The 72,089-nt window shown below is 34.6% G+C and overlaps 2 protein-coding genes, 1 long non-coding RNA gene and 1 pseudogene across 5 annotated transcripts; 2 read left to right on the top strand and 2 right to left on the bottom strand.

Moving 5' to 3' along the window:
- Nucleotides 1–26,911: 26,911 nt before the first annotated feature.
- Nucleotides 26,912–31,320, top strand: LOC108464143 (uncharacterized). 3 transcript variants are annotated; one of them, XM_017764260.2, is made up of 7 exons: nt 26,914–27,391; nt 28,728–28,841; nt 28,963–29,124; nt 29,610–29,768; nt 29,886–30,002; nt 30,402–30,665; nt 30,797–31,320. In XM_017764260.2, the coding sequence occupies exons 2-7, from the start codon at nt 28,761–28,763 to the stop codon at nt 30,929–30,931; spliced, it is 918 nt and encodes a 305-aa protein (XP_017619749.1). In that variant the 5' UTR covers nt 26,914–27,391; nt 28,728–28,760; the 3' UTR covers nt 30,932–31,320. The 3 variants fall into 3 exon arrangements, with proteins under 3 accessions (XP_017619747.1, XP_017619748.1, XP_017619749.1); XM_017764258.2 differs by having other exon boundaries at nt 26,912–27,391; nt 29,610–30,002; XM_017764259.2 differs by having other exon boundaries at nt 26,913–27,391; nt 29,610–30,002; nt 30,743–31,320.
- On the bottom strand, nt 30,889–33,892 carry LOC108462432 (lysine-specific demethylase JMJ13-like; annotated as a pseudogene).
- A 1,879-nt stretch (nt 33,893–35,771) lies between these two features.
- LOC108462431 (interactor of constitutive active ROPs 4-like) lies at nt 35,772–36,566 on the top strand. The gene has a single exon (XM_017762377.1). The coding sequence runs from the start codon at nt 35,772–35,774 to the stop codon at nt 36,564–36,566; it is 795 nt and encodes a 264-aa protein (XP_017617866.1).
- A 2,761-nt stretch (nt 36,567–39,327) lies between these two features.
- On the bottom strand, nt 39,328–40,089 carry LOC128286878 (uncharacterized). Its single transcript, XR_008277543.1, has 2 exons — nt 39,909–40,089; nt 39,328–39,789 (listed from the first exon to the last, which is right to left on the bottom strand). It is a non-coding gene; the product is annotated as an uncharacterized LOC128286878 (long non-coding RNA).
- Between the last annotated feature and the right edge of the window lie 32,000 nt (nt 40,090–72,089).

Genomic DNA, 72,089 nt, shown 5'->3' on the forward strand with positions numbered 1-72,089 from the left:
TTTCAACCTTTCATGCTATTAATGTGCTCCTACAACAGCAATACCGTGAAAAAGGTTTTAAAAGGTATTCTAAATTGATTTCATGCCTTTTGGTGGTTGAACAAAATAATGAGTTGTTGATGAAAAATCATGGAATTCGTCTCACTGGTTCTGCACCATTTCTTGAAGTGAATGTAGCAGTACACAATAATTATGAAAATAGAAAATATAGAGGTTGCGGCCGTGGTTGTGGATGTAGTGGGGGACGTGGTCGAGGACGTATTAGTATTCGCTATCATGGTGGTCATAACAATGATAATTCTAACCACCAAAAAAAGAATAACAATGAAAGATAAGAAATAAGTGGTCAAAATAATCCTTTAAAGACTGTTGAGAATATATGCTACCGATGTGGTATGAAGGGGCATTGGTCACGTACCTGTCGTAAGTTTGAGCATTTAGCGAAACTTTATCAAGCATCCATTACAAAGAATAGAAAACATATGGAGACAAATTTTATATCCTAAAATGATGAAATGGAGGCAAAAAATAAAGATATTTACTATAATACTAAAATTGATCATGCCTACGAGGCTGATAAATTTAAAGACCTTAATTGTAACACCCCAAACCCAGCCCGGACGTTATGGCCGAATTCAGCGTGTCACATTAAAGTGTTTTAGCGAAAACTGTGTTTTCATTGAAAACCCTTCTTAAACAAAAGAAACCTTAATTAACTTAACAATAAACACACCTTTCAGTTTCGAAAGCCTTGTTTAAAACATTTGATTTAAGATAACTTATCATTTAAAAATTAAGTTGCAGAAACGTAAAAAACATACTATAATTTAGGAACCCATGTTCAACTTCTCGTAATTACAATGGAAATAATAATAATTCAAGTATTAATAACATAATGAAAACCTTATTACAATCTGATTGAATAGTACTTAATAAAATAGAAACTTATATGCTTTTTTTTTAAAAAAAAAACAAGTCCAAATTATCTTGCTAGCTGGCCACCCAGAGTCCCTCCGAACATCGAACCTTCTACTGAGCATCACCTGAAAATAAAATAAAAGAAGGGGTGAGTTTTCGCAAACTCAGTCTGTACAACCCTCGATGAAAAACAAGCATTCAAAGAGAAATCATCAAACATGCAATGCAATCCTATCCAAATTATCCATCCGCTATACAACAGCTCTGTCCCCCGTCACACCAGGTGGGGATGGCCCACACACCAATGGTAGCCCGGTTGCGGAACTACCTTCATTTACATATTGGGTTTTAAAAGCCGTCGGTGGATCCACGATTGTCAAGCAACCATGCGATTCTCATATACTTCCTCCATTCCATAGTTCCCACCCCATATGCAACCTAAGCAGATCATCATAAGTATGCATGTCACATCCATAAAACTTACATTCAACACCTGGGGTATTTTGGTCATTTTCGCCCTTAGGGGCGTTTCGATAATTTTTCCTTAATTATGGTTTTCACTTACCTGGACCCGTTAACAAGTCCCGTGAGCTAAGATGAACGAATACTATGCACCAGGTAGGATTCCAGAGAAGAGGAGGTGGGCCATTCAGACCGCTTAAGTACCAAGCTCTCCCTAGACCTAGTCCTAGACATGCATATACCCGTTGCCACACCTTAACCCTTTGACTTGTCCACGGTCGCAATATATTAATTAAGTTTTATGTAGTTATCATATACTAGGCCCAAAACCCCTTACAAAGCCCAAACAAATTCACATACCTGTATTTGGCCCATTAAGCCCAATCATATTCATATAGCCCATTAGGCCCAAATCACCTGTATATAGCCCATTAGGCCCAAATCACATTTATTTGGCCCGTTAGGCCTAGTCACATTCATATTCATGCTCACATACAAATTTCTATCACATAGCATCAATATTTAATTTTTGCTTATTATGGGTCCAACAGCCCATCGGGCCCATTTAGCCCATTCTGGCCCGTATGGCCAAATCACAACCCAAGTCCATAGAATCGCCCGTCGGTCCCAGGCAACCTATTTTTCTCCCCCTTACGAGTTTTCATGCGCTCGCAAGACTACCGTAGCCAAACTTTTGGCTTTTCGGCATTTCATGTAATAGCCCAAAATTGGGTCTAGTTGGAACAGAGGTTTCGGGACTACAAAATACGAGATAGAAATAATTATTTTATGATTATTTTGAGGTCTATGATATGACTTCATGATTGTGTGAAAATTTCGTGAAGAAATTCTATGCATAAAGTGCTCAATTTGAAGTTAGGGACTAAATTGAATAAGTTGCAAAACTTGCATTCTAGAAGTTTCTAGTATGAAATTGCTTTGAAACATTAATTAGGAGGTCTTAAATAGCATTTGACCAATTTCTAAGTGATGGACAAAAATTGGACATGGATGGAATTTTTGAAAGTTTAGTAAGGAAGGGCATTTTGGTCATTTGGTAATTAAAAGAAATAAAAAGGGAAAATAAAGCCAAAATTGACTCATCTTTTTCATGGAGGCTGAAATTAGCATGGGGGAAGCCATGGCTAGGGTTTTCAATCTTTCCAAGCTCAATAGTAAGTCCGTTCTAACCCTGTTTTCAAGTTCTTTACGTTTTGGAATCCTTAATTTGATTAAGCTTATTTTAGCAATAATTTAAGCTAGGGTTCATATTTGGAAAAATACCCATAGGTGAAATGTGTTTATTTTTCTGTTTTATGATAGAATATGAGGTTTTAAATTATGTTAGACAACTTGTGCTACTCGGTTTTGAGTGAAAACGAGTAAAAGAGCTTAATCGGTAAAAATACCTAATAGTCATAAGTATATGTTAGAGTGAGAATTTGATGTTTCCATAGAAGGGAAAAGTGATCAGCATGTCATGAAACATAAGAATAAGGGATGAAGTTTAATTCTCGAGCCTAGGGGCAAAAGTGTAAATATGCAAAAGTTTAGGGGCAAAATTGTAATTTTTCAAAAGTTTGAGTTAAGGACTGTTTTGAATAGTAAATTAATTAAATAAATAAAATATGATGTTTTAGATCCCAAAAAACGAGATTTGAACCTAGAATGAGAGAAAAATCAAAAATTGGGAAAGTTGGTAAAATTGTCGTTTTAGTATCGAGGTAAGTTCATATGTATAATAAACATTAATTTATGCATGTTTCAATGTAAAATTGATATATTTATTATGATTTCGAGGTGTTGAAAGTATGTAAGTTGGTATGATAATAATACTGACAATAATCTTGTAATTTATATTTAAAAGTTAAATTTAGTGAATTAATTGAATTATGTTAAATTAAATGATTATGGTGCCAAGTTTATGAATTGATTTAAAATATGTCTATGGTACATGAAGTGCATTGAATTATCATACATAAATGTGATTTCTATGATTATGGATATTATGGGAAATTGTAAGTTCATATGATTTTTAATAAGGCAATGTGTAATTTAATGTTATTGCCTTGATATTAAATGAGATGTAAGTTTATATGTAAGTAATACATCAATATTACTTGTATTATGATATTTTATAATAATATTGGAAACATGTTTGTGGATAATTACTTGATTGGTGAAATTGTTGGAAAGAGAGAAATCCGGTTGAACCTTGGAAAGATTGGATGATCTGAGATAGTATGTAGCTAGGTCACATGTATGGTCTTGAGTGCACATCATGTGTACAAGAGAGCTACAAGACATTATGATGTAGCTAGGTCGCATGGGTGATACTATGTGTACACCATGTAGACAAGAGAGCTACGGGATATATGTAGCTAGGTCGCATGCGTGGTTCTAGGTGAAGGACACTATGTAGACAAGAGAGCTACAAGATAAATTGGCTAGGTCACATGGGTGGTACTGAGTGTTCACCATGTGTACAAGAGAGCCAAACTATATGATGGGTGGAGCTATGTGCTAAAACCACCAAGTATCGAGGATTGATCCGAAGTGTTCAACGGGAGACTCTCTATGTATTGCTTTGTGAGTTTTGTGATGAATAAGTGCAGGAACTTGGTTATGTGAATAATGTGTTCATTAAGTGACCAGGAGGTGGTAATATTATAAACAAGTAAGTTATACATGAGGATGATTTTATGGTGACCTTGTGATCATGGGCCTATACTTGTGATGTATGATATGTGGGGAAAATGATTTGTGATATGTATGTTAAAATGAGGTTAATACAAAGAAAGTGTGAAAGAGTGAATTAACAATAAAACTGTTTTGGATAGTAGCAGTGATGTGATTTTGAAAAATCACCAAAAATAGTAGAAATTGAATCAGAGACTTAATGAGATATCAAATTAAAGCTTAATGAGTCTATTTTCAGATAAAAGAAACATAACAAGAAAAGAAGTTCTATATTTTGAGATATTTATGCTTTTGTGAGACTGGTTCAGAATGATTACGTGATCCCCTGTTCTGACTTTGGAAAATCAAAAAAATTTGGATAAAAATAATTAGAGGATTAAAATTATATTTTTAAAATCCCTAATGAGTCTATTTTCAATATAAATCAACAAGAACATTATCTGAGTTCTGTACTGTGAGATAATTAAGTTTTAGTGAAGAGAGGTCAGAACTGTCAGAAAGTGAAATAGAGGAAATTTTAATGAATAAACTGTACTAATTGGCTAAACCAAAAATTATGAAAATTTTATGGTTGAAAGATATGTGAGTCTAGTTTTAGGAAAAATTTACTGATCTTAATTTGGAGCTCTATAGCTCAAATTATAAATAAGTAAGTGACTATAACTCATGTGGACAGTTTGATGTGAGAATTTATTAGTAAATTGTGAAATCGTACTTGCAAGGATGCTATATACATTAAGGATGTGGAATGGAGAGGAGGAGGAGGAAAATATATATATGTGGAATACATGGAAACTATGGTATATGAAATATTGATATAATGAAATAAATGATATGTGTTTATTAGAAAACAGAAAGAGAATGATATGTATCATGACATGTATATATATATGACTAGTCTCAATGTAATGCTTGTTGGGTATGGAGTTGAATTGAAATGTTTCAGGCAAACATGTTATTTTGCGCATCTGAATTGTGGTATTTTATAAAGATATGATCTAGTTTTAAATATGAATGCTTGATGATTAAGCTGAAGATATTTGGTAAGATGATAATCTTGGTATAAATATATAAATGGTACTATAATAAACAAGGTAAAATGAGTATGAGAGACACATGTATGATGACATACAAATACTATGTTTGTGGTTTAATTGAGAATATTTAATCATTAAATTAATACCATGTTATATGCTTTTGATTTTTTATAAGTGTGTAAGAGATTAAGGTTGACCAAAGCTTGGAAAATAGCCTTGGTATATTCCACACAGGCAGAAACACGACCATGTGTCTCAGCCGTGTATGGAACACGACTTTGGGACACGGGCGTGTGGAGCCTTAAACCATGAAATTTTCAAGATTTTTGTAAGTTCTCAGTTTAGTCCTAAACCCTTTCTAAATTATGTTTTGGGCTTCGTAGACTCAAATAAGGGACTATGTGTAAGTGAATGAACGTTTTGAAATATGAATGAAATTTTATGGCCCGTATTTTAGTTTAATGTTTGTATGTTTGTCCGGTAATGCCTCGTACCTTATCCCGGCCTCGTGTACGGGTAAGGGGTGTTACATTTCAGCTTTTCGGCATTTCGGCAAAAATTCATAATGTGTGTGCAGTGTATGTACACACCTAGTAAGCAAGCGTGTCGCGATTCCCTTAGTGACCAGCCTACAAACGATATCATCCTACAATTAATCGCATGCTTAATACATATTTTTACTAAAACCGAAACCTCACCTTAACCTTACCTTGAACATCAATCCCTAATAGCTTTTCCTTGATCACGTACTCCTTAGATCTGCATTAAACTTACTTATTAAAACCAGAACAATAGGTGACTCGTATCCAACACAAGTCCCCTTACCTTAACTATGACCATTCGGCCAACCAAGATCAAGAGCACTTACCAAAGTCTCTCACCTGAGGAGCAAATCGGCTTAGATCCAAGGACTAAGATTCGTTACCTATTCCTACTGAAAACCGATTAAAAGAAGTGAGGGATTGTATACTAGATACTTAGCAAAACCCGATTATGAGAACAAATCACTTACACTAGGCTTGACCGATTAGAAAGGGTACTGGCGGCACAAAGAGTATTCGGCCAAGAAAGTTTCTGCCCTTGCGATTTGTATGGAAAAAGAGAGTCATTCGACTTCAAGAAAGAAGAAGTTGGCTAGACTAAAAAAAATGAATCATTAACCTGAGTAGAAGAAGAATAGAAAATCAAAACAAGAAGAGAAAGAAAGAAGCAAGGGTTTTCGACTTTTTGGATCTTGAAGAGAAAAGGGTTTCTGGTAACAGGGTGACAAAGATTTCGGCATTAGCCTGGAAACCTTGCATTCGGCACCTATTTATAGCCCCTATAGCCGAATTCTTCATGGCTAAATTCCCATTTCGGCTCCACTTGCTCCTCACTTCTTATCTCCTCATTTTTCTCACTGATAACCCCTTGATCCTTTCCTCAAATTTCTCTCCTGAACACTTCCCTTAGAGTCCATCTTCACCCCACTTCTAACCTTCTAGAAGGCCCAAAATTAAACTCCTAAAAATACTAAGCTAGGATTCGAACCTTGGATCTCCTTGCTAGCCTTTAGCGCCACCTCTCTACACCCTAAGTGGCATCACTTAGCCACTTCACTACAAGGCTTTTTGATGCCATTTTCCCCTATTTTTATTTAAAAGCCCAACTACTCCCAACCCTGGTTCTTTTAATAATTAAATTAAAATTCCTCCACCATAAAACTCGAACCCAGAACTTCTCCAACATACCTAGACACTCCAAGTTCCTTAAACCCTTAAAGCCAACATGTCATTTGTCATTTTCTTGCTCACTTAAAAATATTATGAGACCCAAAGCCCAAAGCCCAATTCATCTAGGCCTAAAATTCGGGGCGTTACAACTCTATCCCCTAAAAGAAATTTCATCCTCAAAATTTCCAGCTACCCAATAGTCGCACCACATTCGTTACACCACTACGCTTCTGCTGTGCACTCTATTTCTAATTCCGAATTAATAGATCCCACACTATGGATAAAGTACGTACCACTATTCGCTTCTGGAGCATCTTCGTCTTCTCAACAACGAGCAGCAAAAACCAAAGCTGACTCTCTTGCTTCAACATGACCTACATTTCTGCCTGGTGCTCCACATCCACGTCTATTGCACCCCTGGCCTGGCCACGACCCCTTGGAGGCAGTTGACCACCCCTTGGTGGCTGAGCACCACCTTGTCCCACTACTGGCTCTCGACCTAGCATTCGAGGGCAATCCTTGATCCTATGCTCCATAGACCCACAAGCTAAACAGGCTCTCATCCGCTTCCAACACTCGCCTCCATGGCTTCTCCCACAATCAGCACAAGGTGGCACACCTGGATCAACAGCAGGGGGCCTTGCTCTATCTGGCCCATTAACTCTGGCCCTAACCCTAGGCATCTATCCAACACCAAGAGTCTCAACCTCCCTTTTATTCTTAGCCCTTTTTTTCTCCCGATTTAGGCGCTCCGTGCGCTTCACCTCCTCCGCTATCTTTGCTTTCTCCACCAACTCTGAGAAAACTCGCTCCCTTTGTGGAGCTATCAGTACCCTGAGGCTATCTCTAAGTCCATCCTAAAACCTAACGCAACGCGTATAGTCTGTTGCCAACATTACTCTTGCATACCTACTAAGTCGTAGAAACTCCGCTTCATACTCCACCATCGATCTGTTTCCTTGGGTCAAGTTCAGGAACTCATTTCTTCTAGCATCCACACAACTTGCACCCATATACTTCCTTTGGAATGTAGCTTTGAAAAACTCCCAAGTGACCCGCTCCGGTTGGGTGCCCTCTTTTACAGTCAACCACCACTGGTAGCCTTCTTCTCTAAGCAGTGACACTGCCCCTTTTAGCATTTGTTCTGGTGAATAGTCCAGGTCCTCCATTATCCTTTCTGTAGCCTCCAACCAATATTCAACGATGTTAGGAGCCACACCAGCCATGCCCTTAAAGATCTCAGCCTCGTTCGATCAAATTCGCTCCGGAATGGACCCCCAATTTTCGCTGCCATTATTAGGCCCAGCGACCCTTTCCAAAATTCTCGGCATTGCCTGTGACAATTCATCTTCTCCCGCGGCCCGGTCATACTGTCCATTCCCAGCCACAGGTGAGGCCGGAGCCTCTTCTACTCCAACATCAGGCATATGGCCCGATGCCGACGATTCAGCCCTAACACCTCCGCGGCCTCGGCCACGGCCTCTCGCACCTCTTCTAGCGCTCATCGTTAATTCATGTATTATCTGGATTGAAAATTTTATTAAGTTTTAGTTAGTTTCAATATTTAACCCGGTGTTTTATGAAAGTATTTAGAGAGTATTGTTTTCAAAAATCCTCTACAGTTTCAGGATCCTACGGCTTTAGTTCCACTCTAACAAAATCATCTAAAGTAGCCCTCTAACTATCTACTGTATAACAATTTAAATAAATTTAAGAATAAAAGTACTTACTTGGTTCAACATCGGAGACTCGGTGTGCCGCTCAGCAAGACTTCCCCTTTTCCAAATCATAGTAAATTTTTTTTAAAACACAAAAAGAAATCAAGTAATAAGGCCCACTTCACAGCCCGCATTTTGCAACCTGGGCTCTAATACCACTAAATGTAACACCCCAAACCAAGCCCGGACGTTATGGTCGAATTCGGCGTGTCACATTGAAGTGTTTTAGCGAAAATCATGTTTTCATTGAAAACCCTTCTTAACCAAAAGAAACCTTAACTAACTTAACAATAAACACACCTTTCAGTTTCAAAAGCCTTGTTTAAAACATTTGATTTAAGATAACTTATCATTTAAAAATTAAGTTGCGAAAACGTAAAAAACATACTATAATTTAGGAATCCATGTTCAACTTCTCGTAATTACAATGGAAATAATAATAATTCAAGTATTAATAACATAATGAAAACCTTATTCCAATCTGATTGAATAGTACTTAATAAAATAGAAACTTATATGCTATTTTTTAAAAAAAAACAAGTCCAAATTATCTTGCTAGTTGGGCACCCAGAGTCCCTCCGAACATCGAACCTTCTACTGAGCATCACCTGAAAATAAAATAAAAGAGAGGGTGAGTTTTTGCAAACTCAGTGTGTACAACCCTCGATGAAAAACAAGCATTCAAAGAGAAATCATCAAACATGCAATGCAATCCCATCCAAATTATCCATCCACTACACAACAGCTCCGTCCCCCGTCACACCAGGTGGGGATATAAATATCGACCCACCCAGCCCACCACCAATGGTAGCCCAGTTGCGGAACTACCTTCATTTACATATTGGGCTTTAAAAGCTGTCGGTGGATCCACGATTGTCAAGCAACCATGCGATCCTGATATACTTCCTCTGTTCCATAGTTCCCACCCCACATGCAACCTAAGCAGATCATCATAAGTATGCATGTCACATCCATAAAACTTACATTCAACACCTAGGGGTATTTTGGTCATTTTCGCCCTTAGGGGAGTTTCGGTAATTTTTCCTTAATTATGGTTTTCACTTACCTGGACCCGTTAACAAGTCCCGTGAGCTAAGATGAACGAATACTATGCACCAGGTAGGATTCTAGAGAAGAGGAGGTGGTTCATTCAGATTGCTTAAGTACCAAGCTCTCCCTAGACCTAGTCCTAGACATGCATATACCCGTTGCCGCACCTTAACCCTTTGACTTGTCCACGGTCGCAATATATTAATTAAGTTTTATGTATTTATCATATACTAGGCCCAAAACCCCTTACAAAACCCAAAAAAATTCACATACCTGTATCTGGCACATTAAGCCCAATCATATTCATATGGCCCATTAGGCCCAAATCACCTGTATATGGCCCATTAGGCCCAAATCACATTTATTTGGCCCGTTAGGCCCAGTCACATTCATTTTCATTCTCACATACAAATTTCTATCACATAGCATCAATATTCAATTTTTGCCTATTCTGGGCCCAACAGCCCATCGAGCCCATTTAGCCTATTTTGGCCCGTATGGCCAAATCACAACCTAAGTCCACGGAATTGCCTGTCGGTCTTAGGTAACCTACTGTTCTCCCCCTTACGAGTGTCCGCACACTCGTAAGACTACCCTATCCAAACTTTTGCCTTTTCGGCATTTTAGCTTTTTGGCATTTCGGCTTTTGCCGATTCATAGTGTGTGTGCAGTGTATGTACACACCTGGTAAGCAAGCGTGCTGCGATTCCCTTAGTGACCAACCTACAAATGATATCGTCCTACAATTAATCGCATGCTTAATACATATTTTTACTAAAACCGAAACCTCACCTTAACCTTACCTTGAACACCAATCCCTAATAGCTTTTCCTTGATCACATACTCCTTAAATTTGCATTAAACTTACTTATTAAAATTAGAATAATAGGTGACTTGTATCCAACACAAGTCCCCTTACCTTAACTATGACCATTCGGCCAACCAAGATCAAGACCACTTACCAAAGTCTCTCACCTGAGGAGCAAATCGGCAGAGATCCAAGGACTGAGATTCGTTGCCTATTACTACCCAAAACCAATTAGAAAAAGTAAGGGACTGTATACTTGATACTTAGCAAAAACCAATTATGAGAACAAAGCACTTACACTAGGCTTGACCGATTAGAAAGGGTACTGGCGGCATAAAGAGTATTCGGGCAAGAAAGTTTCTACCCTTGTAATTTGTATGGCAAAAGAGAGTTATTCGGCTTCAAGAAAGAAGAAGTCGACTAGACTAAAAAAATGAATAAAACACCTGAGTAGAAGAAGAATAGAAAATCAGTATAAGAAGAGAAAAAAAGAAGCAAGGGTTTTTGGCTTTTTGGATCTTGAAGAGAAAAGGATTTCTGGTAATAGGGTGACAAAGATTTCGGCATTAGCCTGGCAACCTTGCATTCGACACCTATTTATAGCCTATATAATCGAATTCCTCATGGCTAAATTCCCATTTCGACTCCACTTGCTCCTCACTTCTTATCTCCTCATTTTTCTCGCTGATAACCCCTTGATCCTTTCCTAAGATTTCTCTCCTGAACACTTCCCTTGAAGTCCATCTTCACCCCACTTCCAACCTTCTAGAAGGCCCAAAATTAAACTCCTAAATATACTAAGCTAGGATTCGAACCTTGGATCTCCTTGCTAGCCTCTAATGCCACCTCCCTACACTCTAAGTGGCGTCACTTAGCCACTTCACCACAAGGCTTTTTGATGCCATTTTCCCCTATTTTTATTTAAAAGCCCAGCTACTCCCAACCCTGGTTCTTTTAATAATTAAATTAAAATTCCTCCAACATAAAACTTGAACCCAGAACTTCTCCAACATACCTAGACACTCCAAGTTCCTTAAACCCTTAAAGCCAACATGTCATTTGTCATTTTCTTGCTCACTTAAAAATATTATGAGACCCAAAGCCCAATTCATCTAGGCCCAAAATTCAGGGTGTTACATTAATAATATAACTCACTTAGATGTGGTAGATTTCTTTGAGAATCATTAGAAAAATTGAGTTTATTTTGACATTTTATATTGTTTTAAGTATATTTTATTTTCTTGGAAAAAGAATAATTTATATATTTAATAAATATTTTCAATGTTTCTCATATTATATTTTGTTTGTTTTTATGAAGAATATGAATATTCAACAAAATTTTGATGGACCCAAAATCAATGGAGACGTGTGTCTTGCAGATAGTGCTTCAACACATACGATACTCAAAGATAAAAAAATATTTTTCTCATTTGACAATGAATAATGCCCATGTTAATATAATATTGGGTAGTTCAAAACTCGTTGAAGGCTTTGGAAGAGCTGTTATATTATTACCTAAAGGTACAAAATTTGTCATTAATGATGCTTTATATTCCACTAAGTCTCAAAGAAATTTATTGAGTTTTAAAGATATTCGTCTTAATGGATATCTTATTGAAACTATGAATGAGAAAAATACTAAATATCTATATATTACAAATGTTGAATGTGGAAAGAAAATTTTTTTGGAAAGGCTACCTGCTTTTTAGTCAGGTTTATATTATACACATATTAGTGCAATTGAGTCACATGTTACTACAAACCAAAATTTTGTAGAACCACATACTTTTACTATTTGGCATGACCGATTAGGCCATCCCGGATCTATTATGATGCGAAGAATCATCAAAAATTCAATTGGACACCCATTAAAGAACCAAAAGATTCTTGAATTCAAGGATTTATCTTGTGTCACTTGTTCTCAAGGAAAATTGATTATTAGACCATCACCAGCTAAAGTTGGGATTGAATCTCCTGCATTTCTGGAACGTATTCAAGGTGATATATGTGGGCCCATTCATCCACCATGTGGACAATTCAGATATTTTATGGTATTAATAGATGCATCTAGTAGGTGGTCACATGTGTGTTTATTATCGATTAGCAACATGGCATTTGCGAGACTACTTGCTCAAATTATTTGATTAAGATCACAATTTCCAGATTATGCAATCAAAACTATTCATCTTAATAATGCTGGTGAGTTTGCATCCCAAGCTTTTAATGATTATTGTATGTCAATTGGGATAAAAGTTGAACATCCTATAGCTCATGTTCATACACAAAATGGTTTAGATGAATCGTTTATCAAATGCCTTGAACTAATAGCTCGACCATTGCTTATGAGAACAAAACTCCCTGTTTTAGCTTGAGGATATGCTATTTTGCATGTAGTAGCACTTATGCACTTAAGGCCAACAAGTTATAATAAGTACTCCCATTACAATTGGCTTTTGGTCAGAAGCCAAATATTTCCCATCTTAGAATTTTTGGATGTGCAGTATATGTTCCAATTGCTCCACCACAACACATAAAGATGGGTCCTCAAAGGAGGTTGGGAATATATGTTGGCTATGAATCTCCTTCTATAATTAAATATGTTGAACCATTAACTGGAGATTTATTTACTGCACAATTCATTGGTTGTCATTTTGATGAAACAACATTCCCAACATTAGGGGGAGAGAAAATACAACTGGTAAAAGAAATTACATGGAATAGATCATCATTATCTCAATTAGATCATCGTACAAGTCAAATTGAACAAGAAGTTCAAAGGATTATACATTTACAAAACATTGTCAATCAACTGTCAGATTCATTTACTGGCCTAAAGAGAATTACAAAATCTCATATACTAGCTGAAAATACTCCAATATGAATTGATATCCCAATAGGGCAAATTGTTAGTGCAAAAGAAAGTAATCCACACCCGAAGAGTGGAAGGCCAATCGGTTCCAAAGATAAAAATCCTCGTAAAAGGAAATGAGCAATTATTCAAAATGATAATATTGTGGAGGCAAGTGCCCAAGAAGAGACCAAAGATATAAATAATCAAAAAACCCCAGAAGAGGTTCAGGTACTTGAAAATGGTGATAACGAAGAAATCTCAATAAGTTATGTTACTTTAGGAAAAAGATGGAATCGAGAAAATATAGTTGCCGACAAAAATTTTGCTTATAATATTGCTATTGAAATAGCAAAAGAAAATAAGGATCCTGTGCCTAAATCTATTGAGGAATGTAGAAATAGAAAAGATTGGCCAAAATGGAAAGACGCAATTCAAGTAGAATTAAATTCACTTTCTAAACATGAGGTTTTTGGACCTATAGTCCAATATGTAAAGCTGGTAGGATATAAATGGATATTTGTACGAAAACGAAATGACAAAAATGAAGTCGTAACATATAAATCACAACTTGTAGCACAAGGATTTTCGTAAAAGCCCGGCATTGATTATGAAATGACATATTCTCCTATGGTGGATGCAATCATGTTTAGATACCTTATTAGTCTGGCAGTATGTGAAAAACTTGATATGCGTCTAATGGATGTTGTTGTAGCCTATTTGTATGGTACACTTGATAGTGAAATTTATATGAAAATCCCAGAAGGATTTAAAATCCCTGAAGGATATAGAGTTTCCCGGGAAAATTGTTTAATCAGATTCAAGAAAAGCTTATATGGATTAAAATAATTTGGATATATGTTGTACAATCGTCTTAGTGAATATTTGTTAAAAGAAGGTTATAAAAACGATCCAATCTGCTCAAGTGTTTTATAAAAAGGTCTGAATCAAAATTTGTGATAATTACTATTTATGTTGATGATCTAAATATTATTGGAACTCCTGAAGAGCTTCAAAATGTAATGAATTATTTAAAGAAAGAATTTGAGATGAAACATCTTGGAAAAATAAAGTTTTGTCTTGGCCTGTAGATTGAGCATTTAAAATATGGAATTCATGTCCATCAGTCAACTTATACGAAAAAGATCTTAAATAAATTTTATATGGATAAAGCACATCTATTGAGTACGATCATTAGATTTGAATAAAGATCAATTTCATCCTTGTGAGAATGATGAAGAGTTTCTTGGTCCTGAAGTACCATATCTAAGTGCCATAGGAACATTGATGTATCTTGCAAACAACACAAGACCTGATATAGCTTTTGCTATAAACTTGTTAGTAATATTTAGTTCTTCTCTAACACGTAGACATTAGAATGGAATTAAACATATATTTAGATATCTTAGAGGGACTATAACACCCCCTACCTGTGTCCAACGCCAGGACAGGATACGAGGCATTACCGGACTTAAACGCAAACGATCATGCAATCTGAGCCATAAAATTTCGTTCCAAATTAAAACCAATCGAATATATTCATAGTGTCTCTATTATGGATCTAAGAGGACTATAACATGCATTTAAAATGGTTCGAGACTAAACCAAGAACTCTGGAAAGTTCTGGGAAAACTTAAAATTTTTTCTCATAAAACAGGGTCACACACCCGTGTGGACACAAGGGCACGCCCGTGTGTCATCAACATGCCCGTGTCCTCAGGCTGTGTAACTCTCTGTTTATGACGTCAACACACAATTTGAACTACACAGCCAGGCCACACGCCCGTGTCATTAGGTCGTGTCTTTCACACGGATAAGGCACACGACCGTGTCTCAACCCGTGTGGCCAACACTTAGGCTATTTTCCAAGCCTTCATGTTACTCACAATCCCTTACATCTATATACACGTCATAATCACAATTCATAGCAACATTTTAATTATTAAAACACTCTTTATTAAGACACAACATGACATTTTCGAGGCATCATACACATTTTACATATCCTCACATTATATCGATTCTAGGCATACCAAATGTCATTTATTTGACCAAGTCAAAAACTTTACCACTTATTCTCTTATACCATGATTATCAACTTATCCATCTAGCATTCACGTTCAAGGCATTATTATCTTACTTGCCCTACTATGCATTAACCACGGTCATGACCACTTTGAAAGGTCATGAAGCATTCATCACACATGCATGTCACAACACCAATCATTCATGGTCAACCATCATGCTCACATCATTTCATCACAAACATTATAACATAGCATGGATAGATAGATTTACAAACCATACTCAATATGAGCCATACCCTATGGCCATATACAAATAAATCAAAATAAGCCGAAACATTTGGCCAAATCATAGAACACATATCATAAAAACTAATTCCTATACCTGTCACTCACTTGAAACTTCTTAACCTATGTATCAATATCCCAAGGTGATAGCTCGGTAGTGTGATGTTGCCTCCGACGTTCTCCAACCCCGAGCTGGCCTAACAACACTAAAAGAAATGGAAAGGAGGGAGTAAGATTTACACTTAGTAAGCTCGCATGAAAATAATAAGCAAGGAATTAATATGTTATTTCAATTTCTCTCTATTTATCAAAATCCAGTCAAGTTGTTTGCTTGAGTCACAATCACTAAATCATTTATATCTAGAGCTACGGAACTCCAAATTAATATAATAAATTTTTCCAGAAACTAGACTCACATATATTTTTATCATAAAATTTTTAGAATTTTTGGTCTAGCCAATAAATAAAGTTTATTCTTTAATGTCTCCCCTCTTTCACTGTCCAACAGTTCAGACCTCTCTTCACTAAAACTTAATTATATCTTAGTACGGGATTCAGATAATGTTCCTGTCTATTTCTATTGAAAATAGACTCATTAATTACTTATTCATATGAATTCTAACCCATAATTATGTTTTTACAATTTATAGTGATTTTCCCAAGTCAGAATAGGGGATTTCAAACTCATTCTGACTCTATCTCACAAGAATTTAAATATCTTATAATATTAAATTCTTTTGCTTATACCGTTTATTCTATGTGAAACTAGACTCAATAATATTTCATTTCATATTTAATTGAGCATTTAAGTCGACTTACACAATTTTTGGTGCATTTTCAAAGTTGGACTATTGCTATTGTCCAAACAGTTTTAGAGTAACAAAATGATGTTCATCATAAGATTGCCATTAAAATATTATTCTCATATGTATCATTCATCTATTTGCATTCTTACCATAAATCCATTTCATTTCATGTGTCAAACACATGTTCATGGGTTTCGAGTATGTACCTATGCTATCTCTTAGCACAAGCACTCATCCAAACATGACAATGATCATATGCATCATACTAGTATCATCTAAGCATAGATGAGTTTATCATTTCAAGTATTTCCATTTCTATTTCTCATGTTAATCCCGTTGAATTTCTCAGGGATCTCGATAGGTAGCCCATTTACCGTCAATTCATACAAGTGATCATCTCAATATGCACTCCCGTGAACCTTACATCTTACGACAGGATTACCAGTCCAGGCTAAATCCCCCGTAGAATAAATTCATATAGCAATGTTGGGATTTCCAGTCCAGGCTAAATCCCTTTCAATGACAATTGCTCTCATAAGTTCGAATCTGAATTGCCAGTCCAGGCTAAATTTAGTCCTCAATCGGATTACCCGTCCGGGCTAAATCCATAATGCACACATATTCTTCATGAGGCTCGATTATTCAAGGAACACCCGTCCGGGCTAGATCCTTTCTATACTGAGATCTATGGATTAACCATCTAGGCCAAATCCTTTACTGCAACACATGCAGTGTGAAAGCCCTAAATTGACCCTAGTCGGAAAGTGGTTTCGGGACCGCTAAACCGAGTCACCGAAGTATTTGAATATAATATTTATTGTCTAAAATATGTGTTTATGCATGTGTGAATTTTTAAATATGTTAGTTGTTGCAAATTGATATGAAATTTATTGAAATGGACTTGTGTGAAAATTTTAAGAATGTGTTAGGTAAATTTTGAAATGGCTTTGTATTAAGTGACTTCAAAACCTAAGGACTTGCATGTCAAATTGACATTTTTAGTAAGTAGTGGCCGGCCAAGTGGAGTGATCATTGAAGTGTATGTAATTTATACATATATTTATATTATAATATAATTAAAATAATATATGTTATTAGTGTTATAATAAAAATAATGAAATAAAAGAGTGAAAGTTGGGGGGGGTGAAGAAAAACAAAGCTTCATCTTTGTCTTCTTGGCCGAATTGAAAGAAAGAATTGGGGCAAAAACATTCGGTCACTTGAAGCTTGAGAAGGTTAGTAAATTTTGTTAGTTTTTGAAATTTAAGCTTAGTTTAAGTCAATTAGCTAGTTCCATATTTAGCCCATTTGAAAACTTGGAAATTAGATGTTGGTTTGAGCTTTCGGTTGTGGTTGTCAAGGGAGGAAATGAGATTTTGTTTGTCTTCAACAATTGATTGGTATATTAGTGTTAAATGTGAGAAAATTTCGTTTGGGTAATTGAAATAAATAATTAGAGGCTTAATTATCAAAAGGTTCGGCTATGTATATGATTTTTTTTTAGGTGTAATTTTGAATATTATAAGTAATGTTATGCATAGGTTTCGGTTTTGATATTATTTTTATAAGCATAATTAGTTCAATTTGATAATAAGGTATGAGGTGATAAGTAAAATTTTTATGGTGGTTTAGGTTTAATGACATTCGGCTATGGATTATAAGTGTTAGCTAATTCGGCATAAGAGTATAAATGTTAATTACTTTATATTTGAAGCCTTGAAGAATAGGTTGTGTAACACCCCGAACCCGAGACCGTTGCCGGTGTCGGACACGAGGGGTAACAAGCCAAAACCACTTATGGCACCGACCAATTTGACATTCCCAGGCAAGCTGGAAAACTGCGTCGCTGTCGCCTTAAAAAGCATATCTCGAGTTTCACAACTCGGAAACTGATTCCATAAATTTTCCCTGAATTTAGACTCATATATCCATCCATGGATTTATTTCTAGAATTTTTGGTCAGGCCAATTGGTACAGTTTATTAGTTAAAGTCACCCATGTTACAGGGGTCGACTACACTGACCTTCGCGCGTTACAACTTGAATATCTCTCTGTACAGGGTTTCAATACTGATTCCGTTTGTTTCTAATGAAACTAGACTCAAAAAGGAATCTGAAAATATAAGTCATGACTTCTAATTCATTCTGGATAATTTATGGTAAATTTTCAAAGTCGCGACAGGGGACCCAGAAACTGTTCTGGTCCTGTCTCACGAGAACTTTAATATCTCTCGGTATAGTGTTCATATGATCGTTTCGTTACTTTCATATGAAAATAGACTCGTCAAGGTTCGATTGCATAATTCTTTCACTATTTAATACCATCCCTACAATTTTTGGTGATTTTTCACATTCCCGTCACTGCAGCTGGCAGCACCTGTTTTTAAGGTAGGTCTTACCTATTTTGTAGTCTCCATGAACCAACTAGTCTTGCCATACATAGGTTCACCTATGATCATTTTTAGCCATTCCAATGGCTGATCATGTGACCAACACTCTTATTTCCAATCCATAATCACATCATGAAACCATATATATATATATACAAATCACAAATGGTCTAAGTTCGTACTTTACTTCTACGAGCCATTTTCGCATGGCCGTACACATGTACATCACAAGACATTTGAACCAACAAGGGGTAGTCCTATACATGCCATATCCAAAACTCAACTAAAGGAGTACCAAAAAGGGCTTTGATAGTGTGGTTGACTTCAACTTCTAAGATCCCGAATCCGATCGCTAACGAGCAAAATCTATAAACAGAGAAACAAAGAAACGGAGTAAGCAATTTATGCTTAGTAAGTTTGAGCCATAATATACACACAACCAAAGCATAGCATTCAAGTAGCTAAACAATAATTCATATGCACAATTTCTCAAAGACATGCTTACTTCACAATCCCAACTCTTATATTCATACACTAATAACGGCTTAGTCAAGGCCGATAACTCATTTATCATCGGAGTGAATACGCACATACACTTACTCATAGTGTGCAAAGCACACACGAAAACGTCTTTGTTGTTGGGAATTTCACAAGCGTATTAACTGAAAATTTTTACAGCAAGTTCAAAGTTCTCGAATCACATACCTTCGGAGTTTATCCGGATATAGCTACTGTTCAAACGCCTTCGGGACATAGCCCGTTATGGTAACCCACACAAATGCCTTCGGACTTAACCCGGATATCACAACTCGCACAATTGCCTTGGGCTTAGCCCGATATCATAACTCGCACAATTGCCTTGGGCTTAGCCCGATGTCACAATTTGCACAATTGCCTTCGGCTTAGCCCGGATATCACTCAACATTTATACACATCTTTGTTTCAATTTCATAACACAACTTTTATGCACAATTCACTTAGCAAAAATATCATTTCGCTCAATGGCCACATACAAAGGCACAATTTCGATTGCTTATTACTTCATTCAATCGAATCAAAATCTAAGTTTCGATACTCGAAAACTTACCTCGGACGTGGTCGAACGATTTCGATGGCTATTCGACGACTTTTTCCTTCCCTTATCGGATTTAGCTCCCTTTGCTCTTGAGCTTAATTTAACAAATAAATTGGTTTTATCATTTGAGCATCGAAGGGAATTCAAGATACCTAGCCAATATATATACTCATTAGGCATCAAAGTCGCATATGTACAAAATCACGAATCGAACTCAACACATTAGTTAATATTCCTCTTAGCGAATTTTCTAAGCCAAGAATAGGCATCAATATGCTTGCCTCTAACCGAATGCATGCACACCAATTTCCCTCATGTGGCGAATATGCATGTCCATGTTGAGGCCAATTATGCACTTAATACCACACAAAAACAGCATGCATTTTACTAACTAACGCATTACATATTGTAGCTCAATACACATCTCTCATGTACTTCATAACCAAAACATCATCACAAGCAAATATATACCTTGAAATAGTATATATGCCATGCCAATACATCATGTGCAAACATGTATACACATATAGGTGCAAGGCCGAATCTCAAGGGGTTCATACCCATCCAAACACAAATTTTTTTTACCAATCAAGTAACAAGCATAAATCATGCTCATGAATGCACCATGGCCGAATACATCACAACCATACCCTTTCAACTTCGGTCATGGTTAAACAAAGAATTCAATGTCCTACTCAAGAGCACTAAAAAGAAATTTCAAGAGTAGTCAATCCATCATTGCATGCATCATCAACAAGCTTCACATTTAGCATGCAATGGCTTTAACACAATATCAACCTTGGCCAAATACCATTTTTCATGGCATAGTAAGGATTTGAACCATGGCTAACATGCACATCAAGTTAGCAACCAAAACAAGCATGAATCTCATGACACAACCTCAACATACCTTAATCTTGATGCAAGTATAGCCAAATCTCCTTCTAGATCTCTTCTAAACCAAAAAATGGAGCAAAAATCCCTCCTTCTTCCTTAGTTTTGGCTCAAAGAAAGGATGAACAAATTTTTTTCTTTCTTCCTTTACAACTCACGGCAATGGGGGAGATACCACACTCACACACATTTTTTTTTCATTCTTTTCTTACCCATGCTTATTTGTTTATTATTTCTCCCTAATGCCCAACAAAACATGTTTCATGACATGTTTAGCCCATATTTCTTTGTCATGGCCGGCCACCACCTATAAAAAGGGGAATTTGACATGCAAGTCCATTGTTTTGCATGCATGCTTTAATTAGTCATCACACATTTCCCCTTCATACTTTCAAAGTTCACTACTAAGTCCTTTCTAGTGAAATTCACCTTTATAACACTAAATCAATCATCAAAAATGTCACACACAAATTAACACATATCATAGGCATCAAAATAAATTTTAAATTATTTTTATGCCTCGGTTTTGTGGTCCCGAAACCACATTCTGACTAGGGTCAATTTTGGGCTATCACTAGGTTGTGGAAAATTAAAGTGTTGAAGGTTAAATCTTTAAGCTTGGTTAATTTGGACATTCGGCAATTCTTATGACATTAGATATAAGTGTATGAAAGGTTAAGTCTAAGTAGTTGGGAGTTAAAATGTTGGTGATTTAGGTACGGTCTTTGCATGAAAATATACTTATGGAAATGGTTCTTATATTTTTTTTCTAAAATGTCACTAAATGCCTTTATGTTAAGGAATATTCAGCTATGTTATATATACATATATATATATATATGTAAGTTTAATTTATTCATGGTAACTTGGCATGTGGATTGGATATATGTTAGTTAATACATGCATTTGGAGGTGATGTGTTTAATAATTAGGTATACGGTTTGGTTTCATTATTGAGTATAAGGGTTAAGTGTTTTAAATTGCCTTTGATGTATACATGTTTATATTGAAATATTAAGGCTATGTTAGCCAATTGAGGGTTTCGGCCAAAATATTAAAATAAATTGGTGTGAATGTTTGAGTGATGAATTTGACTCTTGTGTCGAGTTGGGATGATATGTGTATTTTTATAAAACTAAATGATGCTAAATAAATTCGATTATGCATGGTATTAAGCTAGTATTATGTTTGTTAGTACATGAGTAGAGCATATGTATGATGTTTAATATCTAGTTAATAACATCATTTGTACTTAATTTTATGGTATACATGTATTAAATCGAATCGCTAAATTGATAAGTTATTTAATAAAATCTATTTGTTGAATCAAGCTCAAGAGCCAAGAGGGTCAAAATCTGATAAAGGAAAAGAAAAAGCGATCGAGTAGTCTATCCACAACTATTCAAAATATCCGAGGTAAGTCTTTGAGTAACGGAACTTAGCTTGTGATTTTATAGGTATCATATAAAAGCATAGTAGATAAGTTGTGATCTTATGGTTCTATATAAATTACATAGTGAAACCAATGATTTTTATTTTGTATGACTTGGAGTCGAATGGTTGAAGAATTCATGTGGAATAACGAAATGAAATCGTATTACGTGTATATAGCTATTGAGCCGTAAGAGTAAGGGTTGATAAGCATGTCGAACTTGTTTTCTAGTAATGCGATGGAAATGCTAATAGGTTATGATATATATATGTGCATAGTATTCGTGCGGGTTATTGTAACCGAGTTAAGTCCCGAAGGCATTCGTGCGGGTTATTATAACCGGGCTAAGTCCCAAAGGCATTCGTGCAGGTTATTATAACCGGGTTAAGTCCCAAAGGCATTCGTGCTGGTTATTACATCCGAGCCAAATTCTGAAAGTATATATGTTTGGAAAGGTGCGATTCTGTCGTAACAATTCCGATTAATGTGCTCATAATCCCTAATATGACCAGGTATGGATCGTATATACATTGAAAAAAAAAATTGGTACAGTATAAGTTGTGATTATGAAATCGAATAAGGTTCTCCCGGCCATTCCTTAGGGTTATATGAAGTCTAAAGCTCACTCGAGTTACATGAAATTGAATCAAATGAAATTTAGTTAAGTTTGATTTCGAATGTGTAAACATATTGATAGAAGTGTAAATTAAAATGAATATGTGATCTTGTGCATAGACATTTATTTATCCTTATGAATGCTATTTCTTTTGTGTTTTTGTTTCAAATGATTTCTTTACTTATAAGCTTACTAAGTATCGAAACGCTTACTCTGTTGCTTAAATTCTCTGTATTATAGATTTTGTTCGTCAGCTATCGGACTCGGAAGTGTCAAAGTCGAAGTCATCCACACTATCTAAGCCCCTTTTTGGTACTCTTTCAGTCGAACTTTGATAATGGCATGTATAGGACTGACCTTTGTTGTTAATTAAGTATCTTTTGGTAATGTATATTCGTATAGCCATGCGAAAATGGCTTGTATATTTTGAGTATGGCGTTATAATCATTTTGTATATATGGTCTTATGATATGATTATTGAGTGGTATGGAATTGTTTGGTAATGATTAGCCATTGGAATGGCTAATCATGATCATATTTGATGCTATGTATGTCAAATTCCTAGCTAATCCATGGAAACCATGAAATAGGTAAAATTTACCACGAAATATTTTTCAGACAGCAGTAGTGAAGTGAGTCTGAAAAATCACTAAAAATATAAGAAATGGAATTAAATTATGAATAAATTATGGAATCGAAGCTTGATGAGTCTATTTTCATATGGAAGAAGCAAAACAGGTATATGAGTTATATTTTATGAGATGTTTAATTTTTTGTAAAACAGGGCCAGAACGACTTCTGGATCCCCTATTATAACTTTGGAAATTCACCATAAATTTTACAAAGATAATTATAAGTCATGATTTATATGTACAGATTCATTATTGAGTCTAGTTTTATTAGAGACAAACGGCATAGTAATTGAAGCTCTGTACAGGGAGATATCTAATTCGTAATACACAGAGGTCAGAGTAGTCGAAACCCGAAACAGGGGAGACTTTAACTAATAAACTGTACTAATTGGCCTGACAAAAAATTCTAGAAAAATTGTTTTAGATAGATATATGAGCCTAGTTTCAGGAAAAATTTACGGAATTGAATTTTGAGTTTTGGAACTCGAGATATGATTTTTAAAGTGACTGTGATGCAGTTAGCCAGCTTGTCTGAAAATTTTAAAATGAATTGTATGAGTTGTGTAAGTAATGAATTAAGTCCGTTAACACCTCGTGTTAGACTCCGGAAACGGTCTCGGGTACGGGGCGTTACATGCAGGATCTCATATCATGTAAGAAATGATATATCCATCGGATATCCCCTTTTTATTCAACCGGGACACTTTATCAACTTTTCATTAGTACAACCTTTCCCATGTATTATTTCACAATGTCTATCAACATTATAATTCATGCATGAATACACATTTTAATGTTTATTTGAGCATTAATCCATACAATAAAAATAACATATCACCTAGTTTTCATACAAACTTATTCATTTCATTTAAAATGTCAATTTCCATCAAATTTCCATTAACATCAAATTCAATACAATCATAGCAAGATATATTTCATGTATAACAATAATAACATGAATAATATGCTCATTAAACCACGCGAACTTACCTCGAATACGGAAATGACAAAATTACCATTTTAGTCCAAAACTTGTATTTCCTGATTTAAGCCTGAATCTCGATTTCCTTTATCTATCATTTCAAATATAGCCTATTTAGGAATCACATTATTCAATTTGACCCAAAAAACATATTATATAAAATTTACAATTTTGCCCCTAAATTTTTACATATTTACAATTTAGTCCCTAGGCTCGTAAAATGAAATGTGTTCAATTTCTTGATTACCCAAGCCTAGCCGAACCATATTCAAGCTTATGGAAGCCCACATTTCTCATTAAAACAGATTTTTAGTTACCTATTTTACACCTTTTTCAATTTAGTCCTTTTTAGGCTTTTTCATGAAAAATCACGTAGTAAAAGGTGTTAAATACACCCCAATCTTTCATATTCTACCATTAAACATCAAACTACTAGCATTTCATGCATGAGTAAATTTTTAAACATAAACCCTAGCTCAAAATAATGGTAAAAATGAGTAGAGCATATTATAGGGATTTCAAAAATGAATAGAACGTTAAAAACGGGGCTCGGGATCACTTACTATTGAGCTTGGAAGCTTGGAAACCCTAGCCATGACTCCCCTCTTGATTCACACAGCCATGGGAGGAAGATGGACACATTCGGCTTTTAATTTTTGTCTTTTAATTCATTTTACCCCTAAATGACCAAAATGCCCTTTTTACCATTTTTCAAATTTTACCCCTCCAAGCCCATTTTTGTCCAAATTTTTAAAAATTGGTTAAATTACTCTTTAAATACCTCTAATTAATAATCTAATTCAATTTCATGCAAATTGCTTCTGGAACAAAAGTTTTACAAATTATTCGATTTAGTCCTTAAAGTCTAATTAAGCACTTTTCACATAAAATTTTCTCATGAAATTTTCACACAAGCATAGAGACATATCATAAACCTTATAATAATCATAAAATAATTATTATCATCTCGAATTTGTGGTCTCGAAACTACTGTTTCGACTAAGCCCTAATTCGAGATGTTACAGGGACCATTGATATGGGGTTATTTTATTCAAATGATTCAAAATCTCTATTAGTTGGTTATGCTAATGCTGGATATTTATCAGATCCACATAAAGGTCGATCTCAAACGGGATATTTATTTACATATGAAGGTACTGCCATATAATGGCGTTCGACAAAGAAAACATTAGCTGCTGCCTCTTCAAATCATGTTGAAATAATTGCAATGCATGAGGCAAGCCGAGAGTGTGTTTGGCTAAGGTTATTAACCCAACATATCTAGAAGATATGTAATTTGCCTTTACAAGAAAATATGCCAACTATCTTATACAAAGATAATGCAGCATGTATAGCTCAATTAAAGAGTGGTTATATCAAAGGTGATAGAACGAAACATATTTCACCAAAATTATTCTTCACTCATGATCTTGAGAAGAAAGATGACATAGAAGTTTAACAAATTCATTCTAGTGATAATTTAGCAGATCTTTTTACCAAGGCATTACCAACTTCAACATTTGAAAGACTACGAAACAAGATTGGAATGCGTCGACTTAAAGATATAATGTGATGTCGCCATTAGGGGGAGTCAAAAACACGTTGTACTCTTTTCCTTTAATCAATGTTTTGTCCCATTGGGTTTTCTTGGTAAAGGTTTTTAACGAGGCAACTTGTAATAGGAGATAGTGTACTCTTTTTCCTTCAATAGGTTTTTATCCCATAGGGTTTTCCTAATAAAGGTTTTTAATGAGGCACAGTTTTCTGTAATGGACATCCAATGAGGAGTATTATAAATATTACTTTATTATGGATGTCCATAACTCTCAAAGTTTTAACTTCCATTGTAGCAACCCCCAATCTAATTATGAGGGTTTTATATAGTAATTAAACCTCTATTTATTCTTTGTAACTTAAGGGATTGTATTATATTAGAAGGTCTATAAATAGAGGCATGTACAAAGCTTATAGAGATGCACAATAAATGAAATAAGAAGTTCTCTTATTTATCTTCTATTGTATTACTTTTTTGTAATAATATTTTCTTTTTAGTTTGTTGTTTCCTTTCATTTTTTCATGGCAAGAATTTAATTTTAGAATAAAATTTATTTCTCAGAAAAACTCACTCCGGCAACTCTTAGCTTTTTTTTTTTTTTTCTTTCAAAGTCCTAGTCAATTTTGATCATACAAATTCCATTCAAGCACTGTTGCCGATTAGACCTTGTTCTAATCTTTATAACATGTGCGCCCATTTGCATATCAACAAAATCAATATATATACCATCTATTTGCTCAAAATTTTATGAGTTTTAAGTAATTTTAAATTTTGAAAAGAGTTTAATTAATTTTTAAAATTTATTATTAAGGTTTTATATCTTTTAATTTTATGAATATGAAAAAGAATTCATTTTATTTTTAATAAAAATTTAAAATTAAATTAAATAAATATGTAATAATTAAAGATTAAATTTATTATTAAATTTTATAATTTTAATTAAGAAATTGTTTTGTTCACTCATCTTATCTAAAATAGGTTAATTAAGGAAAAGTGTAATCCAGTTTTAGTATACTATGTTCTGTGTACTTTTACCTGCGAGTAACCAATAATTTTAATTGTTTTGCATTCCCTAATAATTGTCATGACAAACAGAGATATGGCAGAAACGCCAAACTTGAGATGGAAGAGCACGACTCGGGATTCGGGACCATTAGATTCATAATCATTGATGGTTTTAAGCAGGAGAGACAACGAGGAAGCCAAACAAGACCTAAGCTTGAAGATTGTTGAGAAGGCACTGTTAGTGAAAGCGGCGATGTTAAATTCAAGGAATCGATTCCGTTTCAGTCGATCGAGGCGTCGTCTCTGCTGTAGATTTGGCGTCCTCGTCTTCTCATGGGGGATCCATTGTAGCTGGTACCAGTGGCGGCGAAGAGGCGGCTTTGGATTTGGAAAGTAAGAAGATTGTTAAAAGGAAACAGAAGAAAACGAAAATTGAAAAGGTTAAAATTTTGTTATCTTATTTCTAATTTTTAATCGAGTGTCCTGCTTGTAAAATTAGTAGCTGAAATTAATTTGAAAGAAAAATTCTTACTGCAAATAGTTGATGAGATGATGGAGCTAAAGAATCGTAATTTTGTTGAACTTATCATATACTTCGAGATGATATGAATTAGATTCGTAATTAAGATGGCTTATGATAACAGTTTCAACTTGCAACTTAGACTGTGAGGGGTCATCATTGTTGGCTTTGCTATGACGTTTTGAATCCAGCTGCTCCCATTCCGTTCTTTGTTCAAAAGTATGATATTAAATGAATCGTTGTACTAATGCTATTGCGTATATTGTTTTCTGTTTGCTAGATTAATAAGTCTTTTCTTTTTGTCTCCTTCTTTGGTTCATAGTTCAGGGCATTCTTTCACAATAAAACTTGACTTTTTTCTTTTGGATAAATCTCAAAATCGCACATAAATTTTGATCCAATTTGCAAGGTAACATGTGAACTTTGATTTTATGCAATTGCACACATCAAACTTTAATTTTAAACTTTGATTATGATCTAATCATGCACATTTAGGAAAACAGATATAAGCAAAGTAAAATGATTTCAAGTATCCCATTAAACAAAATCAAAGTTCAGGTTCACATTGCATATTGAATCAAAGTTCATGTATAATTTTATTATTTATCCCTTCTTTCCTGCAAACTTCTAGTAGAAACTGGCTTTTTGTTTTTTTTAAGTTTTTTATTGTTTTTGATAGAATGCCTGCTATTACATCTTTTCCTTTTTTTCTTTGGGGGGTGATGTCCAAATATTTTGTGGAAATTCATGTTGAAGGACCTGCAAGACAAGGTCAAGGGCGCTGGCATTGGTGCTCCAATGCTCTTTCCAACAGTCAAGTCAATATCTGATAGATGGTAGAGATATCAAGTAAAACGAGAGAATGAAAGAAGAGTAGAGAGAGGGAGAGATCTTACCTTCTTGGAGACCATTCACCATTAATATAGGGCACCATATTAATACTATCGTAGGTAGTTGAGGGCATAATTGTTTAATATTCTGACTAACTCGTGGAAAAAGAATCATAATTTTGTTGAACTTTATAATTCCAAAATGCTACTTTGGTATGTTGGTACGAAGTTTGGTTGGTAAAATTGGCTTGGCTTATTAGCTATTGACACTACTTTCATTGCTGTAATAGTTTTCATTAGAGCTGATTATGTGTTGTTCTTGTTGAAATGGATTCAGTCTTGCAGCATGTAGTATGGGTATTGTTTAATTTGAAATCTGCAACTTATGAGAATTTTTTTTTTTTTTTTTTTTGGTTATTGCACCAGATCACCATTACAGAGAATGGAGAAAAAGCTGAGATGATAGAGAAAGTTCAGAAAGTTGAGGAGGCTATGATGGCTAAGGCAACAGAAGCTATCGAATCTCTTGACCCAAATACTGTAGACATATCTGACAATCTTGCGTTCTGAAAGCTTCTTGCAAGTTTTGTTTTGAACTGTGGTTTAGAAGAAAACTATAATGGCATGGTTTTTATTACGTCTTTGATATTTATTCTATCAGTGGGGTTCGAGGTACTTTCATCCTCCAGACGGTGGTTGGGAAACATGCTATAATTGTGGTGAAGAAGGGCATATAGCAGTGAACTGTAAATCCGCTTCGACGTGGAAGAAACCATGCTTTGTGTGTGGGAGTTTGGATCATGGTGCTAGACAGTGCTCAAAGGTATGAAACAAGCACTGATGCAAAACTAAATGGCTTTCTTGTCTTGAAGTCAATGACTTTTTTGAATTGTTCTGTGCCCTTTTCGGGGTTGGAAGTGGGTAGGCTTTTTTCTCATAGGAGGCAAATGCATCTATTAAAAGTTACCATACTGAAAAAGGGTTAGCCATGCATCTTTATTACTTATTTGAAAGTAATTTTTGTTGCCTTTGTCTAAATAGATTCTTGAACCACTGTTGATATAATGATAATACCTTTTGGTGTTTGAGAGGATTGATAAGTCTCTCTTGGTGTCAGGTAGGCTTTAATTCTAATGATAAACAGACATGTCATTTACCTATTACATATTTGTGGTTTTCCTCTATTTATTTCACTTTCACATAGAAGTTGGAAAGTAATCCTACTAGTGATTGTTAATAGCATATTTAGAAAAATTTTAACTTCTGTTATTTTTTTTTTACATGCTTGTAACTTTAATTTCTTTATAGAATTGCTTCATCTGCAAAAAATGTGGTCACCACCACGTCAAAGGTTGTCCAGACAAATACAAGAGTAGCTCTAACCCTGGTAATATTTGTTTAAGATGTGGAGTTTCTGGGTATGACATGTTTTCATGCAGGAATGACTATTCTCAGGATGATATCAAGGTTTCTTCATGTTCCCTAGTATTCTTAATTATTGTCTTTTCCATTGCTTTTGCTTTAAGCTCTTTTATGGTTTTTGTTCTCTTAACTGTATTACTTATGTTTTTCCTCCCAAATCAGGAAATACAGTGTTATATCTGCAAGAGTTTTGGCCATATATGTTGTATTAACTTTGTTGATACCAGTCCAAGGGAAGTTTCTTGTTACAGATGTGGCCAACTTGGTCATACTGGTTTGGTGAGTTTCACACGATATGCTCATATTTTATTATTAGAATTAATAGGACGTATCGGTTCGGTAGCAGGAAAGGTTGTTTTATGTCAGTGAACTTATTTTCAGCATTGTGGTGTTTGATTCTTAATGTCCTCTGATATTTTCCTGTTGTCCTTTTTTCTAAAAAAAAGAAATAATATCTGATCTATTGCTTCATTTGTTCAGTTATTCATCATTTCCAATTTTTTTTTCAACGATTTGGTTCAGTGTTCATGTGATTCCTTTTAGTTTCCAAAAGGTTTAAAAATCTCTTTTACCTCTGTTCATTCATACGAATCCGTTTCTCTTCACAATCTAGTTGGATTGAGTATTACTTTGAAATTTACCTATTTGCTAACATCATCGATGAGCATTTTGGTGCAGAATAGCATTTTTATGCAGTCATATGGTGGGTCACTTGGAGAAACTAAGGAAACCACTGACAATCGGTCACCTAGCTTGTGCTACAAGTGTGGTGAAGGAGGGCACTTTGCACATGAATGCACTACTGGTACTGCATCATCTAGTTTATACTACAAGTGTGGAGGAGGACACTTTGCACGACAATGCACCACTGGTGCAGCATCTAGCTTATGCTACAAGTGTGGAGAAGGAGAACACTCTATTCATGAATGCAGTTCTGCTATGGTAAATTTCAGTCTATTGTAGTTCTCAGAATCAATTGTCATCCCATTGTTTATTTATTTACTCTTTTTAATATGCAGAACAATAGTTCCGCTTGATATATTATCAACAAACACTATGTCATTGCAAAACAGGTTGGTAAAAGAAATCGTGAGTCATCTACTCCAAATCTAAGATCTCGTTTAGAAAATAAAGATCTCTTGGGATACAAGTCTGTACCTCATGATAATGGCAAGAGCCGCTGCAAAAGGAGAAAAAATCCAGTTTGAAGAAAAAGGCTTCAATACACCACGAAAAGAAAAGAAAAGAGGTGGTTGGATTGCAGAGGATCCTGGTGATTATCTCCTATAGGAAGTCCACAAGGAACCATTGGAATTCTCCCTCGACACCATCTAATCAGGGACGTTACAATTGGTCATATATTAGGTTCTCAATCGTCAAAACCAAAGAATTCATAGATTCTCTGCATCAAGATTCAGCAATTTAGGCAATGATGAACCGAGGAGGACTTACAATTGGTGGTAGGATATCATTTCTGTCTTTGTTTCTCTCTTCTTTCTGCTCACGTGGCTTCATTTAGATATGATAGAATCACATGCAATACTTTTGGACATAAAAATAGATCACATTTTCTTGCTCAGTTTTTAACAGGAGTAAATTTACTGAGATGACAGAATTGGTACCATCTTTTATTAGTAGTTGTGTAACAAAATCGACCCTTTATGCAGAGGTTGAATAAAAAAGAAACAAAATCCCTGTAGTTAGCCTGTTGTAAAAAATGCCCTATGTTAGCAAAAAACAAGCCGTCGTCATTTGCATTTGCTTACACGTCGCTTGCCGTTGCCCTCATTAAATGATGGATATGATAGGATTGTTTCATGGTAGGCTCTCTTATTATGATTCTTCTTGGCTACTTTTGACTCCACTTTTGGCACTGTCTTCACGATGATGGTTCGACTGTCGCTCATTGACCCAATTCCATTAACAATATGAAAGAAATGCAGAAATAGTAAGGGAATAAAAACATAAATTTTTACCTTGCGATGAAATCGAGTCATTCCGTGTTTAATCCAAGAGGATATATTTGACAATGGATACAAGCATAATTCTTATTCAATTCCATTCTCTGAACCTTCTCCGAATACTTGATATGCATCCACCATTTTCCACATGTCCTCTTGTATAAAAACAATTAGCTTCCCGAACATGAGCAATGAAGTGAATAACCACTGTATGCATGAAGCAGAAAAAAGAAACCAATTAGTTTATTATCCCAGGGATCAAACAACTTGAAAATTCTTTTTGCGCTTTCAGAAACTACTTACCATGAAAAATACATGTATGATAGAAGCATCTATTGCATTCAAGGAAGGTCAAGTAGCAATCTCGTTTGCAGAGTTGACAAATAATAGTTCCTTGAGAAATGGCTGAATATGTAATTGATGGTTCTAAATTATGCAAGCGCCAAAGAACAATGTTAAGAGATTCAATATGTGTTACAAATGAACTCCTAACACAGGATTCAGAGGTTGTTTCTGTAATTCCATAATTTGAAGATTTGGATAAAATAATTGCTTCTTTGCAAAGGAGTTCCTCATAGGGAAGGATCACCATCCGGCAAATATGTGCATAAACTAGGCCTGCCACTGCTCCCCATGGAAACCAGTCCCCAAACGCGAAATTTACTGCCTCATCGCAATTGAAGCCTATACAAGAGAAAGAGTCTTTACATCATTTTCAAATGGAAAAGGACAAAAGATATCGATCGAACAAGGTTCATGCGGCCACCTTTAATTGAAAATGTATAGGATTCGAATACCTTGACTGAATCCGGCATGGTGTGCTCTAGGTAAGGTGATAACATACTCTCCTGCCATCTGCATAGCCTTGTGCACAGGAACATTATGTTGCAACAAAATGTTTGGAGGAAACATTTTTGTTTTCTCTGCTAGTAGTGCAGAAGCACCGGCTTTGCCAATATGCGACAAGATGTCGGGGTCATAAACATAATCCCGAGCTACCTTGTCTAACTGAGAAGCTGCACGACCAGGAACACCATACCAAGTCTTGGGTGCACCAGAATGATGATAGTTGATGCTGGGAACCAAAAGTACATATATCATATATTAAGAGAGACCAGCATAAAAAGGATAACACAAAAAAAAAATGGAATTAAGGTGTAAGTTTACCTGTATAAAAAGTGATCTTCAACATGCCATGCAAATGTATAAATAGCATGCCAATGTATAGCATGGGAAACGTTATTCCCTGAGTTGGAAGTAAATTAAGATATAATGAATTAGCATTTTTATTAGAAATTAAAGACAGATTCAGGTGAAAGTATGATAAGTCGTACCGGTATTTGATAATCTAGTAGCCGAAAACTGCAGCCGAGCAACTGAGGGAAAGTCTGGGATTTGAGAAGAAAATAAAAAGAAGGATTTGAGAGATGAGTTAGATACATAATAAAGTTAAAAACGTGATGGGGGTTGGGCTAAAAAAGAAAACATTCAAATTGCCATTGCTTTGGCCAAGCAGATCATTGGGATGAGAAGAAAAGGCAGAGCCATCAATATTGACACCATACTCGACTGTTGCAGTTCCACAAGCCATTTCACCCCAAATATTGCTTTATCAAATAAACAGGAGAGAGAGCGATAGTATTAGTAGTCTCATCAGCACCAAATCTTTTAGCAAATGCCTCATTCGCCATCTTCTCAAAACTTTGGTAGTTATATGTGCTGACATATATACAAGTATTAAAATGAATTTCTTAACTTATCAAATAGGACATTTTATGGATAGTGCAAAAAATAGGTTACCTTTAAGTGATGAGGAAGTTTGGCATGTCACTCACATTCTATTCATGAAGCCGCAAATGTTGAATGTAAGCTTTAAATTCAAACCCTCTTTGCTCATTCATTAGTACATCAGAAGCTAGAACTGAAGCATTCCATGGGGATACAATCTTGCACATTCCTGTATAACATATTGCAAGTTCCCCAGTTTTCAAGTAACAAAGTCTCAAAATAACAACAATGTAGAATGAAGTAGAAATTATATATACCGTATTTGGAAGCTTGTGGAGCGATGGTGTGGTGAAAGACAAATGGGCCTTTGAACTCCTCGATTGATGGACGAAAGACGGGACATTGAGGAATTTGATCAACCCATAAGAGCTTGTTAAATTGGCATGCATGCAACACATGAACAGCCAATGAGCAGTCCATGCAGTCCAAGTTATGTGGATGAAATATGAAGATCAAGCAACTTTAGTATTTCTGGATGAAGTACATGCAGCTATTAAAGTTGATTCTACTGTTAAATTTCAGTTTCAATTTGTTACTTTAAGTAATATTTTGTAACTTAGTTAAATTAGAACTAAGTAGGTAATGTATTTAATGCATTCAGTGCTGATAAGATTGATAGATCAGCTTACCAAATTGTGCAAGTTGTGATTTGCAAGTTGCAATGAAGCCTAAAAATAGTAAGTGAAACTTGTCAAAGCTGACCAGCTTATGACTGGTATATGTATTGGTATTATGCCATCTTTTTTATCAATGAATTTCAATAGAAATCATTCAAAAAAAAAATCTCTCAATTTTTGCTTTCATAGTTCAAGTCAAATTCTGTTCGTTTGCTTAAAAAACCTCCAGGCTTGAATTTCAAGCTTTTGTCATTCTTTATCTGGATTTATTACGTTGTTGCTCAAGTTCTTGACTAAGCTTCATACTTCATCCGGATAAATTGTTCAAAAACCCAACAATTGGTATCTAGAGCCATATTCTTAGTGGACCTGTCATATTTTAATCCTTAAAACCATGTCTTCCTCAGGTTTTTCACCAGCTGCACCACCCGTCTTCAATAGAGAGGGCTACCACATTTGGGTAGTGAAAATGAAAACTTACTTGCAGGCATTCGATTTGTGGGAGGTTGTCAACTCAGATGTTGAACCAGCACCTCTTAGAGCTAACCCAACAGTGGCTCAGATAAGACAGCATTCTGATAAAAGACCAAAAGGTACAAAGCCATGTCTTACATCCAGAACAGTGTGTCTGATGTGATTTTCACAAGAATCATGGCTTGTGAATCACCAAAGCAGGCCTAGGGTAAGTTAAAGGAGGAGTTCCAAGGGACTAAAAGAACAAGGCAGCAACAGGTACTGAATTTAAGAAGGGACTTTAAAAACTTGAAGATGAAGGAAGAAGAAACAGTGAAGCAATACTCAGACAGAATCATAGCTGTAGTAAACAGCATAAGGCTACTTGGAGAATAGTCTAGTGAAATAAGAATTGTGGAGAAGGTGATCTCAACCTTACCTGAAAGGTATGAGGTAAAGGTATCGTCCCTTGAAGACTCAAGAGATATGACCAACATCTCATTAACAGAGTTGATCAATGTCCTTTATGCTCAAGAGCAAAGGAAAGCCAGTAGACTGGAGGAGCATCAAGAAGGTGCCTTCCAAGCCAAAAGCAGACCAGCCTCAAACTTCTCTATATATAAGGGGAAGAAAACCTGGTCAAATGAGCCTAAAGTAATGGTGCAAGAAGATATCCACCTTGCCCACACTGCAGAAGGCTAAGTCATCCGAGTGAAGTATGTTGGTTCAGGCCTGATGTGCAGTGCAAATTCTGCAAAAATATGGGCCATGCTGATAAAGTCTGCAGAAATAAAGGCAAGCAAAGACAAAACCAACCTTAGCAGCCAAGAACTGAAGCTCAAGTGGCAGAAGAAGAAAGTGATCAAGAAGAATGAGTTTTTGCTGTCTCTTGCTCATCTACCAAAAGAAAAGCCAAAGAAGGATGACTGATAGACAGTGGTTGCACAAACCACATGACCCCTGATGCGGGAATTTTTAAGTCAATTAACAAAAGCTTCAAAACAAGGGTAAAGGTTGGAAATGGACACTTCATCAAAGCTGAGAAAGGAGATGTGCTGATAGACACTCTTACAGGTACCAAACTTGTTACAAATGTCTTGTTTGTGCTTGATATTGATAGAAACTTGCTTAGCATTGCTTAGCTGCTTGAAAAAGGATATTCAATAGTATTCAAAGGCAAAAAATGCATGATTAGTGATTCAAATAGATCCAAGGTCATGTCAGTAACCATGGCTGACAAAAGCTTTTTTGTGGACATGCCACAAAGGCAATCTCCTCGAGGGACGCATCAGGTTAGGCTATCGAGTTATGATTCAAAACCTTTGCATCATCGACCTATTACTGATTGTAGTAGTCTGAAGCTTGAAGATCGTCGTTCACCAAGAGGTGCTCCACAATCTGATCCATTAAACCAAAAGAAGCTTGGCACTTGTATTGCAGATTTAGAATCTCAACTAGGGCAAGCACAAGAAGAGCTGAAGAATCTCAAAGACCATTTGGCTTCAGTAGAAGCTACAAAGAAAGAAGCACAACAAGAGCTAGAAAATAAGACCAAGAAGCCTAAAGCTCGAGAAACTGTTGAAGTCAATGAGAAGGTTTCTCCGAAAAGAACTCGAGATTCTAAGAAATCCAATTGTAGCATCAGAGATGAAGATTTTGTCACAAATCAGACTGAAGCTGATCAAAATGGAACTGAAATGGACATTGATAATGAACCAGTCAGAAGCACAAGACCATTGGCTGAGATTTATGAAAGAGCTCAAGTTGCAACAGTTGAACCAAGCTGTTTTGAAGAGCTTGAAGCTCAACAAGGCTGGAAACAGGCAATGGCTGAAGAAATTAGTATGATTGAGAATAATCAGACCTGGCAGCTAGTTGAGAGACCAACAAACAGAAAGGTCATTGGAGTGAAATGGGACTATGCAGCATGCAAGCCAAGGAGGAGTGTTGAAATTAGCATGCATGCAACACATGAACAGCCAAGGAGCAGCCCATGCAGTCCAAGTTACGTGGATGAATTATGAAGATCAAGTTACAGTAGTATTTCCGAATAAAGTACATGCAGCTATTGAAGTTGATGCTACTGTTCAATTTCAGTTTCATTTTGTTACTTTAAGTAATATTTTGTAACTTAGTTAAATTAGAACTAAGTAGGTAATGTATTTAATGCATTCGGTGCTGATAAGATTGATAGATCAACTTACCTAATTGTGCAAGTTGTGATTTGCAAGTTGTAATGTGCAAGTTGTGCAAGTTGTGAAAATTGCAATGTGCAAGTTGTGAAAGTTGCAATGAAGCCTAAAAATAGTAAGTGAAACCTGTCAAAGCTGACCAGCTTATGACTAGTATATGTATTGACATTATTCCATCTTTTTGATTAATGAATTTCAATAGAAATCATTCAAAAAAAAATACTCTCTCAATTTTTGCTTTCATAGTTCAAGTCAAATTCTGTTCATTTGCTCAAAAAACCTCTAAACTTGAATTTCAAGCTTTTGTCATTCTTTATCCGGATTTATTACGTTGTTGCTCAAATTCTTGACTGAGCCTCATACTTCCTCCGGGTAAATTGTTCAAAAACCCAACAATCCTTACTCAACTTGTATTTTTCAATAATCCTATGGTTGGAAGAGAGGTTTGTTTCGACACTCTTCCCTCGCTTTGTTCTTTCACATGAATCAACCCTATTTAAACTCATCTCCTTTTTTTCCTAATATTAAACTCCCTACGATAATCTCTCTTACTTTCACTCCCCACCTACCCAATTAAATTTTTTAGTAACCAAACAAACCTCAAAAGAAAAAACGTATATAATAAGACTAGAGATAGAGAGAGAGAGGAATTTTTTGGTGGGTCACAAAAATATGCAAAAGGAAAGGAGAAACCCTAAACTTGTTGGTGGGTTAGTAAATGACCCCACATTATAATAGACGAGAAGAGCATTGTTTTCTAACTTTGTAAAGAGCCCAAAACATCGTAGGAAATATTTTTCCAGTTTCTTTTGAACCAAACAGTTGCAACTTTTCAAAGTAAGGTCGTAATAACAGGTGTGTGCATGGATGGGATAGAAACTAGAAAACAAATTGAGGTTGACTTAAAGTTTCTTGGCAACCAAACAAACCCAAGAAAAAGGAATACAAACCAGGAAAATATGCGATGCCTTTTTTTCCCAGCAAAGAGAAAGGAAATATTTTTCTCGAGAAAATTTGCAAGAAACAAAGAGAGAAATTCCGAAGAGAGTGGCCAAACAGTCAAATATGTGTTTTGCGGTCTGTCAATCAATTTGTTTTATAAAACTGCTTTAACCGCCTTCGTGAAACAACTTTACAAAAATCATTGGAAGGAGACGTGGTAACCATTCATTGATTGGAATCTAATTTATTTTCTTGACGACGAGGAACCAGTAGTTTTTATTTATTTGTGTCTGTTCCCTTTGAAATTAATTTTCGATGTTAATAGTTTGATTATATGATTAGATGGAATTTTTAATAAAATTTCTAAAGTTAAACCTAAAATTCAACATATTTCGCTATTTCATATTCAAACACTAGGTTTAATGTTAATTATATATCCAATTTTGATACATTTTTCTAATTTGATATCTATGTAATTTTCTTGTCCAATATGATACATGTGTTTGACAAAAGTTATAAATTTTAGTATTCGAGGGAAAAAATATTAATTTTTAGTGTTTAATTAATTCATGTTTCAAGGTAGATTTAATGAAAGTTAATTGCTAATATTATTAAATTTAGATTTTTCATAATTTTGTAAATATAATATATTTAGTGTTAATTGTGTATTTGTTTAATTATGTGTTAATTTGTCAAATAAAATCCTAAATTAAATATTAAAAATTAACACTATTGCAATGCATAACTTTTATCAAGTACGTATACATTAGTCCAAAAATAACCTGAGTGTCACATTAAAAGAAATATCAAATTTAAGTAACAAATATTAAACCTGATTGTAATTTTTGGGGCAAAAACCTAAATTACAATTAATAAAAATATGTTTTTTTTTGTTGAAAATAAAAACATGCTTTCTAAATGTGAGGCTAAATTATAATAATAATAATTATTATTATTTTGAAAAGTAGGTCTTTACTACCACAAGACGAGAGTGAAATGCAGAAAACATATAGATTAAGGGCATGGTCAACATCGCTAAGAGTCTCCCAACGTCTCAACCAGAAGAACTACCCATTGGGATAGGATCAACAGCAGAAAACACAATGAAACCATTCTTTTGATGATTGGATGGGAAATTTGATGGAAATATCGATTCAATAAGAAATATAAATTAAACTTAAACAACAGTCTAAACTAACTTTTATAATTCTTTTCAATATTATTTTATTTTTAAATTTTTTTAATAATCTATTTACTTTGACTCGCTTAAATCCATCCAATCGAAAACTAATAATATGAGGGATTCGACAAGCGAAAAACATTCTAAAATGTCTGGGTATTTATTCCATTTGCTAAAATATAAATCAGAAAAAGGGATAATAGCAAGTTTTGCCCTATACTTTAACAAAATTGTATACTTTCAATTTGTCCAATCTTGCACCTGTAATTTTGTTCAGTTTATCAATATGGGTGTTAAATTCTGACATCACTTAACACGTGCTACATCATATGATGCCACGTGGCACTATTTGTTAGGAAAAAAAAATTAAGCAACCGAATACTGTACAATCTCTTTCTTTTTTTCATTTTTAATTACTTGTTTGTTTTATCAATTGTACAGAAGGTGAGATTTTATTTGCTTTCCTCTTCCTCCGTTTTTTTCCCTTTTTTTTCTTTCTTGTTCTTCAAGTTTATCTTTAAACAACAAAGAGAAAAACCAAAAATTCTATTTCAATATTTGCAAAAAACATTCAACCATAATTTCTTCTATTTTAATCTTTGCAAAAAAAAAAAAATCCAGAAATATCTTTCAAAAATCATACACAAAATCTTTCCTTAAACCCGAACGTAACTTTTAGATAGATTTCTAAACTTTTCAAATTCCTTTTATCCTTAAAATCAGAGGTAAAACTTAGACTTTCTTGCAGCACAAAAATCAGTGGCTCCTTGAAAAGACGAAATCTGTATGCAATTTCCTGCGATTCTTGAGCCCAGAGAGCTTTCTTGGTTCTTGTGAAGGATATTTGCATCCATTCTCTTTATTTTATAACTTTGCAGCAATCTCCTCGCCCGCAACATGCTGTTGGAACTCAAGGGAAATCAAAGCAACATGCTGTCATAATAATACTTAAAGTCAAATAAAAAAAAAATGAAAAAAGGTGATTTTGATGGGAATTATTAAGGGGGAAACTAGGTATTTATTCAAGCTAAGTTGAAGACCAAATATCTAACCAAAACAGTGGAATTCCACTCATGAAGAAGACATTGATAGAAGAGTGTAAGGATTTAGTGTTCCCCGCAAGTAACAAGTTTTGAGAGAAATTTTTATGAAATTGGTTTTAGAGAAGTTGGGGTTTGGGATTTCGGTATTTTTTTGACGAGGAAGGCTAGAGGAATTTCAGAAAGCAGTTTTATTGTTAAATTTTATTTTTATTGAGATATGAAAGGGAATAATTATTTCAAAGTCCCCTGCTTTGATTGGATGAACTTTTTTCCTGACACACAATGCACATGGCAAGTGAAATTGGGCCACGTGTCAGGTGAGGTTAGAATTTAACACCAGGTACTATATTGATAGACGGAACAAAAATACAAGTATTAAATTCCACAAATTGAAGCCGACTTTATTAAAGTACAAGAGTAAATTTTATCATTATCCCTTAAAAATGAGTAATAATTTTTATTTTTAAATATAATATATTTCAAGTAAAACAGACAAAGTTAAGTCAAAGCCATTGTTCGAGCTATAAAATTTTAATTAAGTCAAGCTTGAAATTATAACTATCAAATTAAATTTGAAAGTGGAAAATTTGAAGTTAAAAAATAAATTTGGTAGACCTACGGCTCGCAAGTTCATTTAGCATTTGGTTGATTTTGCTACTAGACTAAAAAGTATCATCTTGTGAGTTTCCATTAAAGAAGTTAAAAATCTTGAGAACTTGCAAATTCATAATCTCACGAACCCAAGACTTTGTCAGTATGTAACATGTAGACCACATTTTGACATAGATAATGTAATATCCTCTAACCTCGAACCGTCGCTAGAACAGAATTACGAGACATTATTGGATATATTAAACAACTTACGAATAATTCACAATTAAAATAACATTCATAGTATAATTTAATAACTAAGTCCTTACAATGAACTCTCGAAGTCTAAAACATGTATTAAAAGTGAAACGGGACTCATTCAAATACTCTAGAATTTTTTATTTATTTATAAATTTTAACAGCATTTCTGTTATTTTTATATAAAACCCCCTGCAATTAAAATTGTATCCATTTCAAACATAACCATTTCAACCAACTCATTTCACATACTCATTTTTATTCTAAATACCTTCTAATCAAACTCAATCAATATAATATCAATTTAAATTTATCAATGTACTAATTAAATTGAAATGGATAAACTTCTTTCATTATAATTCTTAGACTTGTAATACTAACATTTTTAACCATTTATATTCAAAACATAATAAACTTTATACACATCCTATATACATGCCACATTACCAAAAGAAAATATGCATCACCAAAAGTTTGCTGAAGTCGGGTTTGGCTTTGGATGCTAGTTCAGTACTTGACTTCTACAACCTGCGCACGGAAACAACCGTACGTTGAGTATGTATATACTCAGTGGTATCACTATAATTCAATTTATAATTAAATACATTAAATCACACACATAGTTTTACATTACAATTATCATCACTTAATGAACAATTCAATCTTTTTATGTTATCATTTGAATATATATATCATTCTTATTTCTTTAGTGCAATTCTCACCTTTCACATATGCCATATCATTCAAATTTAGTTTTATCAGTAAATTTATTTCATTTGTCCCTATTAACTTGACTCGAACTCGACGGATACACTGATTCCAACCAACACACCAGTATTGCACATTGTGCCTTAACGGTACACAGTACCTAAAGCATGTCGATGTAGCAAGCGATATGATATGATAATAGTATTCAACATACAAAGTGTTGAATCGGTTACGGTAACAATAACGATAATAGTAGTAGTAGTCAGCACATAAGTGCCTGATCAGTAAGCTGGCAAAAACCCGTACTCTTCCATATCCTATGGCATGCCAATTATATCCGACTAGTCCGACTAATTAATAGGGTATTCAAATCATTTTTCAGTACAATTACCATTTCGATTCAATATTAATTATAATTTATTATTTCGATCAATTTTTCACAGTAATACAATAATTCGTTTCATCAGAAATTTTACAATTCAATGCAGTATACGTAACAATATTCAGTAATTTCACAGTTCAATTCGGTATTCAAAATAATATTCAGTATCCCATAATTCAGTTCAGTATCAATCTCAATTTTAATACCCAATCACAAATTTTATCAGTTCATTAAATACTTACCTTAAAATACTTACCACACATACATATTAAATTAAACACATATTAATTATAAAGCTTGAGTTATAGTAATACAAACCAGAATTTTCTTCGAATTTAATCCTCGATGATCTTTTATTTTCCTTTTTGGGCCGATGCTTCAGGCTCGATATTAGCTACGAAAAATTAAAATAATTCCACAATTATTAGCATAACACAATTTAAATGCTGAAATTTTAAACTTTTACATTAATTCTAATTTAATTCTAACTAAACTCATATATTTTTCTTCTTCAATTCATATCTTTTTGTTACTCAATTCCCTACCAAACTTACATTTAACTATCAAGCTTTCATCATATTTTCATAATTTCGAATTTCTATCAATTTAGTCCCTATAACATAAAACTTATGACATAGTTTACAATTTAATCATTTAATTAGTTCCAATCAAAATTTCTATCAAATAAACCCCCAATTCCATCATTTGTTCAACATAAACCCTACTAAAAAAATCATTAACTTTCAAAATTTCAACTCAAATCCAAGAGTATTTCACTCTAGGATTCTAAAAATATTAAAATTAAAAGAAAAAGACTAAAATTAACTTACCAATTAACTTGGAATCCCAAAATCCCTATTTTTCCTTTCTTCTTTTCTTTCCCCGATTTCTTCTTTCTATTTTGTGAGTTCTCTGTAACTTTTCTTCTTTCCTTTTTCAATTTGTTTCTTTTATGTTTTATTAACCTTTATTAATTATTATTTTAATTAATATCTTTTAAATATCAACTTATATTTTACATTTGTTTCCATATTTTATTGCACATGTTTATAACCATCACCATACATGTGTTATTCTAATTTATTTAACATTAATAATAATAATAATAATAATAATAATAATAATAATAATAATAATAATAATAATAATAATATATTTTACTTATAATTTAAGTAAATTATTTATTAATTTACATTTGTATTCATTTTCATTATCACACTTGTATTTAATTATTACCTTACACTTGCCACTCCTATGGTTTATTTATTAATTTAGTCCCTTGTTTTTCTCTACTTTATAATTAAACTTTTATACTCTATTCAATTTAATCCTTTTACTAATTACTCCAAATTAAACTAAATTCACTTAATCAAATTTTAATTACACATACCACTAAACTCATTATTACTCCTAATAATTATTTTTAAACCCGGTTCACTACGTCGAAGGCCTGATAATATACTTTTCCAGTGCCCACGAATTTTAGGTCGTTACATTTCTCTCCCGCTTTAAAAAAAAAAATTCGTCCTCGAAATTTTACCTGAAAATAAGTGAGGATACTGTGATCTCATAGTTTCCTCCGGTTCCCATGTTGCTTCTTCCACACTATGGCTTCTCCACAGTACTTTTACCAGAGGGACCCATTTGTTTCTTATTTCTTTCACTTCTCGAGCTAGTATTTGAACTGGTTCCTCTTCATATGACAAATCTGGTCTAATCTCAATGTCTTCAGTAGAGATAATATGAGATGGATCCGATCGATACCTTCGTAACATGGAAACATGAAAAACATCATGAATTTTATGTAATTCTGGAGGTAAAGCCAATCGGTAAGCAACTAGTTCAATTCTCTCTATAACTTCATATGGCCCGATAAACTGAGGACTTAACTTTCCTTTTTGGCCAAATCTTAATACTTTCTTCCAAGGAGAAACTTTGAGAAACACTTTATCCCTGACTGAGTATTCAATGTCCCTACGTTTTAGATTAGCATAAGACTTTTGTCTGTCAAAAGCTGCTTTTAATCTCTGTTGAATCTTCTTAACAGTGTCTTCTGTTTCTTGAATTAATTCTGGCCCAATCATTTTCTTCCCATTCAATTCTGTCCAACACACTGGTGACCGACATCTCCGACCATATAAAGCTTCATATGGTGCCATTTGAATACTTGATTGAAAACTATTATTATATACAAATTCAGCTAACAGTAGATAACATTCCCAACCTGATTCAAAATCAGTAAGACAAGCTCGAAGTATATCTTCTAAAATCTGAATAACTCGTTCTGATTGTCCATCGGTCTGTGGATGGAATGCTGTGCTAAAATTAAGTTGAGTACCAAGAGATTCATGCAGTTGCCTCTAAAATCTAGATGTAAACTATTGATCTCGATCAGAAATTATTGACACTAGAATACCATGTAATCATACTATCTCCCGAATATAAACTTCAGTAAGTTTCTGAAGTGAGCAATCCGTTCTGACTGTTATAAAATGAGCTAACTTTGTAAGTCGATCAACAATCACCCAAATAGTATTTTTCTTACTTGCTGACAATGGCAACCCTGTTACAAAATCCATTGTGATGCAGTCCCATTTCCATTTAGGAATGTTAATAGGCTAAAGTAAACCAGTTGGAACCTGATGCTTTGCTTTCACCCGCTGACAAACCAAGCATTTACTGACATATTCAACTCTATCTTTTTTCATCCTTGGCCACCAGTACAATTCTCGAAAATCACGATACATCTTTGTACCTCTAGGGTGTAGAGCAAATGGACCGTCATGTACTTCTCAGAGAATTAATTCTTTAATCTCTAAATTGATTGGAATACAAATCCGATCTTGGTATCTCAAACAATCATGTTCATCAATACTAAAATTCTCTACTATGTCACTCTGAACCATTTCTTTTTTCTTCATTAGCTTATCATCTTCTAATTAAGCGACTTAATTCATTCAAACATCACTGGTTTAATTCTTAACTCAGCCAATAAACCTTCATCATCATTAATACTGAGCTGTGCAAACATCGCTCGCAATTCATTTGCTGCCTTCCTACTCAATGCATCAGCTACCACATTAGCTTCACTTGGATGATAATCAATAACACAATCATAATCTTTTAAAAGTTCTATCCATCGACGCTGCCTCAAATTCAACTTTTTCTGTGATAGAAGATACTTGGGACTTTTATGATCTGTATAAATGTAACATTTTTTACCGTATAAATAGTGTCTCCATATTGTCAAAACAAAAATCACAACTGCTAATTCCAGATCATATGTCAGATAATTACGTTCATGTGGTTTCAATTTCAGGGAAGCATATCACTTTCCCACTTTGCATCAGTACACACCCGAGCCCATTTAAAGAAGCATTACTGTAACATCCTGAAATAAGGCCTAGTTAGAATAATGGTTTCGAGACTACAAATATAACATCAGAATATTTATTTTATGATTATAATGAGGTCTAGAATATGATAATATGCATGTGTTAAAGTTTCATGAAGGAATTCTTTGAGTAAGGTGTCCAATTAGACATTAGGGACCAAATTGAATAAATTGCAACACTTGGGTTTTAGAAGAAATTTGTACAAAATTACTTTAGAATATTAATTAGAAGGTGTTGAGGAGCAATTTTCCCAATTTCTAAGTTTTTGGACAAAAATGGGCTTGTATGGATGAAATTTTAAATAAAGGCATTTTGGTCATTTGGCAATTTAATGAAATAAAATGGAAAAAAAGAAGACAAAAATCAACCATTCTTCTTCCTTCTTTAGCTTAAATTCTAAAGTCACCATATCTAGGTTTTCAACATTTTCAAGCTCAATAGTAAGTGCTCTCAAGCCCCGTTTTTAATGTTCTTCGTATTTTTAAAATCCGGGTAGCTTACTCTCTCTATTTCTACCCATATTTCACACTAGGGATCATGTTTATAAATTTACCCATGCATGATTTACTTGTATTTTGATGGTTTATGGAGGAATATGGAAGTTGGATGTGTGTTAAATATATTTTCCTAGGTGATTTTCATGAAACAACCTTGAAAAGGACCTTTTTGCAAAAGGTGTAAAATGTGAGGTAGAAATGTGAAATAATAGAAAAATGTGGGCTGTTATAAGAGGAAAGAACATTTGGCTAGGCTTGGGTAATGTAGAAATTGCATGCATTCCATTATACGAGCCTAAGGACTAAATCGTAAAAATGTGAAAGGTTAAGGGCAAAATGGTCATTTGGAGCCGGGGTGAAATTTAGACTCAAAAAGTACAATGTGAGGTGTTATTCATTTATTTTTATTGTTATAGACCTCGAGGAACAAATTTCGGAGGTCGATCGAGGAAAACGAAAAGTTTCGTAATAACCGAAACACGATACCGAGACGAGTACCAGGTAAGTTCAAATAACTTAAAGTAAACTCATAGTATGTTTAATTGTATGATTTATGAATGTATGGTTATTGCATTTGATGATGGCATGAAAATCTATGAAATACATCCTTAATAATGACATGTTGATAAATGTCCTGGTTGAGGTTGAAAAATGAAATCTGATGGATAAACCATGGCTTACATGAGACTTGAGATCCTGCATGTGTTGCAGAAAGGATTTACCCCGGATGGGTAATCCATTGATCTCAAATATAAAAAGGATCTAGCCCAGACGAGTGTTCTTTAAGTGATCGAGCCTCCCTAAGAATATGTGTGCATTGTGGATTTTTCCCGAATGGGTAATCCGATTAGGGTCTGAATTTAGCCTGGACTAGTAATTCAGATCCGAACTCATTAAGGGTGTTTGTCGCTATAAGGAATTTAGCCTGGACTGGTAATCCCGACTTCACCTTATGAGTTTACGATGCGAGGGATTTAGCTTGGACTGGTAATCCCGCCGTAAGATGTGAGATTCGCGGGAGTGCATACTTGAAATGATCATTCTTATGCCTTGACGGATAATGGATAATCCATCGAGATTTCTTAGAAACTCAACGAGATTAATATGATGTATATAAATGAAATGATGAATGATGAGCTCATCTAAGACAAATTACATGGTGCATTATTATTGTGACTAACTTGTTGATTGAATGCATGTGATAGGGAAACTATTTCATTCTTGTTGGCTTATTTGCTTAATATGGTTGTATGCTAATCGGTAAGTTCACTTTCCAGTTATTCGAGCTTACTGAGCATGTAAATGCTTACCCCTCTTTTTTTCCTGTCTTACAGAGCTCGATGACTCGTAAAGATTGGAAGACGGTTGGAGAGTCAACATACTATCAACTAGTCCAGCTTTGGTATATAGGTACTTTTATTTTGTTCAATGACATGTATAGGGCTCTTGGTTTATTTTGTTAGGTATGTCATTTGATTAGCCATAATGAAGACATGCAAAGATATACACATCTATTTGTATATGGCTATGGGAATTTGCTCATTTTGAAGTAGGCTATGACCGAAAAATCTATGCATGTTTATGTTTACATGGGATGGCTTGACTATAATTGGCAATGAGTTATAAGAATGAGCCAATCTTAAATGTGTCAATGAGACATGGAAACCCTTAATACAAAAAAGGAATTAACCTAGCATGTATAAAACTGATGATATGAGGTTTATCAAAGTTATACATAAGCGTATAATCTGGCCTTATTATGTATTAAGATAACCTATAAGTGTGATTGGTTGATAAAGGGTGACCAAAGGCTTAGAAAATAGCCCTACAAGGTCTACACGGGTAAACACACAGGCGTGTGTGACACACGGATCGCCCCCATGGGCATGTGGTATGGCCGTGCATCCCTTGCACCTAAAATTTTAAGTCAGTTTCAAGCACGAGCTAGACACACGGGCGTGTGTCTTAGCCATGTGCCCCTAAATGCATGCTAACGTCATAAATAGAGAGTTACACGGGCTGAGGACATGGGTGTATCCCAAGCTACACGGGCGTGTGTGACCACACTGCCTCACCCACACGGGCGTGTAACTCACTAAAGCAAGAGAATTTATTAAGTTGCCCAAAGTTTATTGAATGCTCTTGGTTTTATCCCGAACTGCCCCGATGTATGTTTTAGGCCTCGAAGGCCTGTATAAGGGACGATACGCATGTGTTTGAAAAGTTTTAATTTTGGGCAAAATTTGCTAACCTGATTTTGTATGTTGGTGAAGGTTTTAGTCCAATAACGCCTCAAACCCTGTCCCGGCGTTGGATATGGGTGAGGGGTGTTACATTTAGTGGTATCAAAGCTACGGTTTAGTTAGTTTTAGGACTACCATAGAAAGTATTGAGTATCGCTATACATGCCATTATTTGAACATTGATAGTGTGACATCTCCTAACTTTTTAAATTGTTTTTGAATATAGTAAATGTCTTCCAATCAAGCTCAAGATGAGTCCGAGGGAGCTGAGAGCCATGCTCCAGCTTCCGTACAATGAGCTGTTTCTAATAGTAGTAGAAGGCTTATGTTTGAAGGCTGGGAAGAGGCTAGAGCCACCTTCTTTGACATGATGGATGAATGGTTTGAGGATTATTTGAAGAATAGCCATAACATACCACGACCTCCTCCACCCTCTAACCAACTTGATGAGGATTTGCCATGAGGTATGGCACCTGTAAGAATTGGTAAGGCCCCTGTAGATAAGCTTAGAAAGTATGGGGCTGAGGAATTTAGAGTAAAGATCGACGATGATGCTGAAAAAGCCGAGTTCTGGCTCGAGAATATTACTCGGGTATTAGATGAATTATCGTGAACACATGAGGAGCTTAAAGTGTGCTGTGTCTCTCCTGAAGGATATTGCATACCACTGGTAAAAGACTGTATTTTCCGTGGTGCCAAAGGAAAACATCACTTGGGAATTTTTCCAAGCAGAGTTTAAGAAGAAATACATCAATCAAAGGTTCTTGGACTCGAAACGAAAGGAGTTCCTGGAATTCAAGCAAGGAAATAAGACTGTAGCAGAATACTAAAGGGAGTTTGTAAGGCTAAGTCAGTATGCCACTGAATGGGTTCAAACTGAGTCAGAAATGTGCAAACATTTTAAGGAAGGTCTGAATGAGGAAAGTAAGCTATTGATTGGGATTCTTGAGATACAGGAGTTCGCCGCATTAGCTGATCAGGCCAATAAGGACGATGAGCTCAATAATGAAAAAAAATAAGCAAAGAGAGAGGCTCGAGTTTCGGGAAAGAGATCCAGCGGTAAGATGCTTTCGTTTCCTACAAAGAAATCAAGGAGCCAGCATGAACACTCCATTTCATCGATAGGATATTCAGATAGAACGAGAGGCTCTAAAAGACACAATTAAAAGTCTTCCTCCCCAATGGTGACTAGTGTGGGGAGTGTAGATGACCAAAAGCCAAAGTGTAAAAGATGCAACAAATTTCACTCCGGAGAGTGTAGAATGAAGAGCAGTGCATGTTTCAGATGTGGTTCTCTTGACCACTTCCTCAGGGACTGCCCAGAGCGGAATGAAAAAGAAGTGGAACTAGCCCTGAAGTCGAGTGCTCCTATTGCACAAGGTAGACCTCCTAGATATCCTAGAAGTGCTAGTGGCAGTCGAGCTGCGGTTAAAAACGCTGTAAAATCAGAGGCTCTAGCCCTAGCAAGAACGTATACAATACGCGCTTGAGAGGAAGCCTTTACTCCTGACGTTATTACGAGTACTTTTTCTCTTTTTAATACATGTGTTATTGCCTTAATTGATCCGAGGTCGACGTATTCATACATTTGCATGAGATTGGTGTCTAGTATGAACATACCCATTGAACCTACGAAATTTATTATTAGAGTGTCGAACCCATTAGGCAAATCAGTCCTGATTGATATAGTTTGTAAGAATTGTCCTTTGGCGATTCATGGTCAGTCCTTTCTGGCTAACCTTATGTTGTTACCATTTGATGAGTTTGATGTCATAATTGGTATGGATTGGTTAACCCTGCATATGTAGTTGTCAACTATGGTAGCAAGTATATTAAATTGAAATGCCTAGATGGTGAGATTTTGTGGGTTGATTCAAGAGAATTGGGTACGCCGCCAATTGTAATCATAGCGATGGTTGCTCAGAGATATATGAGAAAGGGGTATGAAGCCTACCTTGCTTTTATATTGAACACTAAGGAAACAGAGTTGAAGATTGAGTCTGTGCCAATAGTATGTGAATATCCAGATGTGTTCCCAGAAGAATTACCCGAATTACCTCCTAAAAGAGAGATAGAGTTTGGTATTGAATTGGTGCCGGGAACAACTAGCATTTCTATTGCTTCGTATAAGATGCCGCCAACTGAGATGAAAGAGTTAAAAGCACAGTTGCAAGAGCTGATGGATAAAGGTTTTGCAAGGCCAAGCTTTTCACCTTGGGTGCTCCCGTATTGTTCGTAAAGAAGAGAGACGGTTCACTGAGGCTCGGTTCATTGAGGCTATGTATAGATTATCGGTAGTTGAACAAGGTAACTATCAAGAATAAGTATCCTTTGCCAAGGACCGATGACTTTTTCGACCAGTTGAGAAGAGCCACTGTATTCTCTAAGATAGACTTGAGGTCCGGCTACTATTAGTTGCGAGTTAAGGAATCGAATGTGCCTAAGACAGATTTCAGGACGAGGTACGGCCACTATGAATTTCTTGTCAGGCCGTTTGGGTTAACAAATGCACTATCCGTATTCATGGACCTAATGAATAGAATCTTTCTGCCATACTTGGATAAGTTCGTCATTGTGTTCATTGATAACATTTTGATTTATTCCAAAGATAAGACAGAGCATGCGAAGCATCTGAGAACTATGTTGCAGACCTTACAAGAAAAACAACTGTATGCTAAGTTTAGCAAGAGTGAATTTTGGTGCCAAAAAGTTGGGTTTTTGGGTCATATTGTTTCGGGTGAAGGCATCCGAGTTGATCCAAGTAAGATCTCTGCTATTGTTGAATGGAAACCGCCTAAAAATGTAACCGAGGTTAGAAGCTTTTTGGGTTTAGCTGGTTACTATCAAAGATTTGTGAAAGGATTCTCCATGATAGCGACTCCAATGATGAGGTTGCTATAGAAAGACGTTAAGTTTGAATAGACAGAAAAGTGTCAGCAGAGTTTTGAGAGGTTAAAGACATTGCTGACTAAAGCTCCTGTTTTAGTGTTACCTGAGCTGGAAAAAGAGTTTGTGGTCTACAGTGATGCATCCTTAAGTGGATTGGGTTGTATACTTATGCAAGATGGCAAGGTGATAGCCTATGCTTCATGGTAGTTGAAGCCACACGAGAAGAACTATCCGACGCACGATCTAGAGCTTGCCGCCATTATTTTTGCCTTAAAAATTTGGAGGCATTATTTATATGGTAAGACTTGTCGTATATTTACCAACCACAAGAGTTTGAAGCATTTGATGACTCAAAAAGAATTAAATCTGAGACAGCGGAGATGGTTAGAATTAATTAAAGATTATGAGCTGATCATTGACTATCACCTGAGAAAGGCGAATGTGGTCGCCGATGCGTTAAGCAGAAAATCCTTATTTGCACTGAAAGCCATGGATGCTCAATTGGCATTGGTTGATGATGGTTCAGTTTTGGCAGAGCTAGAAGCTAGGCTGACGTTTCTGCAGGAGATTTATGATGCCCAAATTAATGACAGCGACTTACAAGCTAAAAGAATTCAATGTGAGTCGGGCATTAAATCAGATTTTCGGATCGGTCCTGATGGATGTTTGATGTTCAGAGATAGGGTTTGTGTACCCAAAAATGATGAACTTATTCAAAAAATCTTACAAGAAGCACATGATAGGCGTTTTTCTATTCATCCGGGAAGTACCAAGATGTAAAATGATTTGAAGAAAATATACTGGTGGAACGGCATAAAAAGAAACATTTCTGAATTTGTATCGAAATGCTTGATATGTCAGGAAGTCAAAGCTGAACATCAAGTACCTTCAGGTTTGTTATAGCCTGTGATGGCCCCTGAATGGAAGTGGGACAAATTTACTATGGATTTCGTGATAGGTTTGTCATTGACCCTGAAAAAGAAAGATGCTATATGGGTTGTGGTGGATAAGTTGACAAAGTCAGCTCATTTCATTCCGGTAAGAATAGATTACTCTCTTGATAGATTGGCCAACTTGTATATATCTGAAATTGTGAGATTACACGGAGTACTACTGTCGATTATTTCAGACAGAGACCTGAGATTCACTTCGAGATTCTGGAAGAAGTTACAAGAAACCTTGGGTAGAAAGTTGAGCTTTAGTATAGCTTTTCACCCCACAGACCGATGGTCAGTCTGAGTGGACGATTCAGATCCTTGAGGATATGTTGCGATGTTGCATCCTCAAATTTCAGGGTAGCTGGGAAAAATATTTACCTTTAGTAGAATTTGCCTACAACAACAGTTTTCAAACGAGTTTGAAGATGTCACCTTATGAGGCCTTGTATGTAGAAAGTGTTGAACTCCATTGTATTGGACAGAACTCAAGGAAAGTCAAATTCATGGGGTTGATCTGATCAAGGAAAATGAAGAAAAAGTTAAAGTGATACGAGACTATTTAAAAGCGACATCAGATAGGCAAAAGTCATATGCTGATTTGAAAAAAAAAAGACTGAGTTCCAAGTTGGACATAGAGTATTCTTGAAAGTATCTCCATGGAAAAAAGTATTGAGATCTGGCCGGAAAGGCAAACTGAGTCCGCGATTTATAGGACCGTAAGAGATCACTGAAAGAGTTGGACCATTAGCCTATCGATTGGTATTGCCACCCGAATTGGAAAAGATTCACGACGTGTTGCATGTATCCATGTTAAGGCGATATCGATCAGACCCCTCTCATGTGATTTCACCGGCAAAGATTGAGATTAGACCGGATATGACTTATGGTGAGGAACTGGTCAAGATTTTAGCTCGCGAGATTAAACAGTTGAGAAATAAAGATGTAGCTTCGGTAAAGGTTTTATGGCATCGATACGACATAGAAGAAGCTACATGGGAACCGGAAGAAACCATGGAAAGCCAATATCTACACCTGTTTACTGGTAAGACTTTTAAGGACGAAAGTACCTAAGGGGGGAAGAAATGTAACATCCCAAAATAGGGCCTTGTCAGAATAGTGGTTTCGGGACCACAAATTCGACATCATAATATTTATTTTATGATTATTATGAGGTCTAGAATATTAGAATATGCATGTGTTTAAGTTTCATGAAAGAAATCTTTGAGTAATGTGTCCAATTGGACATTAGGGACCAAATTGAATAAATTGCAAAACTTGGGTTTTAGAAGTAATTTTTATGAAATTGCTTTAGAATATTAATTAGAAAGTCTTGAGGAGCAATTTGCCCAATTTCTAAGTTTTTGGACAAAAATGAGCTTGTATGGATGAAATTTTAAAGAAAGGGCTTAAGGGCATTTTGGTCATTTGGCAATTTAATGAAATAAAATGGGAGAAAAGAAGGAAAAAATCAGCCATTCTTCTTCCTTGTCCAGCCGAAATTCTCAACTCACCATAGCTAGGGTTTTCAACATTTTCAAGCTCAATAGTAAGTGCTCCTAAGCCCCTTTAATGTTCTTCGTATTTTTGAAATCTCGGTAGCATACTCTCTCTATTTCTACCCATATTTCATGTTAGGGTTTATGTTTAGAAATTTACCCATGTAACATCCCGAAATAGGGCCTAAATGAAAAAGTGGTTGTGAAACCACGAATCTGAGATAAAAAAGTTTATTGCGATTAATTTTATGATTTACCGAGTGATTAGATGCATGTGTTAGAATATCGATCAGCAATTTCAGGGATTGCATGTCCGATTTGCATATTAGGGCTTAATTGTAAAAGTTGATAAATATGAGTTCTAAATGCTAAGGGATTAAATTGAAGTGTATAATTGAAGTAGAGGTCCTTAAATGGAATTAGACCATTATATTTCATGGACAAAAATGGATATACATAGGTAGAAATAACTAAAAATTTTAATAAAGGGCATTTTAGTAAAGTGTCAAATAAAAGAATTAAAAAGGGAAAAAGATGAAAAAAATGTGCTCATCTTCTTCCTTAGGCCGAATGTCAAGGGTTCTCCATAGCTAGGGTTTGTTTCAAGCTTCCAAGCTCCATAGTAAGTGATTCCAAGCCCCGTTTTTAATGTTCTTTATGTTTTTGGAGTCCTGGTAACTTGATTAAGCTTATTCTAGCAATAATTTAACCTAGGGTTTATATTTGGAAAAGTACCCATAGGTGAAATGTGTTTATTTTGATGTTTTATGGTAGAATATGAAGCTTGAAATTGTATTAAGCAACTTTTGCTAAGCGATTTTCCGTGAAAACGAGTAAAACGACATAATCGATAAAAATACCTAATGTTCATAAGCACATGTTAGAGTGAGAATTTGATGTTGCCATAGAAGGGAAAAATGATTAGCATGTCATAAAACATAAGAAAATACGATGAAGTTTAATTTTTGAGCCTTGGCGCAAAAGTGTAAATATGTAAATGTTTAGGGGCAAAAGTGTAATTTTGCCAAAGTTTGAGTCAAGGACTGTTTTAATAAATGTGAGTATTAAATAAGCTAAATTTTTTTATTATAGATTAAGAATAAAGAAATCTAGAGTTAGACCGAGGAAAGAAAAAGATAGTGGACTAAATCAATATAGTTGATCGTATTTTGTTTCGGGGTAACTTTGCGGAAAATAAATGCAATATTCTATTATTTTATGTTAATGTTGTTAATTTCCAGCATGTTATATTTATTTTATGAAATTATTCAAAGAAGACTCAAGCATGAATTGACAGAGAAGTAATTTCAGAAAGTCCCGATTGAACCTTAGGAATGTGTAAGATACAATTAGGGTTTAAGGATACCATGTAAGACCATGCCGAGGCATGGCAACTGGTAAGGTTTCTAAGGCAAGGATATCATGTAAGAGCATGTCAAGACATGACATTGATAAGTTACTATAAGGCAAAGGTCCCTTGTAAGACCATGCCAAGGCATGACATTGGTGAGTTCATAAGGCAAGGATACCCCATGTAAGACCATGTTGAGACATGGAAATGGTAAGTTTCAAAAGGATACCACGTAAGACCATGACAAGTCATCGCAATGGTAAGGTACCTATGTATCCTTAGTATTCCAAGTGGTTCAATAAGAAAATTTAAAGAGAATATCAAGGTAAGGTAAGGTAAGACGGGTTATACTAAAAAGGTAAGACAAGTTCATGGTAGAAGAGCAAAGGTAAGTATATAATGTTCATGTATGCTTGATAAGGAAAAGGTAAGTAAAATGTATTAATAAATTTGATTAAGTAAGTAAGTATTTACGTAAGTGAGTAAGTGAAGAAGTTTAAAATATGTCTATGACAATTAATGAAGTTGCATTAAGTAGTATCATGCCAAGTAGTAAGATAATTCTTATGAATGTTGTTATTTATTTGCATAAAAGCTTACTAAGCTTAATGCTTACCCCCTTTATTTTCCTTCTTTTTATAGTTTTTTCAAGCTAATTTGGGGATCATAAAGTACGTCGGAGGTCCGGGCACACTATCACAAGGATTATTTTGGTATAGCTAGATGTTTCATTTTGAGTATGGCATGTATAGCATCGTAGCCAATTTGTGTGTATGATCTTATGATATGGCTAATGAATGGTACATAAATGCTTGATAATGATTAGCTATTGGAATGGCTAATCAAGGACATGTTTAGTGTTATGTATGTCTAAATGCTAGTTATTGCCTGGAAATCACGAAAAAGGTGAAATTAGCTTTAAAACAGTATCGGACAGCAGTAATGACGTGAATTTGAAAAATCACTAAAAATAGTAGAAATGAATTTAGATAGTGAATAAGATATAGAATTAAATAGTATTGAGTTTATTTTCATATGAAAGAAACAGAGTGAATAAAGGAGTTGTATTTTATGAGATATTTAAATTTTTGTGAGATAGGGTCAGAGTGATTTCTGAATCCCTTGTTCTGACTTTAGAAATTCACTAAACATTGTACAAAAATAATTAGGAGTTATACTTTATATGTATAGATTTCTTATTGAGTATAATTTTAAGAGAAATAAACAGCATGGTTATTTGAATTCTGTACAGGGATAAAATTAATTTGTAGTGAACAGAGGTCAGAGCACTCGAACACTAAAATAGGGGAAACTTTAACTAATAAACTATACTAATTGGCTAGATGAAAAATTCTGAAACAAATTTCATAAGAAGATATATGAGTCTAGTTTCAGATAAAATTTACAGATTTTAATTTTTAGTTTTTTACCTCGAGTTATGATTTATTTAGTGACTATGACGCAGATGGAAAATTTACTTATGAAAGATGAAATAAATTGTTTTGATTTGTTTAAGTGATCGGAAAATTTTTATTGATTCTGGTTTGTTCCTGAACCATTTCAATTTAATGTTTTAGGGTCTCGAGGACCCTTTTTAGGGACATATTGAATGAATGAAACTAAATTAATTTTAAAAGCAAATTTTTATGCCCCGAATTAGTAAGCTAAGTCCGGTAACGCCTCGTGCTCGACTTCCGTGACAGTATCGGGTAAGGGGTGTTAAACCCATGCATGACTTACTTGTATTTTGATGGTTTATGGAGGAATATGGAAGTTGGATGTGTGTTAAACATCTTTTCCTCAGTGATTTTCATGAAAAACCCCTAAAAAGGACCTTTTTGGAAAAGATGTAAGATGTGAGGTAGAAATGTGAAATAATGGAAAGATGTGGGCTGCCATAAAAGGAAAGAACATTCAACTAGGCTTGGGTAATGTAGAAATTGCATGCATTCCATTATACGAGCCTAGGGACTAAATCGTAAAAATATGAAAGGTTAGGGGCAAAATAGTTATTTGGACCAAGGGTGAAATTTAGACTCAAAAAGTATAATGTGCAATGTTAATGATTTATTTTTATTGTTATAGGCCCCGGGGAACAAATTCTGGAGGTCAATCGTGGAAAACAAAAGGTTCGGAATAACCGAAACACGATACTGAGACGAGTACCAGGTAAGTTCGAATAACTTAAAGGAAACTCATAGTATGCTTAATTGCATGATTTATGAATGTATTGTTATTGCATTTGATGATGGCATGAAAATCTATGAAATATATCCTTAATAATGACATGTTGATAAATGTCCCGGTTAAGGTTGAAAAAGGAAATCTGAAAGATAAACCATGGCTTACATGAGACTTGAGATCCTGCATGTGTTGCAGAAAGGATTTAGCCCGGACGGGTAATCTGTTAATCTCAAATATAAAAAGGATCTAGCCCGGGCGTGTGTTCCTTAAGTGATCGAGCCTCCTGAAGAATATGTGTGCATTGTGGATTTAGCCCGGTCGGGCAATCCGATTAGGGTCTAAATTTAGCCTGGACTGGTAATTCAGATCTGAGCTCATTAAGGGTGTTTGTCGCTATAAGGTATTTAGCCTGGACTGGTAATCCCGATTTCACCTTATGAGTTTACGATGTAATGCCCCCTTACCCGAGACCGTCGTCGGAGTCGAGCATGAGACATTACTAAACTTATTTTAGCATTTAAACAAGTTCAAACAATTCTCGTAGTAAACTATCCATCTGCATCATAGTAGCTAAAAAAATCATATCTCAAGTTACAAAACTCAAAATCAAATTCTGTAAATTTTCCCTGAAAATAGACTCATACATCTACTTACTAATTTTTTTCTAGAATTTTTGGTAGGGCCAATTAGTACAGTTTATTAGTTAAAGTCTCCCCTATTTCAGGGTTCGGCTACTCTGACCCCTGTGCACTATGAATCAAATATCTTCCTGTACAGAGATCCAATGACCATGTCGTTTGTTTCTATTAAAAATAGACTCAATAAGGAATTCATAAATATAAAGTGTGAGCCCTAATTATTTTTACACAATTTATGATGAATTTATAAAATCAGAACATGGAATCTAGAAATTGCTCTGGCCCTGTTTCACCAAAACGTAAATATCTCATAAAATACAGCTATTTTACCTATTTTGTTTCTTCCACATGAAAATATATTCATTAAGCTTAAATTAAATATTTTATTCATCATCTAATTATATCTCTAATATTTTTAGTTATTTTTCAAACTCACATCACTGCTGCTGTGTGATTCTGTTTTATGGCCAATTTCACCATTTTATGGATTTCCATAGATTAGTTAGCACATAAAGCATACGCATTATCAAATATAATCTTGATTAGCCACTCCAATAGCTAATCATTCTCAAACATTTCCATGCCATCCATGAGCCATATCATAAGATTATATGCACAAAATGATTATAATGCTATATATGCCATATTCCCAAAATATACAAGTCATTATACCGAAATAGTTTGTTGATAGTGTGAGCGCGCCTCCGACCGTTCTCGATCTCCTAGCCGACTTGAAAAAACTATAAAGAATAGAGAGGAGGGAGTAAGAATAATTGCTTAGTAAGTTCACATGTAAATAGCAAGTAACATAACCATGCAATAATATGAAATCCACATTTGCATAATATCACCAAAGCATTCATATCATATTTCTCATTCATGATCCTACCATATTATTTTTATATTGAGGTCTCAACCCGAGGGTTAAGTACATACCTATACAAATTTTCTCATTCTCCACACTTACCAACATGCCACCTTTGTTTTAGGTACTCACCTTATCTACTTAAGATTTACCCGTTGAACACATCGGAATATGATTCGAATACACGGATTTCATGTACATAAGTGCCATACCCGCAGCTAGACAAACTCAATAGCCTGTGAAAATTATGTAGCCAAGTTACCATGTAGCCTGCCAATAAGTGAACTCAGACTCAACTCAACGAGCTCGGGCGTTCACATCCATAAGTGAACTCGGACTCAACTCAACGAGTTCGGATGCCTAGTTACATCTCACGAACTCGGACTCAACTCAACGAGCTCGGAACTCAAATATCTTAGTGACATGTCACTTGTATTCTAATCTATTCCCAAGGTTCAAATGGGCTTTTTCCTCGATCACACATCTTTGCCGTCTTCCACGGAATATCGAAACCGATACTCGGTAGCAATTCATATTTAACAAGTAGCACACATAATTTGCATATTACTCAATAATAACCACAAAGCATAATATTTCATGATATTAATCATCATATCATATAAATAACATTAAATTACTTAAAATGAAAATTATGTTACTACATTTACAACTGAACTTACCTCGGTACAAAATAAAGAAATTTTGCAATTTAGTCCACAATCTTTTTCTTTCCCTGATCAAGGTCGATTCCACGTCTTTCTTGGTTATGGAGCTTGGAAGCTTGAAAGAAACCCTAGCTATGGAGAACCCTTGAAATTTCATCCTAATGAAGAAGATGGACATATTTTGCCATCTTTTTCTTTTTTTTTAATCTTTTAATTACCAAATGACTAAAATACCCTTCATTAAAAACTTTGGTTATTTCTACCTATGTATGTCCACTTTTGTCCATGAAAACCTAATGGTATAATTACCATTTAAGGACCTGTACTTCAATTACACTCTTCAATTAAACCCTTTAACACCTAAAATTCATATTTATCAACTTTTTCAATTAAGTCCTAATAGGCAAATTAGACATGCAATTCATGAAATTTTCTATCGATATTCTAACACATGCATCTAATCACTCAATAAATTATAAAAATTAATTGGAATAAATTTTTCTACTTCAGAATTGTGGTTTCGAAACCACTATTCCGTTTAGGCCCTAATTCGGGATATCACATACGATGTGGAGGATTTAGCCTGGACTGGTAATCCCGCCATAAGATGTGAGATTCGCGGGAGTGCATACTTGAAATGATCATTCTTATGACTTGACGGATAATGGATAATCCATCGAGATTTCCTAGAAACTCAACGGGATGAATATGATATATATAAATGAAATGATGAATGATGAGCTTATCTAAGACAAATTACATGGTGCATTATTATTGTGACTAACTTGTTGATTGAATGCATGTGATAGGGAAACTATTTCATTCTTGTTGGTTTATTTGCTTAATATGGTTGTATGCTAATTAATCAGTAAGTTCACTTTCCAGTTATTCAGGCTTACTAAGCATGTAAATGCTTACCCCTCTCTTTTCTCTGCCTTATAGAGCTCGAGGACTCGTAAAGATTGGAAGACGGTTGGAGAGTCAACATACTATCAACTAGTCCAGCTTTGGTATATAAGTACTTTTATTTTGTTCAATGGCATGTATAGGGCTCTTGGTTTACTTTGTTAGATATGTCATTTGATTGACCATAATGAAGACATGCAAAGATATACACATCTGTTTGTATATGGCCATGGGAATTGGCTCATTTTGAAGTAGGCTATGACCTACAAATCTATGCATGTTTATGTTTACATGGGATGGCTTAACTATAATTAGAAATGAGTTATAAGAATGAGCCAATCTTAAATGTGTCAATGAGACATGGAAACTCTTAATACAAAAAGGGAATTAACTTAGCATGTATAAAACTGATAAAATGAGGTTTTCATGCAATGAGGTTTATCAAGGTTATACGTATGCGTATAATCTGGCCTTATTATGTATTAAGATAACCTATAAGTGTGATTGGTTGATAGAGGGTGACCAAAGGCTTGGAAAATAGCCCTACAAGGTCCACACGGGTAGACACACGGGCTTGTGTCTAAGCCGTGTGTGACACACGGATCACCCCTATGGGTGTGTGGTATGGCCGTGTGTCCCCTGCACCTAAAATTTTAAGTCAGTTTTGAGCACGGGCTAGACACATGGGTGTGTGTCTTGGCTGTGTGCCCCTAAATGCATGCTGACATCATAAATAGAGAGTTACACGGGTTGAGGACACGTGCGTGTGTGACCACACGGCCCCACCCACATGGGCGTATGACTCACTAAAGTAAGAGAATTTATTAAGTTGCCCAAAGTTTATTGAATGTTCTTGGTTTTATCCCGAACCGGCCTGATGTATGTTTTAGGCGTCGAAGGCCTGTATAAGGGACGGTACGCATGTGTTTGAAAAGTTTTAATTTTGGGCAAAATTTGGTGTCCCGATTTTGTATGTTGGTGAAGGTTTAAGTCTGGTAACGCCTCGAACCTTGTCCCGGTGTTGGATATGGGTGAGGGGGATTTCAATCGCTATACACAATAAAATCTTTTCCTAATTCTGGTAAAGTCAAAACTAGTGCCTCTGTCAACATCTGCTTCAATTTCATAAAGCTTTCTTGGCATTGATCATTCCAGACAAACGAAACATTCTTTTGCTATAATTTTGTCATCGGTAAAGCTATTTTTGAAAATCCATTCACAAACCTTCGATAATACCTAGCTAATCCAAGAAAAATACGTATCTTTGACACATTTTTGGGAGTTTTCCACTGGAAGATTGCTTCAATCTTCTTTGGATCCACTCTAATTCCATTTGCTGATACCACGTGACCAAGAAATACCACCTTTGATAACCAAAATTTTCATTTACTCAATTTCCCATACAACTGTTTCTCTTGTAACGTTTACAAAACAATTCAGAGATGTTGCTCATGTTCATATTCGGACTTTGAATATACCAAAATGTCATCAATAAAAACTACCACGAACTGATCCAAGTACGGCTGAAAAATTTGATTCATAAGATCCATAAAAGCAGTTGGGGCATTTGTTAACCCAAATAGCATCACTATGAACTCGTAATGACCATATCTTGTACGAAATGTTGTCTTCTGTACATCATTTTCTTTCACCTTTAACTGATAGCAGCTCGATCTTAAATTAATCTTTGAAAATACTGAAGCTCCTTTCAATTGATAAAATAAATCATCAATATGTGGTAACGGATATTTATTCTTGATTGTCACCTTGTTCAATCGCCGATAATTAATACAAAACCGCATCAAACCATCTTTCTTTTTAACAAATAACATTGGAGCTCCCCACGGTGAGGTACTAGGTCGTATAAAACCTCGTTCTAGTAAATCTTGCAGTTGTACCTTCAACTCCTTCAATTCAGTAGGTGACATACGATATGAAGGTATCGACAATGGATCTGTACCCAGGTATACTTCGATCACAAATTCAACTTCCTGATCAGGAGGTAATCTAGGTAAGTCTTCAGGGAATACATCAGGAAATTCACATACAGTTCTAATCTGACTACATTGTCTTCCGACTGAATCAAAATTAATAACATATGCCAGATATGCTGTACAACCTTGAAGAAGCAACTTATTAACTTTAATTGCTGATATGATTACAGCTAACCCACTGGTACGGATTCCATTTACCTCAACACTATCACCATCTTCAGTCTGAACACTAAATTTCTTTTTTATAACAGTCCAAAATTACCCCATGTTCAGCTAACCAGTCCATACCCAGTATAACATCAAAATCCCCAAAAGGCATTATTAATAAATCCACCAGAAAAGTTCTATCATATATCATTAGCGAGCATCTCGAGCACACCTGATTAACTAATATTGTTTGCACTAACGGACTTGATACTTCTATTGAGACTTTAGACATTTCTGTTTTTAATTTTCCCGACTTTACTAATTTTGAATTAATATATGAATGTGAAGATCTAGGATCAATCAAAGTATAAACAGGCTCAGAATACAGTAAAAATATACCTATCACCACATCGTGAGCATTGCCTTCTTTCCGGGTCTGACTACATAAGCTCTAGCTGGAGCTCTGGCTTCAGATTACTGTGTAGCTATATCACTGCCTCTACCAGCTCCTCCTCTTCTCGAAACAGAACCTCCTCTAGACATTCCTCTACCACTGACAGTCGATACCGATCTCTAAGATGTGGCAGGTGTACTACTTTGAGTTCTTGGGTAATATTTAACAAAGTGTTCAGTAGAGCCACAGCGAAAGCACCCTTTGATTTTCTTCCAGCATTCACCAAAATGTCTTTTCCCACAATAATCGCATTTAGGATTTTCACTTTCCCAGGGCAGAGCTTTTACACTACCGGTGGAGATAGTAATCTGTTTTCCTCTGCTTCTGTCACCCTTATCAGATCGAAAGCTTGATCTCCAACCACTTCTTGATTCTCTGGATCTTTTTGGTAATGGATTAGAACTGGTATTTCCCATATGTTTCCCAGCTAATTTACCCATTTCTGAATTTTTATCCATGCCCACTACTTGTTCTATCATTTTCGCTTGCTCAACCAGATCAACAAGTTCAGTGATTCTAAGACTTACCAATTGAATCTTGATTTCATCTCGTAGTCCCCGTAGAAATTGTTTACAACTATCAGCCTTGGTTGGAACATATTCTAAAGCATACCTACTCAGTCTAGAGAAATCTCGCTCATAATCCAGTACTGACATATTACCCTATTTCATCACTAAAAACTCTTGCTTTTTCTCTTCGATGTACATTTCCCCAATAAACTTCTTTTAAAATTCTTTTTGAAACAAGCCCCAGGTTACCTGATCATCTAGAAAATGCCTAACCACAGATTCCCACCTGAGATACGCTTCTTCTTGTAAAAGTGATACAGCACATATCAGACTCTCTCGGGGGGTGCAATCTAATTGTTGCAAAACTCTTTTTGTTGATTCCATCCAATTTTTAGCAGCGGACGGATCAATTCCTCTTATTCTCAAAAACTCTGTGGCACCATATTTTCGTAGCTCTTTAATCGGGGCCCGTCTGACAGTAGGTACTGATGTAGAAGCAGGTATAGTTCCCGCTACACGTTGTAACGCATCGGCTATAACTCTTAACAGTTGTGAGTCATCTCTCTCTCTTCCTACGTTAGAAGGTTGATTATCTAAAGGATTCACACTAGGTGTAGCAAATTCAGTTTCTTCAAATTCTCACTTCCAGTATAAATTTCTTGTTCAACATCATCCATTCTTTCATCTGACATTTTATCTATAAAACAAAATCAAATAAATATATTAGCATCCAAAAACCCGACTCAGTTTCGACTTAAATGTGGCATGTACTTCTAGACTCATTTACGAGCTTGATTTAGTCCGAGAATCAGCTAAACCTTAGCTCTGATACCAACAATTGTAACACCCCTTAACCCCGAACAGTTGCCAGAACAGAGTTACGAGGCATTACCAGACATTTCAAACAACTTACGAATAATTCACATTTAAAATAACATTCATAGTATAATTTAATAACTAAGTCCTTATAATGAACTCTCGAAGTCTAAAACATGTATTAAAAGTGAAATGGGACTCATTCAAGTACTCCGGAATTTTTTTTATTATAAATTTTGACAACATTTCTGCTCATTTTTACATAAAACCCCCTGCAATTAAAACCATATCGGTTTCAAACATAACCATTTCAACCAACTCATTTCACATACTCATTTTCTATTCTAAATACCTTCTAATCAAACTCAATCAATATAATATCAATTTAAATTTATCAATGTACTAATTAAATTGAAATGGATAAACTTCTTTCATTATAATTCTTAGACTTGTAATACTAATATTTTTAACCATTTATATTCAAAACATAATAACCTTTATACACATCCTATGTACATGCCACATTACCAAAAGAAAATATGCATCATCAAAAGTTTGCTGAAGTCGAGTCTAGCTTTGGATGCTGGTTCAGTACTTGACTTCTACAACCTGTGCATAGAAACAACCGTACGCTGAGTATGTATATACTCAGTGGTATTACTATAATTCAATTTATAATTAAATACATTAAATCACACACATAGTTTTACATTACAATTATCATCACTTAATGAACAATTCAATCTTTTTATGTTATCATTTGAATATATATATATATATATATATATATCATTCTCATTTCTTTAATGCAATTCTCACCTTTCACATTCCATATCATTTAAATTTAGTTTTATCAATAAATTTATTTCATTTGTCCCTATTAACTTGACTCGGACTTGGCGAATACACGGATTCCAACTAACACACCAGTACGGCACATTGTACCTTAACGGTACATAGTATCTAAACAGTAATAAGTAACGGTAGCAGTAACAATAACAACAATAGTATTCAACACACAAAGTGCTGAATTGGTAACGGTAACAGTAATAGTATTTGACACACAAAGTGTCGAATCGGTAACAGTAACAGTAACAGTAGTCGGCACATAAGTGCCTGATCAGTAAGCCAGCAAAAACCCGTACTCTTCCATATCCTATTGCATGCCAATTACATCCAACTAGTCCGACTAGTTAATAGGGTATTCAAATCATTTTTCAGTATAATTTCCATTTCGATTCAATATTAATTATAATTTATTATTTCAATCAATTTTTCACAGTAATACAATAATTCGTTTCATCAGAAATTTTACAATTCAATGCAGTATACGTAACAATATTCAGTAATTTCACAGTTCAATTCGGTATTCAAAACAATATTCAGCATCCCATAGTTTAGTTTAGTATCAATCTCAATTTTAATATCCAATCATAAATTTTATCAGTTCATTAAATACTTACCTTAAAATACTTACCACACATACATATTAAATTAAACACATATTAATTATAAAGCTTGAGTTATAGTGATACACACCAGAAGTTTCTTCAAATTTAATCCTCGATGATCTTTTATTTTCCTTTTTGGGCCGATGCTTCAGGCTCGATATTAGCTACAAACAATTAAAATAATTCCACAATTATTAGCATAACACAATTTAAATGCTGAAATTTTTATTTAACCTTTAATTCTAATTTAATCCTAACTTAACTCATATGGTTTTCTTGTTCAATTCATATCTTTTTATTACTCAATTCCCTACGAAACTTACATTTAACTATCAAGTTTTCATCATATTTTCATAATTTCGAATTTCTATCAATTTAGTCCCTATAACATAAAACTTATGACATAGTTTACGATTTAATCCTTTAATTAGTTCCAATCAAAATTTCTATCAAATAAACCCCCAATTCCATCATTTGTTCAACATAAACCCTACTAAAAAAATTCATTAACTTTCAAAATTTCAACTCAAATCCAAGAGTATTTCACTCTAGGATTCCAAAAATATTAAAATTAAAAAAAAATGGCTAAAATTAACTTACCAATTAACTTGGAATCCCAAAATCCCTATTTTTCCTTTCTTCTTTTCTTTCCCCGATTTCTTCTTTCTATTTCGTGAGCTCTCTATAACTTTTTCTTCTTTCCTTTTTCAATTTGTTTCTTTTATGTTTTATTAACCTTTATTAATTATTATTTTAATTAATATCTTTTAAATATCAAATTATATTTTACATTTGTTTCCATATTTTTGTTACACATGTTTATAACCATCACCATACATGTGTTTTATTCTAATTTATTTAACATTAATAATAATAATAATAATAATAATAATAATAATAATAATAATAATAATAATAATATCTTCTACTTATAATTTAAGTAAATTATTTATTAATTTACATTTGTATTCATTTTCATTATCACACTTGTATTTAATTATTACTTTATACTTGTCACTCCTATAGTTTATTTACTAATTTAGTCCTTTGTCTTTTCTCTACTTTATAATTAAACCTTTATATTCTATTCAATTTAATCCTTTTACTAATTTCTCTAAATTAAACTAAATTCACTTAATCAAATTTTAATTACACATTCACTTAATCAAATTTTAATTACACATACCACTAAACTCATTATTACTCCTAATAATTATTTTTAAACCCAGTTCACTATATCGAAGGCCCGATAATACACTTGTCCGGTACCTACAGATTTTGGGTCGTTACAGATAAAATACGCGTCACTCATACAACACATTCATTGCTTGGACATGACAGTCCATACCTACAGGACAACACACCAGTAGATCGATTGAGTCACAAAGAGTATGTGCAAGAGAAATCCTAAAGTTTAGAAATCAAAGATGGAAATTTTGTTTGGGTGAAACACACTTTTCTATTCAACCCTAAAGTACATATTTATACAAATTTCATCTTAACATAAAGGAAAGAAAATAAAAATCCTATAACTTATATTTATAAACATACACTATATTCTTTAACACTCTTTGTAACTCCAATTCGACGAGTCGATCAGCGAATGGTGGCATTACTAGAAAACAAAAATCATTATCACATAATGATAAAAATAATGGTTTCGGTAGTTAAACCATTTCATATGTATTAGCAAACCAAAATTAAATTGCCGCTTGGTGGATTATAGTTTTTAGGGAGCATACCATTGGTAAAATAAGAGAATGTCAAAACATGCGTAACATAAAAAGTTGAGTATTTGGAAAAGTGCCATCATTCAGTTTATACAAAACACGGTATGAAGGTTACTTAAAATCACTTTTTACAATGTTAAAACAAAAGAGATTGAAACTGTAGGCCACCTCGATATACACATCTTACAAGCTATACTATGAATGGCTCACAATCGAGTTCATAGTCTGGCTGAGTCATTTTTAAAAGTCTGTAATATAGGAAAATCAGGTTTGAAAAACGCAGATAAAAATAAATTCAGGAAAAACTAAAGTTTTAAAAAAAATTAAAACAAAAATTTGGTTGTAATATCTAAAGTAATAAACACTTAATTAAAATTGTACATTTTTTATTTATCTAATATGAACGTTTCGACCGAGTAGTCTTCTCTACTATCCTTAAGCTCACGTCTACCGAATGTGGCACATTTCGAATCAGAAAATTTTTCACAAAATTATCAGTAAAATAATTTTGCAATTTCTCTAAACTTTTAGGCCAAATTGTAAATAAGAAAAATATCTCTAGAAATTTTTAAAATAATTTCTTCAGAGGATTTTCTCTCTACAACTTTCTCTTAAATTTAAGTGTGTGTAAATAATTACCCAAGACTCTCTTTATATAAAAGGATTTTAGAGAGTTCAACTTAATCACTTTAACATTAAATTAATAGAATATTTATCTACAAGATAAAAATTAAATTAAATTAAATATTAAGATAACCACTTTAATATTAAATTAATAAATACTATTAAGATAAATATTAAATTAAATAAAATATCAAATCTATTAAAATATTATTTGTACAGCCCAATTTTGGGCCCAAACTAAAAAAACCTAAACCCAACTATCCACAACCCAAAATAAAAAAAACCCTAAGCCCAATTACAGCCCATAACCTAAACAGAGAACAGAAACCCTAGGAGCCGCCTCTGCCCCCTGTCCCATCACACCATGCCTGCTCCACCGCCCTTGTTAGCTACCTGCTCCTCAACTTGCTCCACCGCCTGCAAGAAGAAAAGATAGCAAATAATAAAAAATGTTGTAACAAGGCTATAAAAGCCATCACAAAACCGAATAAGGGGGATTTTTTTTCTTCTTTTTTTTGGAAATTCAAGAACAGAAATTAGCATGTAAAATAAAATATCAATAGCAACCAAAGAAAAAAAAGAATCAAGGTGGTCTTTTGTCTCGTTTTTTCATCTACTTTGCAAGTTTATCTTCAAACACAGTATATATATATATACATACATATAAGAAAAATACACGTTTCTTCTCACCTTCTTCGGGTTGGGGAAGTTGAAACTGAAAGGTCCTTTGGCTCTCTCTAATTTTCTAGTGAGTTTCTGCGTGTTTGAGGCTCAGATCTAGAACGAGGGGAGCAAAGGGGTCGAATAGGGGCCATCTTCGTACCTCCGGCCACCGTGTACGGTGGCCACCGGCGATGGACTGCAACGGTCCCCTTAGGCCGGAAGAAAATCCCCATCAGAGAAAACAAGAGCTTTTTGTTTCTATTTTTTTAGTTTTAAGTTGAAATGAATTTTTTTAAAAAAAATTTTCTGCTTTTATACAACCTTAAAACGGCACAGTTTTAAGAATGGCTCAAAAGGCCCCAGAAAGACGTTGTTTTGAATGAACCGACCCGACCCGACCCAGGATCCACTAGGATCCGTGTGTTTTTGGACAAAAGGGCTATTTGCGCCCTTAGTCCTTTAACTTTTAAGGCTAGTCTCAATGGGGTCCTATCCTATTTTTTTTCTTTCCTTTGATTTTGCCCCTGTGATTTTACTGTTGTTCCATTTCAGCCCACGCTGAAACTACACGTTTTGGGGGACAGGGATATTTTCCCATGTGGTCCCCCATTTCATGCGCGTGTTACGATTTCGTCCGTTATCTTATTCTCATTTCTGATTTTTCCCCAAAAATTATGTTTAGCTTTAAATTTCATCCTTATTTCCATTTCATCTTATTTTCTTTTTAACTCATTTTTATTTCTCTTTTCTTTCCTTTTTTGTTTATTATTTTTAGTATTTAATTTGACTCATTTTTATTTCTCTTTTCTTTCCTTTTTTCGTTTATTATTTTTAGTATTTAATTTAACTCATTTTTAGTTCGCTTTTCTTTCCTTTATTTTCGTTTATTATTAACTCATTTTTGTTTCTCTTTTCTTTCCTTTTTTTTTGTTTATTATTTTTAGTATTTAATTTAATTCATTTTTGATTTCTCTTTTCTTTCCTTTTTTCGTTTATTATTTTTAGTATTTAATTTAACTCATTTTTATTTCTCTTTTCTTTCCTTTTTTCGTTTATTATTTTAGTATTCAATTTAACTCATTTTATTTCTCTTTTCTTTCCTTTTTTTTCGTTTATTATTTTTAGTATTTAAAATCCTATTTTCAATGTCACTTTAATCGTGATTTAAACCATTTATGTCTTTGCACTCATTCTTTCTAATTTTAGATTCCAAATGTCAATTTTAAAGTCAACTAAATCCCTACTGATTAGATTTGGATTTTTAGATGATTATACATTTTTATTATATTTTGTTTTACTTATTCGTTTACTATACCCTTACATGTTATTCCTATATTTCAAATTCAACATTTTACTTATTTGATTTATTTATTCGCTCATCATGTTATGTTATGTTATTTAATTATTGTTTATATTATTTATATATTATTTCTACTTCGAAATATGCATGCTTAATACTATATATATTTAGCTTACTTACTTATTCGTTGGATAGTCTATGTTCTCCATACATGTGTATATATTAATTTGTAAGGCTTTGGTTATTTCGATCATGTTCAAACATTTTGATATTACGACTTGTTTTTTATATAATGCATTTCCGTTTCAGTGTTTTTATTCATCACGACTTGTTTATTAATGTAGAATTCACTCTCATAATTACATCATTATGATCTTAATAGTTCTAAACGTACATTTTTTAAATATTTCATTAATTTTTATCCAAATTTGAAATTAAAAAAATTTAAAAAACAAGGAATATTTTGTGTTTTAGAAATTTGAGAAATCGTACCCTAACTTACTGGGTTTTGATTTTTCTCATTTAACCTAAATAACGGAATATTCTTTTAAATCATAATACGAGTTTTAAAAAATGCTTATTTTCAGAAATACGAGGTGTGGTGCCCTAACTTACCGGGTATGACATTTTGTTACCTCGAAATAAGATTTTTCGCGAATAAAGGCAATATTCGGTGTTCGGAAATTCGAGGAAGCGTGCCCTAACTTACTGGGTTTCGATTTTCCTCCTTCACTCTAACTAACCGAATATCCTTTTAAAAGAAGTTAAAATACACAGATTTTTAAGTAAAAGGCAAGCTCATTCTCAAAAGTTCGAGATGTCGTGTCCTAACTCACTGGATATGACATTTTGTTGCTTCGAGACGAGAAGGTCTTTAGCATTCGAATGTTTTTTAAAAGAGGGACCGTATTTCAAAGTCTTTCAAGTTTTCAATTTTCAACACTAAGACACTAATTAATCAACTAGGTACCAATTTTTGGGCGTATCGAGGGTGCTAATCCTTCCTCGTGCATAACCGACTCCCGAACTCATTTTCTGATTTTCGTAGACCAAAAATTATCGTTTTAGTAAATCTTAACTTTTATTAAAATGGTTAATTTAAGGTGACCCGATCACACCTCATCAAAAAGGATTGGTGGCGACTTCCTCTATTCGTTTTCATTTTTCAAAATCTAAGTCGATTCCCATTTTTTTCAAAAAATGGTTACGACATTATTATTTTTGAAATAGTTAATCTGAAATCATATTATCTAGTATAGTTCTATTAGAAGTATAATTCTTCCACTGCTCAACCACCGAAGACTCATCGCCGCCGACCATTTTCGACCATCGAAATGCTTTCGTCACAATTGTCGGCACCCCAAGTTGGTCCGGTTTCTACCGGTTCGATCTGAGCTAGTGATGACCCAACCAGCCCGGTCTAGCCACCGGTTGGACCGTCGGCCTGATTTCACATATCAGGCCCGGTTCGACCAATTTTTGGGTCTTGCTCTCGATTTTGGGTTCCCGGACCCAATTTACAATCTTAGGTCTAATTTTCAAGTTCAATTACCCATTAGGCCAATTGTCTGACTTAAAAATTAATTTTCAAAAATATCATATTAATTTTAATTAATTTGATTAATTTAATTTTACTTGATCAAAATTAATTTTCTCAAAATCACTTAGATTTTTCAAATTAAATTTTCAAGAAAATTCTTTAATTAAATTCTCTAGTTGAACAATTCTTACGACCGCGCAATTTAATTCCACATTGAATAAATTTGTCACATCCCAAAAATTGGGTTAGTAGAAATTGGATTAATAACTGAGAGTGGTCATGCTCGAATTTTTTAGATGATCTTTTGCTCATTTGATAATGAATAAGTATCAAGTCTGGTGATCAAGTAGTGGTGGAGATGTCCTTGATGATCTGTGTTCGAATCCTTTCCCTCACATTTTTTTCTATGTGGTGCAATTTTGTTTCAAACCTTAGCAAAGTTCACACCATGTTTTTAAAATAAATGATGTTGAAATGTTAACAATTAAGTGAGTTAGTTTAATGATTAAGAGCTTAATTAGTTTCCTAAAAGTCCTATGTTCTATTCCCCACATCTCCATTGTTTTTATTAAAATTTTTTGCTCATAAAACCGTAGTTAAACCTTCCATAACCGTCCACTTATAGTTTCCATATAAGAAAAGATTTTTTCCTCCTTTAACCTTCCTCTCTTAGCCCCCTTTTCACTCCACATGTTTTCTATGATCCATTTTTCATGCCTTTGTCCCCTAAAACTTCCATTTTCTCCCTTTTACCAAGCTTGAACCATCCATCCCACCAAAAGAGGCTACCACTCATTTTCTCTCATTTTGGTGTCTCTTCCTCCTCTCTAGACCGATTCCTCCATTGCTCCTCCCTTACTCCTCTTTTCTCTTCCATTTTCTTCTTCTTTGAGCCACCATTCCACCTCTTTTTTTTCACTTCTATTCCGCCTTTCACCACCATTAGTTAACCGCAC

This window comes from Gossypium arboreum, chromosome 13 (assembly GCF_025698485.1).
Source record: "Gossypium arboreum isolate Shixiya-1 chromosome 13, ASM2569848v2, whole genome shotgun sequence".
NCBI classification, from domain to species: domain Eukaryota; kingdom Viridiplantae; phylum Streptophyta; class Magnoliopsida; order Malvales; family Malvaceae; genus Gossypium; species Gossypium arboreum.

Coding starts and splice junctions, on each gene's coding strand:
- LOC108464143 (XM_017764258.2), top strand. CDS start 28,761: ATGATAGAGAAAGTTCAGAAAGTTGAGGAGGCTATGATGGCTAAGGCA. Junction 28,842..28,962: donor AATCTCTTGACCCAAATACT/GTAGACATATCT, acceptor TTATTCTATCAG/TGGGGTTCGAGGTACTTTCA. Junction 30,003..30,401: donor AACTTGGTCATACTGGTTTG/GTGAGTTTCACA, acceptor ATTTTGGTGCAG/AATAGCATTTTTATGCAGTC.
- LOC108462431 (XM_017762377.1), top strand. CDS start 35,772: ATGGCTGACAAAAGCTTTTTTGTGGACATGCCACAAAGGCAATCTCCT.